The sequence below is a fragment of the Strongylocentrotus purpuratus genome, unplaced genomic scaffold (assembly GCF_000002235.5).
Source record: "Strongylocentrotus purpuratus isolate Spur 01 unplaced genomic scaffold, Spur_5.0 spur5_scaffold_11, whole genome shotgun sequence".
Taxonomy (NCBI): domain Eukaryota; kingdom Metazoa; phylum Echinodermata; class Echinoidea; order Camarodonta; family Strongylocentrotidae; genus Strongylocentrotus; species Strongylocentrotus purpuratus.
Window position 1 is genome coordinate 15754725 of NW_022145596.1, and position 72089 is coordinate 15826813.

Below are 72089 nucleotides of genomic sequence, written 5' to 3' on the forward strand. Positions count from 1 at the left end.
TGCAAGGTGGGTGTGTGTGCATGTGTGAAACTCAATCGGAAATCCGCTATTTATTTCAAACAGGTCTTCATTAATCTGTGATATGCTTCTTTCACCAGTATTAATCCAAACCAAATACTCTCCACTCTTTTAAGTGTGCAGGCGTTCGGGATAGCTCCGTTCTGGTGTGAATTTGGAGTAGTTTCAACTATGTTTTCGAATGAAGACAGATACTAAAGAAAAATGAAGGAATGGAGAGGAGGGGTAGAAGAAGAATAAAATAAGAAGCTGAAGAGTCAGAACGGAAGAGAAAGGGGGAAAGGAATACACAGGGGGCAATAATGAGAATATGAAAATGAATATAAATGAACAGGATATTTGGCGAGACAAAATAGATCAACAATAACATTGTCAATGAACTGCGGTAAATAATATTGTTATATTCCAATGTCCGAAAATACGATATTTGAACACAAATATTTATTTATGCACCACACGTGGCTTGCATTTACTTGCTAAATTTCTCCCGTGGGTTCAGTCCACAAGAACAAATAATGTTATGGTTATTTATCAGTTCTTAGTAAATGTCATTTCAACAATGAATAATATCAAGCGTTCAGAAATGATAATCTGCAAATGGTGGCGTAGTGGAGTCCAGTTAATGAGGATATGATATACTATTCATGCTCTGTTAAATGCAAGGGAGAAAAGCCACCGAGCGGGATTATTGGAGAGGTTTGTATCATCTTATTTCACATTCCTTCTTTATTTCTTTCTTTTTTCCTTTTTCTCTTTCTCTTTCCCGTCCCCTTTCTCACCCTATGAGACCAAACGAGTAATTGGCTATGAAAAGTAGATAAAATAGTGAATTAATGGGAAATAGACTAATTTGGTTTTAACGAGTGCTACAAGTGGAATTTGGTAAAACAGTAAATCATGAAATAGCGAGTGTCTCCTGTATGAATAAATAAGTGTTTTATAATTAGTGTGATCGGTTGGCCAAAACCTTCTTCAACACTATTCTTGGAAACCTTGAGACCAAACCGCCAGTCCGCCACAACATGCAAATTCATCGCTTGGTTCAGGAAAAGACATGAATTCTAAAGAAAATAGTCTTATTAAAACGTATGAGCAGGTTTTAGATATAATATTTCAAATATGAGGGCATTTGAAGAGCAATCCTTTTGTTCAGAGAACATTTTCTACGGTGATGTTCAAATATTATGCATTTCAGAAATAATCCGGAACCATCAAACAAAATAGCTGTTATTGATTTCATAAACTATCTAGTTTAACTTACTTTGCTTTACAACACATGATCATGAAAATGATAGGGTCAGTGTATATTATTATGAGGCAATACTAGTGGCTGAGAAATGAGGGGGATGTAATCACAACTTTTTTCGCGAACTTTTCTAACTTTTTTTAAAAACAAGATATTATAATTGGCGCGCGGTGCGGAATGTCATCATCGTTGTTGAAATGACGTTCAGGACGTCCTACTCAAAACTAGGAAATGGACGAGGAAATGTTGCAAAAACACAAATCGATACAACTACCAAATTGTTAGTCAAGGCACCCATTCATTGCCAGTAATGCAATCATCGTACGAGACTTTGTAACAAGCTGAAAGCGACACCGCGGAATATTCAACCCGAAGTACAAGCGTGGGCGCGAACTAAAATTGGATAATTTTAAATCAACCTCTAAAAATCCCATCGTTGTCTTAGTGTTGTCTGCGCCGCCCGGGCCGATCGAGGGCAGAGAGTTGAGTTCGGGTTCTCGGGAATACTTCAGCTTCAGTCGTTCGTCAGCTCAGAGAAACAACATCGCTGCAACTCCCACTTCTTTCGGGGTTTCTTTATACAGTGATCGAACAGTTGTCAAAGAAACAGAAGTCATGAATTGGAATTGTTTCAGTCTGTTGTGTTGGATCTTCCTGCAGCTATTGACTGAGTATTCGTTTGTTAAAAGCGAGGTAAGCTCAAGACTTTGATGTCCAAGATATTAATCATACATTTTATTATTTTCTCCAGGAATTTTTTTTATGTTATGGTATCTTTTTCAACAATCGAAACTTTAAAATTACGTTAATGCTTGACTTTGTTTAACATATTGTGTGTTTACTTACTTACTTACAAATATGTTTTCTTTTATAATCATAACGAACCGTAAAGTTTTATTTCACAGGAACGAGTCAAATTGATAAGTATTGAAGTATAGATATACCAAACATGTTTACCAATGATAAGCGAGAGAGAGAGAGGAGGGGGGAGGAAGAAAGAGGAGGGGGAGGGAAGGTGCTTATGAACAGTCAATATAATGATAATAATTTTGCATATTCAATTGACAATCATCTATCCTCTGAAGAAGAAATAGTTCAAAGTTCCTAGTTAATGTTAATAATATTGCGCCCAGTTTGCTGTAAAAGGGCTTAACAAGAAACAATTATTATTACCATCATGATTATTATAGACGTATACAGCTCTGCCATGTCAAAGTTCTTTTAGGTTTATTAAGATTGTAAATCGCAGCAACTGAATTTTATTCAAAATCCCTTGTCAAAACTAATTCTATCGAACTGTTATTGAAGAAACGCAATTTTGAATGCCTCGATTTTCGGCTCATAATATTTCAATCAAAATCGATTACCCCTAAGTGATTGGCTTTGCTGTTTACATGTTTATATGACGTCAGTAAAACCCGGTATAGTAATGCAACATATTGAAGAGTTGATGAAGTTTATCACGATGTCCCCTTTGATAAGACATCGCTTGTTATCATCTTGCGTGTATTTAGTTTCAATGACATTGGTCATACATGATCCGTTTTAAGTGAAGCAAATTTCTGTCGAAACTGAAATTTGTCTGATCCATCAGTTTGTGTACACCCATTAGTCTTCAAATAAAAGTGATTTAAGTGCGCATAATATTTTACCAGAGTCTGGGTCGTAATGTTTTTTCTGCCAGAGAATCTTGAAAATACATACATCATCATCATAGTTAAGAAATGGGTTAATACGGTCATTTCGTTTGAATTAATGTGCTGGAAGTGTAAGTAAGTTTGAAAAGTATTGTACAAATATCATAGCATGTGGACCATCATTACCAATCCGGAATAGTATTCGCAGAAGATGTCAATGATACTAATTAATAAGAAATTATGAATGATAATTATACTGTCTTCAAAATTAGGATCCGCCAGTCGCGGCAGATAACTATCAGAGATTGACTGTCCTACAATCATACTATTTTTTTTCTTCAAATGTACTGAGAACTTTGTTTATCACAACAATATTATATTCCCATTATAAATGGAATTAAATGGGAGAGGCTCAAGTTTTAGTTTTCAATAGCATTTATTCATAAAATAAAGACTTTCATTTCATATTCATATCGAACAAAATCAGATAATGCATTAGAAAGTCCAAACAAAGGTTCACTTTTCATAAAATTAACTGTGGTGTCAAGAAAGAAAGAAAAAAATCTCATTTTGATACGCTGATGTATGTTTGTGTATCAATAATATTGATCATTGTATATTTCATAATGCCGCAATTGCCTGCGTAACATAGCGTATATTATTGACAGACCCAATTGCATGGTGAAAACTCAAAAGTGCAATAACTATAATTATCATTGTATTGTTTAGACTCCCTCCTTTTGCAAAGTTCACTTGTTTGATCCAACATGCAGATATCCTACATCAAGATAAAAAAAAAATACACTCAAATTAATAACAGAACAAAAACTTTTCCAATTGTGTTGCCTTGGAAAACATGATTCCGCGGAAAGCCGAGACCGTTCATATTTACGAACTAATCAATTTTTACTCGCTGTTATCCGCCTTATCTCTGCGGATCGTGGTTGCTATGGTGATCCGAATCGACATCTAACCTTCGAGAAACATTGTAAATTTAGTCAGCCAAAACAAAACAAAATAAAAAGAGGAAATATTGGTTTGAATTATTGCTGCAAAATCCTTGAATATTATGTTGCAAATTCGATTAAGGATTTGAACATAATCTTAAGTCTTCAAAAATCGTTTACCCTGGATGTTTTTAAAGGAATAAGGGCTAATAATTTTCTGTGAAGATGGATAATTCATTAAAGAAGTTAAAGTACTAGAATATAATTTCTTTTTAATTATAAAAAATGACTTATGTATTTCAATCTTTTTATACAACGCTTCTTGATGTTAAAGGCAAGTCGATCAGGTAAAACTTTGCTTTCTTCGGGTTTTTTGCGAGAAAAAATATTGTCATTACAACGGTCTCGCATCATACAAAGTTAAAGCAGCAATTTCAAAATCATTCCTCAGTTAAAAAGTGTTAACCAGTGCAAAAGCGTGTGAATTTTGATCGTTGTAAATGTTTGAACCACTATACAGACGCACTTCGCGATGGCATATGCACTTATGACTATATTACTGCACGAATTCCGAATTTAAACCTTCAAAAGTTCTTTTTATCCCTTCGAATCTCTGCGTAATCTTATCTCAGAATGTCATTCATCGGATTGAAACAGATGGTTCAACTCCGTACGTGTCTCACGATCATTTGGCAAGCATTTAGGCAACATCAAAGTCAATTTGTTTTAGAAAGAGAAAAATAGACTGCCTTGTTTAGTTGTTTTACCGTTGTTTATTTCACATGCCGTGCATTGCACGGGAAAGTTATGATCTGTTTATTGATTTATTGATTTTAAGTTTTGTTAATGTCGAGTCAAGGTATAGACCAGTTTTGGAAACGCCCCCTCTCAAAAATGAAATGGAAGCTATTATTACAATTCATTTAAAAGACTGTTTTTTCTAATACGTGATGATACAAATTTTGCCAGGAAACCGCCTACTAGTTGATATATTTGGTAAATTATCATATCGATCCGGCCTGGATAGATATCGCGAATGCACTTCAACATTGAACATTTGGGCATATATTTCTGTGTTTTTTTTCTTTCGAATTTAGGTTGAAGTATTGCCATCTAAACCTCTGAAGGCAACATTTAAAAAATATTGAATGGATATTTAGCCCCGAAAACCCTTGAACCGCAATTTTACCACTACCGGTCTATATCTTTAAGCATTTAGAGCACATTATGAAAAGATATTAGGTTTGTTCAGTACAACTCTATCTTTTTCTTCATAATTGTTCAGAAAATTTATTGGGCAGGGATCAAACTTAATTTCCGATGAGCATACACTTTCGACACGAGCACATGTAGATCTACAAAACATTTACTCTATTACAATTGACCATTAAATTTTCTTATTTTCCTCAAATTTAATGCATATATCTTTATTAAGTATCATGTTACAAAGTACTATTTCATTCACCTGTTACAAATATTTGTTTTTAAATCTAAATTAATTACGAAAATGGCCTATTTCCAATGGGATCACTCATCTAATGCCCTTTCATGAAAAGTACTTCCTTTGATCCTACCGTATTCCATATAATTACTACATAATCTGATTCCTTTACTTTATCTTTGTTAGGGAATTGTATGTACTCGAGATATTGGAATGTGTGTGATTCTGTTTTTAATTCTTCTTCTTCTTCTTCAAAGATAAGAGCTTGTTAATTCGAATGTGGAAAATAGCTTTTCATTTTAAAACCGAACTTGATGATGACGATGATGATGATGATGATGATGATGATGATGAAGATTTAAACTGGAACAAGTAACCAATGCTTTGACATGGGAGGTCTAGCAGAATCTCACTTTCATTGTCTTTATAAATGGCTCACAGACACAACTCTGTTTCTATAATATTCATAATTGCGATTTGGTAGGAATATCCGGGTTTGAAAGTTATAGGAATAAGTTTACTAATGCCTAGAAAATATCGGAAATGCGATGAAACTAGGTCAATATAGATGAAGATAACTCCTTTGGGTGTACTCAAATCTCCTGTTTAAAGATAGACAAAAATATGATTTACAAGTTAGACGCAATTCCACCAAATTTTTATTTTTCGTTACTTCCGGGAAAAAAAGGGGAGACTGCCCTTTAGCCAGAAATATTCATGGATTAACGTAAGGCTTTAAAAATTGCAATGCAATTCATTCTCACGTATAAAGACAATCGCATGTACTTTCGAAAAATTAACCTAAGGCATATTCAATAGCCTTGTATGCTGTTTTGAAATGCGTGAACAATATTATGGGATATACATATAGGGTGTTCCGTTTTGATCGGACCTTATTTGGTTTTTCGAAAGTAATGTCCGTATTGAATATCCTCGATCTAAATCGAGTAACTGCATGTACTTAGATTATTATTATATTTATTAGACAAACACAAAAGGATTCATTTAATTTGTCTGCTGTTACTTGCTTTCAATCGTGTCATTGCTACTATTACTACTACTACTGCTACTACTACTACTTACTTACTATTGCTATACTGCTGCTACTGCTGCTGCTACTACTGCTACTATACGAATGCTGCTACTGCTACTACTACTATACTACTACTACTACTAATACTACTACTATTATTACTACTGAACGAAATAGTGAATACATTTATGGAGCGCTTAATACATGAGTTCCCAAACGCCTTTCACAACATGTGTCAAAAATAAAGTTAAATAAAAATGTAGTAATAGCATTACATATTACACAAGGAATTGGTCATCATGAATTTAAAAAACTCGTCAACTACATTTACAAAGTATGTTACAAGTAATATAAGACAAAATACCCGTCACACAACTTATAAATCATGGTTCGCACAGTATTGACCTTGTGCCTTCTAAAATCGTCTATCAATCCTCGCTTCCAAATTCAATTTTTGAAGAGGATGAATTATGATGAAACAAAAGAAGGAACGTTCTAATTGAATCAGCGTTATTCGACGACCTCCCAGGGAGAAGTACAATGAATTTTCGTCGAAGTCCGTCTGGACTATGGAAATAGTCTCCTTTTAAAGTATTATACAAATATACTTACATGAACTATCTACGCTTGAAGTAGAACTGCTGATTCTTCCCCTGCTGCTTTTCTAATCACATTGACCAGGGAACTGTTTGGTTACTATCAGCGTTAAACTTCTTGTTTTATTGAATGTAATACAATTTCTTCCAGACAAAAAAATAGTCTACGGCGTGGTGATATAGAAAGGGCTATACATTTTAGATATTCACAGTGGTTTTCTTATTTTATACAAAATGGACACTTATTCAATTTGAACGCAAAGTCTAATTGAAACATCAACTCAAAGACAATGCCTTAGATTGGTTTTTCGAAAGTTTTTACGATCGTTTGTTATTAGTTCGTCTTTTTAACAAATCACCTCAAAAGTAACATCTTGTTTATTTTTTTATTTTTTTTAACGCAGGAACTCGGTTTGTTCCGATCACTCATGGCCCTGAAATTCACCATTCTGTATTTGTTAATCCAATTTCTTAATTTTGGTTCCTGAAATTACTCATATCGTTAGAAAAGTGCCAACAGTTCACTCCAGAAACATCCTAATAATAGCATTTTTATGTCATTAAATTCCAATTGATATCAATTTCACATCCTGTTTGCTTTCCAGCTACGAGGATTACGAATTTGTCTTGGTTTTTATTTTGTGTTTTCCGCAAACAATATAAGAGCTTGTTGTTGCGTCTTTGAGAAAGGCAGAAACTGAGAACGGAAATAGCGCGCTTTCTGATTTAATCTCGATTTCGTTGAAAAACTGCAGTCGCAAGACACACATAATTATTTCACTTAGGTTTCTATTGATAGAAATATGTAAAGACAGTTTATCAGATTTATTGGAAATATTATTGGTTACATACATAATATATTATTTATGTATAAACTATTATGTTATCCCGTCATGTTACACAAAATAAAGTTTATTTTACATTTAATATAGTTCCGAAGTGACGCGAATATAATCTTTGTAATTTAATTTCAGTGCATTATAATTATAAGTAACATTGGCATGTCCATGGAAGTCTGTGTACTATGTTTAGACATTTTGACAGAGTGAAAGAAACATGCAGGCCTAAATGCCGTTTCAAAGTTTGATATCTTTAGAAAAAATAAACGTGTGAATGTTTAGAATTTCTTAACTAGTCCTAAAATCATATAATCATAATTATAGGACTAATACACACAATTTAAAAGGTGATCGTCTTCATATTATTGACATAATTATTACTTTCATTGGTGACTTTTTCATACGTACTCACCAAAGTTTATAATAGCTTATAATGGACACTAAATTCTCGTGAAAGTCACTTTCACTTTTATCATTATTTTGTAGGAATACGGTTAACATACCCTTGGCTCAGCATGGCAATAACAACTAAAATTTAATTACACGAAACAGGAAAACCTACTAACAATTCATTTATCATACTAATCGTGAGGCCAAGTAGCGTAGCTATAGGTGGACATAATGGGAGGGGGGGGGGCTTGTATCGCTACGCGAGGAAAGAGATAAAGGGAAAGGGAGAAGGGGGAAAGGATGAAAAAGGAGAGGCATGGGGTATCTCTAGCACCCTCCAACTAATCAAAAAGTGCATTTCATATTCCAGGTAAGACCGGTGGTGCCCCCCTATCAAATGATTCGTGTTCCTCATATCAATTCAGAGTAATTGAAAGTCTTTTTTGTTACTATTACCACTGGTTGAATCAATAGTTGTTTTGTCCATACTTTTTGAGCTAGTATAATGTTAATCACATCTTTGCTTTCGCCCCTTACAGATCCCAGCCTCATTGCTGTATGGACTGAAAGATGTACACACGATCGAGGATCTCATGAAAGTGGTATACATACGACCAAATCAAGGTATTTACCACCCCCTTTCACCCCCCTCTCTCTCTCTCTCTCTCTCTTTCTCTCTCTCTCTATTTCTCTCTCTCTTTCTCTCGCTCTATTTGCTGTCTCTCTGTCTCTCTATCTCTCCTTCATTATGATATCTCTTTGTCTTTCTTCTGTCCGTCTTTTCAATTTATATTATATTGCGTATCATTATGATATTTAATTTCACCTCTCTCCCCCTCTCTCACTCTCTCTCTCTCTTTCTCTCTCTCTCTGTCTGTCTGTCTGTTTATCTCTTTCTCTCTATTCCCCCCCCCCCCTCTCTCTCTCATGATTCTCCATGCCTTCTTTCCATTGTCTTGTTCTATGTGTCTTTTTCATTGCACTATTGTGATTTATGTGATTATTGGTGTATTATTATGATGTTTAATTCTCCATCTCTTTCACTATATTTCTCTAATCAATTTTACCTGATTCTCTTCCTTTTTCTCTCTTTCTCTTCCGTATTTTTTTCTCTCTCTCACTTTCAGCTCTTTGTGCATCTTTATGCTTTTTCAAAACAATTTTTCATTGAGTCATTATGTTATGGTAGTTTTCATTGGGATTTCAACCCAATTTTGTCACGTCTGTAGGCATAGAAAAAAAAATCTCCACTCGAATAACCCGTTTTGATACAAATTATTTCTGCAATATTCTTGTCTAAGAATAATAAAAGGAGATCAAATGACATATTTACAACCAATTATGTGAAAATCGTACGTATTTTGTTTATCATTCCCCCCCCTCCATCTTTCCTTACGCAAATACGTTATTTCATCTACATCAGCCAAGGGATTCACAGGAAGCTCATCGGTTGATAGACGAATACCTCCGAAAATGGTTCCGATCATCTCTCGGCAATCTTCGGAAGAGTCCGAAGAGGAAACTGATGGTGCAGCTACTACTGGAGCAAACAAACCGTCCGGTAAATTAATAACCCTAAGACAGTTAGGAGTGTATTAACATGTAGTCGCGTATCCAGAAATTTATGAGCGGGGGAAGGGGGAAGGGGGACCACAGATCGGGGAGGGGGCTGAACAAAGGGGCTGAATGTATACTGTACCATAAACCTAAAATATTGTATTGATTGCATTTTGAATGGAGAGAGGGGGGGGGGGGTGGGGGTGGTGGGGGGGGGGGTTCCTGGATTTGTCACCGATATGAGAACATGTAATAATTTACGCAATAATAACGGAGTATAATGATAGAAGCAGAAGGGTAATGCTTGTATATAGTCGCCTTTCGATATTGGATTGTATGATGAAGATCGTCTACGTTCAAGTGTTTCTTCATAACCAGCAGCAGGGAAGATGTACATAAACTAATAATTTCAAGAAAGCAATATTTCTTTTTTGTTGGTTATATAATAATAAAATGATTTATTTTCATATAAAATAGCGCTGCTGAGATTCCATGGAATGGATGGCCCAGCTAGTCTGCAAATGGCATCAAGTAAGTTACATTATACACTATATTATGTAACACGATAGCAAAATCTTTATTAAAAAAAAATCAATTTCGTGCAATTTTTAAACTTTTATTGTATTGCCTATAAAACAATGGAGACAAATTGTCAAAAATTACGTCATTATTACGTCATTTTCATGTTCGTAAATTTCAATAAGTGACGCACGGGGCTAATGAAATTTGCCTAGGGTTGATTTCTCGAAAGTCTTTACAATCATGTTATGTCATCGTTATTTTGTTTTGTCGTCAAACAAATATGAATAACAGACGACTTGAAAAATAATTTCGGAAGAATTTGATAGGGAGAGAGAGAGAAAGAGAGAAAGAGAGATAGAGAGAGAGAGAGAGAGAGAGAGAAAAAAAAGAGAGAGAGAGAGAGAAAGAGGGGAAGGGGTGCAGGAGTGAGCGAGTGGGGGTCGCGTTGGTACATTTTATACAAAATTTAATTTACTTAAACATATTTCGATTAATATATCATGGAAAAGAAAAGATTAATGAAGTTGAGATTGTTCAGAAAATCAAGAGTAAAACCATCACTCATAAACACAATAAAAAGAAGCAAATGCAATTTTTGGTCACATAATATACAAAAAGGATAATTAATCTAGGGAGAACTATATTAACAGAGAAGATTGAAGAAACGGGCCAGGGAAGGCTACGCCTTACGTATATTTGCAAAGACTGAAACAAAATGGGCAATCAAAAATGAAATCAGCAAGTCCAGCTTTTTAAGAACAGCAGATAACAGACAAAAATGGAGGGCCATGACCGCCGATGTCTGCAACAGACCTGGCACTTGATGATGATGATGATGATGATGATATCTGAAACCGAATTTTATTTGGCTACATCTTGGGGAAGAAAGAACAAACAGTTCATGACGTCACAATATAAAATAGGGTCACAGTCATGCAAACAGAATAAAGGAGATGATGCATGGTCTTGTCATAGTGACGTCATAGAGATGTTATAAGATAGGGAGCAGTGGAGGCAGATTTATAAATTTAAAAAAGAGATGCACACCAACAACAACAACCAAAAACCCCAAAAGGAGAAAAAAGATGGAGAGTGGGCAGAGACAGATAGAGAGCAAAATGAGTGGATGATTAATGACGCGACGATGCATTACAGAAAGAATATAGGCCTAAATAAAAACCGGAGACCTTTATATATCATTAATGATTCAAAGGGTGATAACATATATCTCGTTCATAATATTGATTATTTGACGCAGTTTTATTCTTTTGACCCCTCCCTTGAATCCCCAACCACAGTCTGTCTCATAATCTATTCATGCCAGTCTCGCACCATGCATGTCTAGTCATTGAATATCAAGATGTCGCAAGAAAGAGAAGAAAAAACAGCTAAGAGGGACACGGACAGATATAAATCATCTAAATATACCGTTCCATTGAGAGTTTGTTTTTGTTTTTGTTTTTATGTGTTGGGGGCACATTATTTGGGGATCGAATGCCGCGAGGTATACATTCACTAAGCCCATAACAGGAGTTCTTCATCCACTCTACTATAGTGGAATTCGACGGTGTTTAAGCCGAAGTTTATTTCCCATTTGAAGTTGGATTCGGGATTAGTGATAACATTTCCAACCACGTTTAGAAGATCCGCGAGAAGATAGTTGCCCGGATGCAGATTTTCTTCGAGTGTCAGGGGTGAGATTTGTCTCGGAGGTAATATTTCGGCAAGCAATATTGTCCAAAGATACCTGTCCAATGATATTTGTCCGGGAATATATAGATGTATGTCTGGGTGCAGTTGTCCTAAAGTTAGGGTTAATCGTCCGGATGGCAATTCTCTAGGGCGTAGTAGTGGTAGTACCCAGGGACAGTTGTCTGAGTCGGGGTGGATGTCCGGATAAATCTGTTCTAGAGACCTTTGTGTAGAGAATATTTTTAAGGCAAGCAATTGTCCGGGAGAGTACTTGTCTAAGGGGAAAGTTTGAACTAAGAGTTATATGAGCCGCTCAGTGGGGGTGCATTAATCGAATGACAAATAATTTGGCGCATGGGAGGGGAGGGGGTGGGGGAGATAAAGAGAACGTAAAAAAGGGGGGGGGGCGGTGAAGACCCCTTTCACATCGATCCAATCATTACACGACGCCCTTCTGCTCTCGAACTTTTATTAATACAGTATTAGTACGAGCATGGACTTCTTAATCAAGTGCCCCTCACATAACACCATTGCCCCGCCCCCTTCCGTGACTAGAGCCACGCTACGCAACAGGGTGTTGTTATCCTGGAGTAATAATCGTTCGGGTTGAAGTTGTCCAGAGGGTACATGTCCAGTTTCAGTCGAAATGCATGCGTGCCCCCCCCCCCTCCCTCCCTTAAAAAATTATATTAAAAAAAAAAATCGCGAAAACATAGTTATTTCTTCCCCCCCCCCCCCCTCCCTTCCACAGGGTTCTTTATTTTCAAAACAAATTCCATCATATACAGTATGCGAAAACATAGTTGATGTAAAAAGCAAGAGCAAAACCTCGAAGCCCTCAAGCACCTCGAAGCCCATTCCCAACAAAATGCTATTACACTACAACAAACAAACGATATTGCAAGCGCAATCTTTAATGGAAATATCAAATCAATGCATTAATTTCATTCAATTTGACCTATTATAATACTTTAGTAGCTGAAATGCCGAGGTGTGAGCCGCGATCGACACTCCTAGCCACATCCGAGGTCATTGACGAAGGACTAACTGAGAACGAGGTTGAGTACGCTATCTACTGGCCTCCATGTATCACAGTTAACCGGTGCGGAGGTTGCTGCTCCACTGAAATCTTGCAATGTGCTCCAAATAACACAAGAACAAGAGAAATGCAGGTATGACCAGGGGCGTTGTCTTGGGAGGGGGGGGGGGCGGGCGCCGGGGAGAGGAAGGGGGGGGGGATGTTAAACCAACTTTATCCAAAATGTTTAAACAAAAATAAGAGTTGTCACTCCTTGACTACGATTATTAACAGCAATCGCTTGAATGGCGGGGGAAGGGTCCAGTTTATGTTCATTATTTGAATTAAAATCAATACGATGGTTTACCATTTTGACATTTTTTTTTTAAGGGAATTCTTTCGGGTTTTTTTTAATTGTATTTTATATTGTTATTACCTTTTCATATTATTTATCTTTTTAAAGATTTTTTTGCGGAAAGATTGATATTTACTTGGACGTCCTTTACTAGAAAAATGTCCTTATCCCCTCTATCTAACTCTCTCTCACTCTCTCCAAAGCCACTTTCAATCTGTTAAGCCCCACTGCACTACTTATTAGCCACTTGCGCCCTGAATGCCTAATCGGTGCATGTTGGTCCCCCGTGATTAGCCTACCCATGATCCCCTTTTTCTTATGTTGATTGAGAGCTCATTTGATGAGATAACCACCTGTCAATGACCTTGCAGGGAGGTCTAATCCCCGGCCAAATTAGAACAAACGTGCTATAACATATTTTTAAAACAAAATAAAACAAATTGTAATAAAATTAATGTCTAGTGATTTTAATCATTTCTTCAATAGGTCTTACGCCTAACTGCTGATCAACAATCTACCCAAATTCAGCTGAGCGGACTTATTTCCATCTCTGTACGGGAAGACGAATCGTGTTCATGCGAATGTAGGATCAAGCCACAGGACTGCCATCCCACCAGAGAGGTACTACGCATGTTACCTTGTGTAAAACATCTTGCATTGTGAATCGTCTACAATATGAATACATATAGTAAATGTACTCAGTGACGATCGGGAAGAATAGGTCACACGGAAAAGAGATACAGTGAACGATGTTGGATTTTTAAACCAATTTAAGAATTAGTTGCAACCTTGTTCCTGATTGGTCAATCCGTTTTCCTGAAATGAATATTTGTGAATCCGATGGCTTAGAGACGGTATTCCGTCTATATAAATTCAGATCATTACTATTCATCTCACTAATTTCAACAAAATAATGAGACCATGAGAAAACATATCAAAAAACTTTACACTTTTAATTTTTTCATACGTTTTCCTCAGGCAATTTTTAATCATCTAACTCAAAATCATCAAGAAGTTTTTAAACCAGCATAATAGGAGAAAAAATAGTATATGATTACGCAATAGTTTAACAAATATAATTATAATGCTAAATATATTACTCATTGCGGATATAGTATCGAAAATAATATCTCTAATAATATCCCTTGTGACCATACCAGGGGCGTACGCAGGATTTTTTCAAGGGGGGGGGGGTTTTAAAATATTTTGCTCCCGAAAATTTGAAAATCGCGCCGGCCGAAAAGTCGCTCAGTGGGGGGGGGGGGGGGGGGGGGGGGGGTAAGCGGACACTTTTTTTTTTTTTGGAGGTCAAAAAAAATCGCAACGACTCAGCCAGCCGAAAAGTCGCTCAGTGGGGGGGGGGGGGGGGGGGGGGGGGGGGGGGGGGGGGGGGGGGGGGGGTAAGCGGACACTTTTTTTTTTTTTTTTTGGTCTCAAAATTTCAAAATTTGACATTTTTCTTCTTGGTGGGGGGGGGTAAGGTCACCTTATTTAGGTTAGCCGTGGGTATAATTTTTTTTTTTTTTTTTTTTTTTTTTTTAATAAATAAAAAAAAATAAAAAAAATAAAAAAACCAAAAGGGGGGGGGGGTTGAACCCCCAACCCCCCCCCCTGCGTACGCCCCTGGACCATACATTGCGAGACAAACGAATGTCACTAGCGATATTAATTTTCGATAAGATAATTATAGTTCAAACAGGTGTTCTTATTCTAATTTTTCTAATGGATTTGAAGGAAACGTTTTAAACAAAAATGATTGACTTTGCTTTTTGTTTGTGTGCGTTAACAGATTCATAGAAACTGTCAGTGTGAATGCGCTGCAGAGTATGAGTGCCCTGACGGAATGGTATGGGATGCTATACGATGTAACTGCGTCTGTAACATGCCAATACATGAAAGGTAAGTTTTTCTTTGTAATGATTAGGATTATGTTATGTCTATGTTTTTGAAAAGAGGTAACGGCCCAAGCGACATGTTAATATAAAACAATTCAAGTTCAAATCATTCAAATCAAATCATTTATTTCCAAATTCCAACATCAATTAAAAACAATGTGTAAAAACAGTCAATAGGCAATAAAAACATTATAAAACTATGACATTTGAATCAAACGATTAAGAAGAAAACAAAACAAAAGAACTATAGCGATCAAAGAGAAACAAGGTACAGGCTACATTAAAGACATAAGTGGATAATTGGAAAATGGTGAACACAAGTTGGAGAAACAAATATTAAATATCAATCAAATACGATTAGACTTTTGCATTTACAATGCGTATACCGTACCCCTCCCTCTCCCAAGCTTCCCACCCATTCTCTCTCCCTCCGGCTCTACCTCTCCCTCTCTCTCTCTTCCTCTCTCTCTCCCCCTCTCTCTCTTCCTCTCTCTCTCTCCCTCTCTCTCACTCCCTACCCATTCTGTCTCCCCCTCTCTCATTCCCCATCCCTTCTTTCTCTCCCTCTCTCTTCCCCGAAATCAAAATGAATATCGCAAATTGTGCTAATTATTTTAATTTCATTTCATGTTCTACAGGACGTGTAGAAGAAGAAAGCATTATTTCAATGAGGATATCTGTGGATGCCAATGTTTAGAAAGACTCGAAGCAGGCTGCCGATCTCCATATGTATTTAATCCACAAACTTGCAAGTAAGTGTATTAGATTTTATTTTATTTTATTTTATTTTATTTATTTAAAGGGGCCAGATAATAGCACATGTGCTAGTCGAGCATAACCCCTTAAACAGCAAAGTATTTCGGTACCAATCAGTTAAAAAAACGTAACAAAACAAAAATAATATATGTATTACATGTACTACAATCGATACTTTACTAAATAAAAATACTTAACAATGTCTAACAATATACAAACTGATAATGTAAAATATAATTTTTGTACATATTATTATGCTATTTAACTTGATATTCATTCACGATTTGTTTAACATATAATATAGTCATCATGAGTCGATCTCTATCTTTTTGTTAAATAAAAGATCCCAAGTGATTAAGCATAATATGATTATTATTGATGTCAGGTATTGAAACACCAGTGCTCGCTCATCCGGGTAAATTTCATAAACCATGGTCATGTTGTTTGAAGAAAAAAAATATACGGTCATGGTTACTTTGGCGCAAAGCAGTCGATTTTTTTCTGGGCAGCGCAACACCCTACATAATTATAGAGAATGATATATCTTTGAAGATTTAAATACTGTATCTAAAATACTGAAATATGAACGGAATAAAAAAAGTTCATTGTCCAAAAGAAATGACTAGTTTTATATTTGATTTGAACTGGTTTAACGAATATTGATATAAGGTTTCTTTAGAGCCTATGTTGCATTTGACTATATACGCTACGCACTTAATAACGCGTTTCTTCATTATACTGTTCAAGATATTAATAACTCTTTTATGGGAAGCGTCTTAAGCTAATTTACTTTATTTCTCTATCTTTTAATCAACAACGATGCATTTATTTTCCTGACATAATTTAGCGGATATTATCAGTATTCTATATATCTCTACTAGTGTACTCAAATTATTAATGACTATTATTTTATGTATCTTTTTCTTCTCCAGATGCCAGTCCAGATCGAGATCAAGAAGACAGCCATTTTCACCATCATCATCATCATCATCGTATCCATGATCTATAAGCATCACAAAAGACATTTCAGCAATGATTTGAAATCGAAAGGAGTCGCCGGTCCTGGAGTTTAAAAAAAAGAGGGGCCCCTGCACGTCAACCGGATCGATAACAAGGATGAATCGGACATTATTTTGTGTCCCAAACTCGTATGCGTTTTCAGATCGCCACTAGTTTCATCATTTTCATGGCAAAAACACTTCGTAAACTTGAAGAACATATTCCGTAGGCATATATGAATACCAACTAACTCAATTTCATTCGTCAAGTATTTTGTACTATGGTCTAAAAGTAGGATTGTACACCAAGCATTAGTTGTTGCTGATATACAGCTTCAGTGATATGATACGCTGTTCACCAATAGGATATGCCAAAAATAGGATGAATTTGTTCAGCGTGCAGAAAATGTCAAAACTGAAATGTGAATTATTTATAACTAAATATTCAGTCGTCATGATCATAGTGAATGTGGTACTAGTAGGAAATAATATATTGTACTATATTGTGTAAATTTTATCATGATTATTTCGTTTTTGTAGAAATATATACCTCTGTATCATGTGTATTATATTTAACATCGACGTTACTTTCTTTAATGAATGAAATATGATAATAGTCTAGAGTGTCATTTTATTTCAAATACCCTACAAGATTTTGTATCTATAATGTCTTATTATGTCTATATAACTACACTTTATTTGACTAAGAATCCAGCTTCTATCACGGTCACTGTATATATTTGTACGATGTTGATTATTATGCTGTTGGTCAGAATAACATAATAATTATTGCTTTTAACATGTTTAACAAGTATAGGAGACGTGATGGTTCAGTGGTAGAGCAATGGTGATAATGGAGATAAGAAGACTTAACGCCGTCGGTCCCCTGGTTGCTAACCTACAAGCATACACATGCCTAATGATAAATCCCATAGTTACTTTTGATGTAATTGCCCTTTGATAAGTACCCTTTTGTGCCTATATTTCCCACTGTCGCTTACAAATGATGCCCCTTTGATATCATCTAAAAAGCAACTTTATGTAATAACAGGAACCCTTTTTCTACCACTATGATGGAAGACGGTATAGAGCCGGGAGGGGCAGGGGACAAAATGCCCAACATTTCATAAGAACGGACTTTTTTAAAGAAATACAACAGTGCTCGTTTTTAAAGCTATTAAACGTCTTTCTCTAGGTTAAGGTAATCAACTGCTCTTCGTTCAAGAATAAATTATAAAGATTCAGACTAATGTATGAGTTTTCAAACTCAAGGCAGCTGCGTTTACATGATCATAATTTATGTCACTCACGACAAAAAGAAAAACTTGAAGAACATCCCTCATAATGTATCAATTACAATTTAGGGTATTATGTAACAATGTCTCAAAATTGTACATTTTCGCTTTGAGGTTACTCTTTGTAGATGGCCCTTTTTTCAGAAAGCTCCCTTTTTGTTGGTGCCATTAATTTGAAGGTGCTCCACCTACCACGCCCTGATAAAATTGAATAAGAGAAAAAGCTGAAAAGATTATCATATGTCATATGTGTAATAACAGTGCTACAAAATGTGATGTTAAAAACTTCTTCGATTCAAGGATATCATTTTCATTTAACTTCCACTTGCTAATTTATTTGTATTATATTTATTGTAAACACATATGTATTCTGTAAATTACAATCAAATTTACCTGTAAATTCTGCTAACAATATTATGGATGTGTGTTTTGAAGACAACAAAAATAACAATAAAAAAGTCATATAAAATACTTATTGATTTTAGTATATTTTGTACATAGGCCTAATGATGTGTATGGCTATTTTACTGTTATAATGTAGGATATAATTTCATAGGAGTTGTCTCCACAATTCACAGTTTGAATAATTGAGGGGGCAGTGCTTTTACGGGAGGGGGGAGGGTCGGCACCAGTCTTTTGCTGTTGATGAAGTACGGGAATAAGGCCCCCCAAAAAGGCCATCATGTAAAGGAAGGGTGTCTGTCGTCTCATTTTTCTTTTCACGTTTCCACCGGTCCCTCTCTTTCATTCATCTCTCTCTCTCTCTCTCCCTGCTCTCTCTCTCTCTCTCTCTTAATATGATAATAGTGATGATGACAATAATGATAATAATAATATTTATTTATAATAATGATAATGATAAAGATAATGATGATAATGACGAAAATAATAAAAGTCATAATAATAATGATGATAGTAATGATGATAATAATGACAATAATGATGATGATAATAATAATAATCAAAATAATAATCTGGATTTATATAGCGCTCAATATGAAATACCGTCTTTAAGATATTATTACATATTCTCTCCTTTTCCCAAACAACTTGGGGAGGGGGTAGCCTACAAACTCACTTGCCCCGACCCCATCCCCCATCATCCCCGGTCAGAATGAATTCAGAATTCAGAAAGATTTTCTTCAGCAAGGCGTCAGACATACGTAGAAATGTCGTAGTGGAGTGGTTTAATCACTTGACTTGAAATGCAAAGGTCATGGGTTCGATCCCGATACGGCACTAATGTCCTTTGGTAATACATTAATCTACATTTGCGACTCCATACTCAGGAGAGAAATGGGTACCTGGTAGGATGACAAAAACCTTTGTGCCGCCTTTGTGTTAGTGATTGTCATATGCCATCTCGGTAACTATAATGGTAGGGGAGTGGAGTGGAGATGTTGCACATTGTACGTGAATGAATCCGATAACCACAATATCTGCAAAGCGCCTTAAACAGTAGGCCTATTTCGTATTTAACTCTGCATAAATCCAGATTATTATTTTTATTATTATACTGCGCTTTCATCGAAAATATTGCAGCGCCAGCTGAAAACCCAAGTACAGTTAAGTCATTTATATATTTGATCACTCTCTCCAAGATTGTTTTTGTCAGGTAAATTCATTCATTTTTTTCCTTCAAATTAACGGTGTATTTCATGACTTCAGGTCTTAGGAGCCAGCATTCGCTTCAAATATCAAGAATCCAAGTTAATGCTCAATCAAAATTACCGTTACAATGAAATTCAGTTATTTTTTTAAAATATACTGATTGTTATGTCACGTTCATCATGGAGTGAAAGCAGCTCAGACAATTCCAATACAATTTCGTATTGCCTATGAGAATCTTGTCCGGATTATGCCCAAACATTTCACCTGGTGAAACACAAGAATATTTAAAATTTATGATTTTTTACTTTTTTAAAGGTCTTCGCGATTGTGTATGTGAATTAATTCAGAGATATAGTATTGAATAAATTTATTTGTGATTTCAAAAGTCCCGAATATTTTTTAACTTATGTGTATTGATATAGCCTACAACCTCCGTCAAACAACTTGTAGATAAATAAGTTGTAAAGTTGAGATCTCCATCAAATCGAAGCGACTCCATTCGTCCAGGGCGTTGTTGTTCTATGAAGGACCGGTAGAACACGGACCTATAGTCATAAAGAGTTAAACAGTTATGGGGGGGGGGGGGGCCGAATTATGAAAATCGCTCCGACCAATATTTCGCTCGGTGGGGGGGGGGGGGGGGTAGTGAGCACTACATTTTGTTTTTTATTTTGCCCCCCCCCCCCCCCCCCCCCCCAAATTTGAACAAAGTGCTGACCAACATTTCGGGGGGGGGGGTAGAAAGCACAAAGCACAAAATTCATTTTGCCCCTGTCATTATTTTTTTTTGCCAGCCCAAGGGGGGAGTTAAACCCTCTAAACACCTCCCCCCCCCCCCCCAGATCCGCCCCTGACACAACCCAGTGCCATTGATTAGGAGAGTTGGCCAAACTGGCTCTGAGACAACCCAATACGGCACTGAGACAAAGAGATTCGATCATACACAGTAGTATGCACTGAGAATCTTCTTGCGCCATCTACGACAAGACCGGTAAGAAGGGGATTTCCCGTTGATGTTGTTGTGTTGTTGTGTTGTTGTCATCGGCCATATTCATCGGGCGATCAACTTGTGAATTTCCATTCGCAGCTTATTATAATATAGTGTACGTCGTGTCAGCTTGTCAGGATCAGGTAAAGTTCAATATCTTGATGCTCTTTCTTCTTGACTTGAAATACACATGCATGCCATGATTACTTTTCGATCTTTTCACGTAGATCTAGATCTATTTCAGATTTACATAAATTAACTCGTGGACCGTATACAAACAGCAATCTACCTTTCTTCGGTTATTTCATTTTATAAAGCAGCGCAACGTGGTCATGCCCCTTCAGTTTTCAGGTCATATCCACAGCCCTGTATCTGTTGATAGCTAAGCCAAACTAAGATGAGCTGCTTCAAAGTTTACATCACTTAACATGTTGTTAAATTTACTTCTGCATTTTGAAATGTATTTTGATGTGAAATGCATGGTGATACACAGGTTATCCATTCACCACTAGTACCGTAGTAGTACTTATTATATTAGTACTAGTAGTATCCTGGGAAAGTGGGTAGATAATATAATACTCGGACAATTTTTGGGTGGACGTGGGCCAGGCTCCATATGTACAAATATCGACATACAGTCTCAGCCACACACACACGTACACACATACACAGGGCTGTCAACTTTGGGGAACTGCTTTGTGGTAGATTGCATGCATTTTTTTAATTTTTTTTTTGGGGGGGGGGGGGGGGGGTTTAAATTTTTTTTTATTTAAAATGCTCACTACAGTACCCCCCCCCCCCCCAGGGCAAAAACAAGATTGCATTGTTGGTTCATTTTACACATTTGGCGGGATTTTTTTTTATAAACCGAGAGATTGCAGGAGGTTGCGGGAGAGCGGGAGGAAGGGCGTGGTGGCGGGATTCTCCCGCTACGAGTTGGTGGGACGGCGGGAGAATGAGCGTGGTGGCGTGAGACTCCCTCCAAATGGCCCTGCATACACCCGTACACACACCTGCACACTGATAAATCAGTTTGTGGTTGTTCTCCTAAACTGTTGATGCATACACATCCAAAGATTGAAAGAAAACTTTGTCACATTCAAGAGGCCACTTTAATAGTTTTCTACTAGCCATTGCTGGCTACGTCACATGACTTGATCACTTGTTGATCTATGTCAGTGATCATCATGCTTTCATTTTTTTTTATTGTATGTGCAGGTGAGAATAACCTGGTAAATGACAAAATGGATCTCGATCCGTACTCTGTGGCTTTTGGTGAATGCCTTAGTGAGTTGGGGTCAAATTTCATGCAAAGTGAGTATCTTTATTTTATTGAAAAATCTTGAACCTTTCATTCACACACTCATAATTCTAAATTAGGATGGAAAATTACTGGGAACATGAATGTACAGTAAAAGCAGTGCGAATGAATGAGTTGCTACAAACCCTTTCCTAAGAGAGTCTATGCTAGATACTAGGGACTTTTAGATTAAGTGGACGAGAACACGACGAACGCGTACTGATCATGCGAGTCAACGTACTCAACTGCCCATGTTGACTACAATAGACCATTTACGTAATGTAACCAAATTTAATGCACTAGTCTTTGTGAAGTGCCTCAATACAAATTATTTCATTCACCTGATAAGAATAATTGTAATTAAATAGTTAGAATGCAAACTGCATATATCAAGTGTTGCTTGGTAGGTCAAGCCATAATGTTTGTCCAACCTGGCAACAACTAATGTATGCAGTTTGGAATATGTCTTTTAAAATACTATTATTCTTACCAGGTGAATGAAATAATTTGTATTGAGGCACTTCACAAAGACTTATGCTTTAAATTTAGTTACATGACGAAAATGGCCTATTAGAAATCTTTTATATAGCACAAAATATACAGTTCCTCATTCTACCCTCAACAATTGCTGTGGTAGACAAAAGAACATCCCTTCACTGCTATAATGTAAAAATGTGTAGAACAGGTGAATATCCATGTGACACCTGTTCTACACATTTTTTACATAATAGCGGGAAAGAGATGTTCCTTTGTCTATCTGAGGAACTGTATATTTTATGCGCACGCGGCATATACTAGTACCGTACTAGATTTAGGAAAATCAAGGTTGACGCATTCTCGATCGCCGACTGAGACGACGTGACGCATGCGCAGTGCCTTAAAATGACGTCACACGTTGCAGTCAAAGTTATCGACGTGCAAATCTAAAAGTCCCTACTGGTAGACCCTGCAATGACTCCTGTGTAATTTTCCCCTACCCTCGACTCCCATATACATCAATTAGGAGTCAGCCCAAGATCAGGTTGAATTGGTCAAAGAAATCAGGATAAATTGAAAATAAAATAGCTCAAAGTTTAACAGAGAGCTGGTAGTTTTAAGGTATTAACTCATGCACAATTCCAAACATAGCTATAGTTAGTTTAGTTATGAAAGAAGGCGTAATCAATTTACAGCATGTCCTTTACAAGAAATAATTTCTCAATGAATGATTTTTGTTTTTGTTAAACTACATTTTTTTTTACTTGTTTATTTTTTCAACCCTGAAAACTACTTGATTTATTAATTGCTTTATTTTTAATACCCATGTGCAAAAAAGCAAGTTTGTGCTTGTGAGTAAGCTCCAGGGGACGAACCGGTTTAAGTTCTATCCGAGGGACTGGGATATCTGAGTATCTTTATCATGAGCACTAGTGTCTTCCTGGACATGAGTACCCAATTTCTAGGGCCATCAGTTACCCATTGAGTCATGCTGTCAGGAATGCTGTTTTGGACATCCAAATTTTCCTAAAACCTGGCTTATGGTATTGTTCCTGCTCAATCACTTTCCATTTCCGAGGTATATTTAAAAAGCTTAATTTTCATAGTTTCAAATAGTTTATTGGGTCCTATTTAAGTGCATTAGCTTTTTATACCAGATTTTCCTGAGTTTGATAAAAGTTATCCAACCCTACCTTATTTGGAAAGGACCAGCTTGAGGGAATAATGATATAGTCATCTGTCTAAAATATAGTTTATTGTTTAATCCTGTGGCTTTATTAGTTAAAACCTGGCATTTTGTTCCGACATTATCACTTTCTTTTTCTGAGGTTTATACTTTATCACTTTCCTTTTCTGAGGTTTATACAGATGCATGTATACATACATGCCAACTGTTCAGATTAAAGAGGAACATTCCTCTTTTGGGAGAAGATAATTATCATTTTAATGCAGGGGTTCCTCTTCCTGTACAAATTTGTCTGTAGTATTGAATAGGAGAGTTAGGATTGTTCCTCTTTTTTTTGAAAATAGCATAATTTGTACAGATTTCTGATTTTCAAATGTTGGCATGTATGTGTATAGTATAAATCTCCCCTTTGATCTCCCTCTCCCTCTCTCTTTATGTTTCTATGTCTCTTTGTCTTTTGTTTGCCCTTTGCTTTTACTGCATAGTAAGCAACCTATATTGCTTGCTTGTTTTTTTGTTTTTTTACCATATGATACATGTATAATGTAACCATGAGAAAAATTGATTTTAAATTATACAAAAAATGCACCTACTGCATGAGATATCCATAACATGATGATTAATTAATGATGCCAATTAAAATACTGTCATTTTATGCCTATTTGATTCATAATATGTTTACAAAGAGTTTGAATGAATAGTTGTTTAATACTGTGTGAAAGTTCAAACAAGTACATAATAATATCCTCCTGTACCTCCTTTTGTCTTTTTAACCCTTCGAATGTAGAGTACTGGGCTCATATAAATACATGGTAAGTGATTATGGAGTTCATTGCGTTCTTATGAAATAACTCTTTTTTCCCCATTTTTTTATAAAAGCTCAAAATGTTATATTTGTAGATACAATGTATATCTGTATGATATGTATTTCTTGAAGATATATTTTAGCATTTGATTTCTACGAAATATACCAGTAATGTCATCAACAACTCCAAATCGTTTTAGGTAAGTGATTATGGAGTTCAATGCGTTCTTATGAAATAACTCTTTTTTTCCCCATTCTTTTTATAAAAGCTCAAAAAGTTATATTTGCAGATACAATGTATATCTGTATGATATGTATTTCTTGAAGATATATTTTAGCATTTGATTTCTACGAAATATACCAGTAATGTCATCAACAACTCCAAATCGTTTTAGATTTTGTAACGATCTAACACCCTTGTATGTGCTTTGATAACAATATAAATGGGTAAAGGGTGGGGGAGGACTGTGGACTTTCCTGAGCTCAAGTATGCAACAATGGTTTCTGTTTTTGTATAAACACATTGATCTTCTAATAAATGCATAATCCCACAAATTTCTTTTCATTTGTAGATATATCATGACTAATTTGAAAATCGATGTAGCTCAAAGATGAAGTTGAGTTCTGGTCATGCGATTGCATTGTGAAAGAAACGGTGTGGAATCAACCAGAAAAGGTTGATCATCTAGCATATAAGAATTTGTGTGTATTGCAAGGTTCTGGAATCATCAAAATGATAAGAAATTTGGCCAAATATTGGTAAAGTTACAAACACTGTACACAGAAAGATGTATATGGGACTACACGAACACGTGGTGTAAAAAATCCTACCCCCGAGTTTTACAATGTTACATGACATATTTAGAATATGAAGGCATTTGAAGAGCCATACTTTTCAGGGAACATGTCTTATCTGATATTCTTCCACACTTGCATAATAAGAATGATAACGCTCACAAGTTATTTTTCACCTCTTCCCAGAACTCAACCTTCTCTTAAAATATTTTGATTAATGCCATGAAGCTAAGCATGGGCTTATATTTGCATATAATTTTTTATTCCAGCATGGGAAGCACAGATGGGCCTCATTCAAATTCAGACATGAGTGGCTTCCAGAGCCTTCATTCAAACGACAAAGCTCAAAGAAGGTAACCTACTTTGGCTTTAATTAAGGGTCTATTAAACTGATGTTGTGAAAAGAAAAGACTTCCATGGCCTGATAATATTGTATGTATTTTTAAACACCTATTCAAAGAACTATTGTTTATATTCCAATTGTTATTGCTTATGATTTATGAAATTAATGTGAATGTGAAATATGAAATTAAACTAAACTGGAACAATAATAATACTTTTAACTCTGACCCGCTATCATCAACTTAGAGAACAAGCAGTGGACCACCACAGTAAACCTGTAGCATATGTTATGTAGACTGTGTATGTACCAGGAACTCAAAACAATAAAGCAGTCTTGGGTTTCATTCTGTTGCTAATAAAAGTTAATAACGAAACTAATGTCAGCAAGATATTTCCTCTTTCAGGAATCAGAATGAAGCAACAGGAGGAGAAGGATCTTCCAGCAGTGGAAGCACAGATGAATCTCATTCAAACATAAGTGGGTTTCACAGCCTGCATTCTAATGAGAAGCCGCAGAAAAGGTAGGATTTTAAAAAAAATTATTGATTTTCGTGTGATTGAAGTAATGAAAGAAAATTTAATGTTTTGACAATCGTACTATTTATTTGTATGAACATCACTGCGTCCTTTTAAGGGTGTTTGTAGGTACACTTGCATGTAATCCAAACTGAACTGAATTGTGATATACAGCCATAGTGAATGTAGGATTGGGGAATTGTATTTCTTTAGCAGTGAATTTACAGGAGAATGTAGAAAGTATTACCAGAGAAATTACTAATTTAGCAGGGTTAGTCAGGATTCTAAATGAGAGAGCTAAACATCGGGGAAGGGCTGGTTGAATCTGGTATTTTATTTCAGATTTGAATTCATCTTAGTTCACCAAATTCATCCTTTTATGTCAAAAGGACTTTAGGAGACATCAAATCCTCCCAGTCTAGCATCATCATGTCTCAGCCTGGAACACTAGCCAGCACTGAAGATGCTTCATATGCTAAGGACTCAAACGTGTAAGTAGAATTTTGTTCATTAACAAATCTGGATTTAAATAGCACATTTGACAGTTTTTTTTTAAAGTGAATGATAAATACATGTTATATTTTAGGGAATTCGTCACCTAAAATAAAAGAAATAGAAAGTGGTTTCTTTTCTACCTTTTCTCGTAGCAAGACCTGTTGAAACTGACACGAGAATTAGCGCTCGAGCCACTAATTGTTGTGACAAATTATCTCACAAGGTGAATGATAGGTAGTCTTTCAAATAATGCGCAGTACCCGTATAAAGAATATGTAAGACTATATGTCGCTTCTTTGCGGATGAAGTAAGGGAGAAGAAACTCATAATCTCAATAAAGTAATTAGGCCTAGAACTGAATAGAGAATTGAACGAAGAAGTAGGACATGAATTATGATGAAGCTGAATTAGCTTTGGTCAAATGGTGTACGTAGACTTTAGACTCTCTCTAAAAGATGTGTGCTCTATAAGAACAGCTCAGGAGAAATGATGAATATGGGTGTGGCAAAAGCAAGTGTAATAATGCTATACCAGTACATTGGGTGGTTGCACATCCCAGCACAATGGGTGTGGAATGTGATTGCCAGAATAACTGCAAATCTCAATACAATAGTTTTAGAATGTCCTTGCCAGAAAAAGAAATTATGTGTGGCACTCTAATAATGTAACAGGTGTCACTAAAGAAATGAGTAAAAATTGAATAAAAGGCCAGACTTCAAGCCACAGACTACAGTTAAGACAATAATATTTACATATGTAAAGTTCTTATAAGGTCAAGACCACAATCCAGGGGCAGATCCAGCTGGCGGCAGGGGAGGGGGCCCAATTTGTGAGAAAATATTTAGGGCGAAACAGCCGGCCGATAATTCGCTCAGTGGGGGGGGGGGGGGGGGGGGAGTGAGCACTAATTTTTTTTTTTTTTTTGTCCTAAATTTTTTTTGAAAAATCGCACCCCCCCCCCCCCCCTTGGATCCGCCACTGCCATAACCTAAACTTATAAATTCAAATATATTATAAAAGTACTTCTAATGGGCACATATCACTAAGTATTATGCCTTTTCCATTCCATTAAATGTCGCTAAGCTACTTAATTCAGGATGACTGTAACTTTATTTTATTTAAGAATTAAGATTTGGATTGATCTTGGTTGACCAAATTCACCCTTTTATTTCAAAAGGACTCCCGGTGACAACAAATCCTCCCAGTGTAGCATCATGTCTCGACCTGGAACACTAGCTAGCACCGAGGATGCTTCATATGTGAAGGACCCAAGAGTGTAAGTAGAACTTTGTTGATCAATTAATCTTGATTTATATACCTCACTTTAGAATTCCAGCCTTCTGATTGGTCGAAATTGGAGTCATGATTTTAGCCATTCCCGTAAAATGCTAGAAAACCGGTCAATAGTCTTTTGAAAAAAGCCCTAGGGCTCTTTTCCAAAGACTATTGACTGGTTTTGTCATTTTACGTATATGCACACAATCTCAATGGGAAGGATTTTAGCACACAAACTCGAGTGGTGCGCGATCGGATATCCTATTAAGACTAGGCCTCGATAGCGTAAACAAACTTGAATACCATGATTGGTAAGTCGCACATGTATTCTATGACCCTTTTCGGTATATAAAAGTTATAATGACTGCTTTAATATTCGAGGCATAATTGTTTTTATAGGCTCTTGGGGAGGTTACATGATCCTGCTATTATTTATTATTATTATTATTATTATTTATATACCGCGCTTTTCCCAGAGTGGCCCAAAGCGCTTACAACAAGAAGAATCATACACAAAATAAAAATGAAAACTTACATAATCCTAAAAATCTGGATTACAAAAAAGAAATGTTTTAAGTTCCTTTTTGAATGAAGAGACAGATGGTGATTGTCTGAGTGTTCAAGGTAGCCTATTCCAATATTTAGATGCAGTTATAGTAAAAGTCCTATCTCCAGCTAGTTTATGTGTGATGTTATATGTAAGACGGAGTGGGTCACTGGAGGCTCGTAGATACCTGCTAGGGGTGTATAGGGTCAAACAATCACGTAGGTATTGAGGTAGGTATTGAGGTGCTATCATGTGTTATTGTACAAATATGTAATGCTACAGAGTTCAATTCAACTAAATATATAAACCGAGGTAAATATAACAACAATTCATGGTATATTTGTTATATAAAGTGCCTATTCGATATGCTTGCTCTACACACGTTACTAAAAGACAAGTGCAATGGTACGGTATGCAATATTTTGTACTAATGTCAGTCTTTTAAAATAATTTCTCATCAGGACTGTTACTCTGGACCCGCCAGTTTGTGAAGCCGACACTTCCAATGGAGGGTCTCAAGTGTAAGTTTATGGCAATGTATGTCTTGAGCTTGATTTTACACGCTGCCAACAGTGTAGCTACTGGGGGGGGGGGGCACACGTCACAAGCCTCCTCTTCCACCCCAATCGAGTAGTGAAAACATTTTAAAAGGGGAGAAAGACCAAAATGAGAAAAGAGAGTGACGGAAATGGAGAGGTGGAAAGGGACAAGAAAAGAAGAGACTTTCATGGCCTGATATTATTGCATGTATTATTTACACCTATTGAATGTATAATTCTTTTCATACTTATTGATTTGTATATATAATGTGAAATCCGAAATTAAACTAAACTGGAAAAAAAAAAAACTTTTAACTCTGTCCCCACTATCGTCAACTAATAGAAGAAGCAGTGGACCACCACAGTCAACTTTTGGCACATGTCATGTAGACTGCATGTACCAAGAATTCAAAATAATGAAGCAGTCTTGGGTTTCATTCTGGTGTGAATAATGAAACAAATGCCAGCAAGATTTTTCCTTTTTCAGAAATCATAATGGAGCGACAGAAGGAGAAGGATCTTCCAGCAGTGGAAGCACAGATGGATCTCATTCAAACATAAGTGGGTTTCACAGCCTTCATTCAAATGACAGAGCTCAAAGAAGGTAACCTTTCGGCTTCATACACACTTTCCAATCTCAATTACTTTGATCCAATTTTCATAAGAATGTAAACAAATATTAGTCGTCCCAATTAACAGTCTAACTGATGGTGTGAATGCTGAACATTGTGTTTTAGCATTGTCAGCCTTCAAGTCACTTTTAGTTTGGAGTACCTATGTCAAGATTGACGTCAAATTATTGACCAATCACAAGACAAGTCTTGTGTCACTATGTCCTTCCAATCTCCTTCAAGAAGAATAGCCTTAATATTTTTCCAAAATCGGATTTGACTATTCATAATTGTGGCATCTAAATGATATTGATAATCTGGATTTGTATAGCGCTTAATACAAAATACCGTCTCTAAGTGCTTTACAAATATTATTACCCTGGTCATTGTATTCATTCTTGCACAAGTTGCTCCATCTCCACTCCCTGGGGAGTATTCCTAATGGTCATCTAGAGGCCATATTGAAATTACTAACACAAAGGCTTTTGTCATCTTACCAGGTTTACATTTCTCTCCTTGGGTATGAAGTGGCAAATGTAGATTAATGCTTGTATAAAATACAAGTATCAAATATAGTCTCTGGGACTGTAATCTACTTCTTTCTGTTACCAGGCATAAGGTAATTTTAGTCCAATGGCAGAGTCTGAAATATCAGACCAAAGACTACACCTCACAGGTCTTGTACCCTAGCTGCTCTTGCCTTAGTTGTCACAACAGTTAAAGATAAAGACCAGTTCTGGTCATGCAATTGCATTGTGTAAGAAACTTTGTGGAATCGAATAAGAAAAGGTGGATCATCTAGCATATAAGTATTGGTGTGTACTGCAAGGTTCTGGAGTCATCAAAATGATAAGAAATTTGGCCCAGTCTTTGTAAAGTTACAAGCACTGTACACAGAAAGATGTATATGGGACTACGCAAACGTACGCGACACGTGCGTTTATCTCTCACATACCAATAGATAAACTAATTTACCAAATATATCAATTAGTAGGCAGTTTCCCTGCAAAACTTGTATCATCATGTAGTAGTCAAAACATATTCTTTCACATGATTGGTAATAAGAGCTTCCATTTCATTTTTTGAAATTGGGGCGTTTCCAATACTGGTCTTTACCTTTAAGCTCAGCTCAAGACTTCATGGCATTTTTTTGTCAAAAAAATGTCTGTATCAGCAGACTATGTATTGACTGTGTTTCAAAATTTTGTTTCCTTTCCTTCAGGTCATCTCCTGATGGTTCACCAAGAAGAGACTTGTTGAAACCTGACTCACTATCCATTAAGGAGTAAGTATGCAAACTCGTGGAAGATGTACTCTTGGCAGTTTCTGTCTATTTCATCATTGTTTATTAAGCAAATATTATTTTGAATATTTAGAAATTCATTGTAAGTTTCCTACTATGAAACTTATAAATTCATTTACAGAACTAAAAATTACCTTGTTATGCCGCTCAATGGCTCTGCATCATTAATCATGGCTAGAAAGACAAAGGGCCCTAAGCGACTTCCCTGTGGCACTCCAGTCTTCAACATCGACCAATCAGATAGAACCAATCTGTAACAGGTACATGTTGCCGGATTGCAAGAAACTCATGATTCATGGCACAATGCAGGGGTGATCTCCTAAGCTGATAAGTTTTGTTATGGCAAAGGCCTTTGAAAAGTCTGTCGCAACTATTGTTGATGAGGATTTTGGTTGGACTGAATAAACAAACACATTGTGTAGAATGTTAATAATACAGTATGACGTACGTTGACATGTTTTGGGGGTTTCCAAACTGCATCTGATCTTAATTGGGTTCTATGTCGTTAATTACCCATTTTGCGACGAAACCGTCTGTTATTTTGGCAAAATAATCTCCAAGTGATACAGGATGGAGTTTAACAGATGGGGGGTTCGAATTGGAGATGGACACTATACTGTTTTGAATTCTCTTTACAGCAAGTAATATGCAAGTTTCTCTTTCTTCAGTGTTATGGCTTTTGCTTTGACTGGACGGACTTTAAGCACCGAAAGTTCTAATTCAGACATGAGTGGGTGTCACAGCTTACATTCCAATGATGAAGTTGAGGGAAGGTAAGTGTATATTATGTTTTTGATAATAATAACTGTTTTCTGTGGTGCGATAGGATCGCCGTCGACTCTCATGACTTTCATGCTCATGGGTTCAAGTTGCACACTGATGCAAAATCTTGTTATAATGTACAATTTCAACATCCATCTTTTCAAATATGGATTGCAGTCTACGCTTTTTTAGTGAAGTTGTACTTTCTTGGCCAAGAATTTACTTTAATTTTGACTTTCCACATTACGTTTGACAGTTTAATTTATGTTGAATACAGAAAAAAATAGAATTATTATGAGGTAGCTCAGAGAAATGAATTTTTGTGCCACTACACTTTTGCTAAGCTACCTAATTCAGGATGACTGTTGCTTTATTTTCTATTAAGATTTGATTTGATCTTCTTGGTTGACCAAATTCGTCCTTGTCTTTAAAAAGGACTTCAGGAGACACCAAATCCTCCCAGTCTAACATCATGTCTCAGCCTGGAACACTAGCTAGCACCGAGAATGCTTCAAATGCTAAAGACTCAAAAGTGTAAGTATATAGAATTTTGTTGATAAACAATTCTAGATTTATATAGCACTAAAGCTTATCTGCCGTAGTTTACAGGAGGGATTAGACCGCTCTGCAAGGTCACTGGACAGGTGGTTATCTCATCAACTCAGCTCTCAGTTAACATAAGAAAAAGAGGATCATGGGGGACCAATGGTCACCGATTAGGCATTGTTTGTTATATAGAGGGCGCAAGTAGCTACCAGTAGTGCTGTGGGCCTTTAAAACAAAATACCATTTTAAGCATTTTACATATATTACTATTACCCCAGTGATTGGATTCGTTCACACACAGTGTGCACCATGTCCACTCCTTGGGTAGTATTTCTATCATATGATGACCTTGAGGGCAGCACAAAGGCTTTTGTCATCATACAAGTTCTCATTTCTCTCCAGGGTATGGAGTGGCAAATGTAGATTAATTCTTTACTAGGATATTAATGCCATACTGTGATCAAGCCCATAACCTATTCATTTCCTGACAATTTACTTGATTGTAAGTCTTCCTAATTAATAAGCTTTTCTGCGAACAATATTCTCTGAGATGTATTAGCAGATATTTTGTTTGTAAGATTCATACGTTAGTTTGTATTTACCTATTTAATACAAAGGACTCCACCCATGGCTGCATTGAGATCTGAGAAGGGTACATCCTCTGATTCTGACGATTTCTCCAAGCCTGCTACCCTTGCCAGCACCGAGAGTGCTCCTTGTGATGATGCTCCACAATCGTAAGTGGAACCTTTATACCATCATGATATGCATATGTTTGTTTTTGACAAAGAATTTCTGTTAGTTAATTGTCAATCCCAGATTCATCATTCTTTTTAACTGTTTACCTTTAGTAAAGCGGAGTCATAATATCGTGTTATGCAAGCGGTTTTTATTCTCTCTTCCCCTCGGGCTCTCTGCTATCTCCTCTTCCATAGCGTAGGTCTTTACTTTTGTCAGAATGTATTCAACTGTTTGTTAATCTAATTGATGTTTTTGTTTCGTGCACATTTATGTATTCTTATGTTATTCATTGTTATCTCATGCCAGTGGAGGCCAACTTTCTGTGTGTTTTAACCTGGACAATAAAATTTGAACCTTTAATCTTTAATTATTCTCTGTGAAAGAGACCAGTATTGTGAAATTGTCATACATGAAGGAAACAGAACAAATGTGATGCTTTTATGAATGGCCTTGTTTATACCAGAGAATCAGAAATTACAGAATGGGCTTTGCAACACACACACACCCACACACACGAACATTTTTAAATTCTCTGATCGCTTGTCAACAAGAAATACTTCTACGTGAGGGTTATATCAGTCCTTGATTCAATTTCATTTTAATTTTATCTATCTTTTTTGTGAGAATGAATACAATAAGCCTGAGCTAGTTGACCCATTCTTTCTTTCAGGCCTCAATTCCTACGATCTCTATCTGAGGTTGGATGCAGTTCTGAAATCAGTAAATGGCATAGCCTTCGTTCTACAGACAGAACTCCGAGACGGTATGTATCTAATTTAGCCATTCCTTCCAAGATGTCCAACATACATGGTCATAGTCATTCAGCATTTTTTGTTGTAGTATTTGTAGTCAAGTACATGTGGTTAATTTGAGAGGCAGTGAACCATTGGTCGACCCACCACATTCATAAGTCATTTAGATTAAGAGGACAAAAAATGAAGGCAAACAAAGATGATACATTATTATAGGAGGGTGATGGAGGGTTGGTGATGGAATGGAGAAACCTCCTCTCCTCGATCTCCCGTCAATTGAATAATTTACTTGATTGCAAGTCTTTGTTATTACTTTTTCTGCACACAATATTCTCAGATAAGTATCAGCAGATATTTTGTTTATTAGATTCAAACATTAGAGTTATTTTGGCTTGATCTCAAGCTGGTGATTTATTAAAGGTGAAATTCAAAGAAAATCACAATTATGTCAACTAATGTATCACTAGAAACTGGTAAGCTAACAGATGGACATCGTACAAGGTTTAGGTCAACAACATATCGGGTGATTTATATAAATACAAATACAACCACCTCCATAGCAGCTGGGATACAAGAGATTCGCCGGAAAAATAACAATGTTTTAATGACGTCATTATATGGACCAATACTGCCCAAGCAGACGACATCCCATAAAGAATGAACATAATTGCAAAGCTAATATTTGTCAAATTATAATGAGTTTAGTGTATATAAATGTAATGGCATGTCAAAGGGGATATGACCCGATTCTGATAACTAAAATCTTTTGCTTGTTAATACACAGGATAGGGGTTAATTAACAATCAAAGAAACCAGACTTTCAAATTGAAAAACCCCCGGAATGATATTAAGGACGGCATTTATTCCCTCTTGAAACGCCGAACATACCGGGGTGTGTGCAGCTGAATATACAATGGCGTCTTATTTTGTCAACAAGCGACAAATTACTTTATTTTTGTATCACTGCATTTGTCATCAAAATAAAACCATACGCGGGGTTTAGAGTGAAGCAATAGATTATACATTTAGCCTGCCGGTAGTGAAGTAAGAGAAAGAACTCAAAAGAAGATGAAAACACAGGCACTGAAAATGTGTGAGATGTCATGGGACATCGTCTGCTTGTGCAAATCATGTCCATACTGTGATCCCACACATCTCAGCAGCGTTCGGAGAGCTCTTCAGGTGCTATGCCGGGGCTGTATTTAAGCATTTTGTAATTTATGATAATCATTACTTTGAATGTTTTCAAGCATTGAAGTTTGATAACCTTGTCAAATCAAAGTTTCAACTTTGCAATCATGAAAATAAAGTTAGTTTTTAAAATCAATGAATATCTACTTTAAGCCTTACCCCGTTTTTTGTTCTTCTGATTAAAGTCGAAGGACTCCACCCATGGCTGCATTGAGATCTGAGAAGGTTACATACTCCTCTAGTTCTGATGATTTCTCCCACCCTGCTACCCTTGCCAGCACTGAGAGTGCTCCTCATAATGGTGCTTCACGAAAGTAAGTGGAACCTCCATACCATCATGATACGCGTTTGTTTCTTTTTTGACAAAGAAATTCTGTTAGTTCATTGTCAATCCCATATTCATTATTCTCTGTGAAAGAGACCGTGGTGAAATTGTTATATATGAAGGAAACAAAACACATGTGCTATGCTTTTATGAATGGTCTTGTTTATACCAGAGAATCAGAAATTACATAATGGGCTTTGCAACACACACACACCGACACACACACAAATATTTAAAATGCTCTGATCGCTTGTCACCAAGAAATACTTCTAAATGAGGATTATATATCAGTCCTTGATTCAATTTCAATAAGCCTGAGCTAGTTGACCCATTATCTTTCTTTCAGGCCTCAACTCCTACGATCTCTATCTGAGGTTGGAGGCAGTTCTAAGATCAGTAACTGGCATAGCCTTCGTTCTACAGACAGAACTCCGAGACGGTATGTATCTAATTTAGCCATCACTTCCAAGATGTTTAACGTACGTGGGCAGGGAGGGAGGTTCATAGATACAGCATTTTGTGTTGTAGTATTTGTAGTCAAGTACATGTGGTTAATTTGAGAGGCAGTGAACCATTGATTGACCCACCACATTCGTCAGTCATTTAGATTAAGAGGACAAAAAATTAAGGCAAACAATTAAAGATGATACATTATTTTGGGACAGTGATGGAGGGTTGGTGATGGAATGGAGAAACCTCCCCTCTCCTCGATCTCCCGTCAATTCAATAATTTACTTGATTGCAAGTCTTTGTTATTAGCTTTTCTGCACACAATATTCTCAGATAAGTATCAGCAGATATTTTGTTTATTAGATTCAAACATTAGAGTTATTTTGGCTTGATCTCAAGCTGGTGATTTATTAAGCCTTACACCGTTTTTTTTCTTCTAATTTACAAAGTCGAAGGACTCCACCCATGGCTGCATTGAGATCTGAGTAGGTTATGACCAGTATTGTGAAATTTTTATACAGTGCGTCCCAGAAAAAATGAAACCGATAATTATCAATGTTTTATCATAACTTGATCACATTTATAATTGATAAATGACACATATTTGGAAAGCTTAGATCCTCCTCTTTCATTTGATGCATATTTCATGCATGAGTGATTAAAATCAATTTGAAGAGAGGGAACCGAAAAGTCGTTTGGCAGGCGATATATGAATTTCAAAGAGAAAATCACATTTCTAGAAAGTTGGCTTTCCAAATATGTGTCATTTATCAATTATAATTGTGATCAAGTTATGATAAAACATCGATAATTCTCGGTTTCGTTTTATCTGGGACGCACTGTATATGAAGGAAACAGAACACATGTAATATGCTTTTACAAATGGCCTTGTTTATACCAAAGAATTAGGAATTACATAATGGGCTTTGTAACACACACACACCCACACACACAAAAATATTTTTAAATGCTCTGATCGCTTGTCAACAAGAAATACTTCTAAATGAGGATTGTATATCAGTCCTTGATTCAATTTCAATAAGCCTGAGCTAGTTGACCCATTATCTTTCTTTCAGGCCTCAACTCCTACGATCTCTGTCTGAGGTTGGAGGCAGTTCTAAGATCAGTAACTGGCATAGCCTTCGTTCTACAGACAGAACTCCGAGACGGTATGTATCTAATTTAGCCATCACTTCCAAGATGTTTAACGTACATGGGCAGGGAGGGAGGTCCATAGATACAGCATTTTGTGTTGTAGTACTTGTAGTCAAGTACATGTGGTTAATTTAAGAGGCAGTGAACCATTGATCGACCCACCACATTCATTCATAAGTCATTTAGATTAAGAGGACAACAAATTAAGGGAAACAAAGGTGATACATTATTTTTTGTTTAAACAGACATATTAACAAACAAAAAGATATATGTTCACCTATAGTCAATTTTAACAGCTGTCCATTGTGAAGTACGCGTTAGAAAAATGAAGTCATTTTTACGCATTCATTTAAACAAAGACAATCCCTTCAGTTATGACAATTTGTGTAGTATACAAATACACTATACATGGGGTATAAATGCCTCAGAAAGTTTCTTTCTTTATATCTTGCATACATGTGGTATAGGCGACGTCTACACTCAACATAGGAGAAGGCTTCGGGAAAACATCACTGACAGATATAGCGGAAGAAAGAGGATCTACTCTGCATAATGCAAATAGAATGAGATACTGTACAGCCAGAATCTTATGCAACATGAAAGGACACATATTTTTATAGGAAAAAAATTAATTGAATTGTAATGATTCAGTGTTAATAATGATAATTTGGGTAATAATAATTTGTGTACCCATGGAATTAGCTTCACCAACTTTAATGCCGTTCATCTTCTCGAGACCCTGCAATTATTAATACCCCATCAGTTGCCAGGTACCCATTCCCACCTGGGTGGAGAGTGCCAGATATGGGTTAATGTCTTGCCAAAGGATGCTAGTACCATGCTTGGATTTGAACCCTCATCCCTTGGATTGAGAGTCAAGTTAATCCACCTCTATACTACGACACCTCCACATTTGTATGGCGATAGTGATTCAACCAATTTGTGGAACAGAACTTATGCGATTCTGAAATTTACAAACCTTTCCTTATTGTTTTTTTTGGTGTGTTTTAGGTAACTCAAGAATGAAAGGTGGATTTGTTTAAAAGAATGAGGCTCTTTGTTGAATTCTTTTAGATGTAAGCTTTAATATATCACATTCTCGAGAAATATAAATCAATTTTTTACCTATGTACTAACAAAAAGTTGTAAGGGTATGAATAATTTAGTTGTTAACCATACACAATAGTTTCTGGTTTAAAGGTACTATGTCCCTTTTGCAGCCAATCTCAAATGCTGTAGAACTTTGCAGGAATTATGAATATGTCATGTATGTCCTATCTGTGAAATTTAAACGTTAGCAGTGTCCTCATATTCAATTAATGCAAGGAAAACCGTTTACTTGCTAGACTTCACTGTCAGACACTATTGAGTGACTGACTGGCTTTTTTCTTCTTTGGTAATAACATACATGAAAAGAGTTGTAAAGGGTACATGAGCATTTGTCTACATCAATAACCCACTTCTTGTGATGGCCAAGATTAAACTGATTGAATCTTTGCGCAGCATAAAACGTATGACCATTCTGTACAATTGTCTGAAAATCAAGACTATTACTTTTGGGCTCTATAGCCCTAAAGTCGATTTGACAACTAATAGTTGTTATTTTCCCACTTGAAGACATTTTCAAGCCCCATCTTTTTTAGGGAAGTTCTAAATTAGTATTATATTTCAAATGCAGTTGGAATTTAACTTTTTCATTTTTTTGGCCTGCAAATGGGACATAGTCCCTTTAAGAGCAGTTAGTCGCTGTTTAGTGCAGGGTCAAGAGTGCCAAATTTAAATGAATGCCTTGCCATGGGAGAAAGTTATTAGTCTCTGTCGGAGATAGATAGAGCAGTGGAGTATGTTGTATTTCAGTGACATTTTAGGGACCAATCCAATTGGTTCCAATTTTAGAACTATCTGTATATAATTTGTTTTTTCATTGATTGATAGTCTTCATTCTGGTTTCAAATCATGTATATAAAAGTTTACCATTACTTTAAAAAAAATAGAAGATATATAGGATATTCATTTTAAATGGGTTTCTGTTTCTGTTTTCTGCTGCTAAAGCTGTAAATACTTGAATTTAATGTATGTCAAAAACATGTATATATATATATATATATATATGTATATTTGATTGGGTTTGGACAAAACGTAATTTAAATGCCATACTATATGGACATAAAATACCAAAGGGATTCCGGTTAGATAATACATGTACTTCAACACTGCCTCAAATGCCTTTCAAAGTAGAGAATATTATGTAAAGTGGGTTTCTGTTTTCTGTTGCTGGAACTGTAAATACATGTACTTGCATTTAAATTATGTCCACATATATGAACATGTAAGATTAGACGACAAACAGATTTTTATGTTTTAACACCACACCATATGGACATATAACAAGTAAAGGGTTTGGTTTAGATAATACTTCAAACTATCTGAAATGCCTTACAAGCTAATCTGTTTTGAGCCAGTAGTGTGTTTACTTGTATAATTTTACAGACAGTTAATGCCTTTTTGTTTTTTAAAGTATGGTTTTAGGAATATATATTTTATGCCTAACAATGCTAGTTATTTTTTGTTACTGAGTGTAACATGTATTTTATGGTTAGGAAGATAGATAGTGATATGTAACTAGATAAGGTAAGTTTTATTTGTACATTGGCCTACAATTTTCATTATATTATATTGTGTATGATGATATAAAGAAGATGAAAGTAAAGTAACTAACTACTGGATGTGTTATTCAAGTTATTTCTGTTTAATATGAAACAGCATGCCATTCCCACCATCACTCTTTATGTCAACACTTATGGAAAGATACATTGTTTGAATTTGGATTATTGTTGGACTATTTTTTGTTTTACTATAGTGCTATAGTACTGTGTATGAATAAAATCAAAGCTTTATTATTTTATATGTGTAATCACCAGTAAATTGAAAATACTATAATTATTCAAACATTATATTAAGTCAGAGGTTAATGGTCAGTGATGGATTTATGGAAATGTATTGGAAGATGTAAATAGCCAGTATTTATTATATGTTGAACCAAAGTCCTTTCTTAATATCTTGTTTTGCAAAGTACTTGTAGTGGTGGAGTATTAGTTGTTACATAATACATGTACATGTAGGGGGGGGGGGGGGTAGTGAGCACATTTTTTTTTTTTTGCCCTTAAAAATTTAAAAATTTGCACCCCCCCCCCCTTTAGCGCCAGGGGGGGGGGGGCCCATCCCCCCAAAAGGTAAAAACTCATGTGTTTTTACACATTTTTTTTCCCAGGAGGGGGGGGGGGGCCGGGCTCCCCCCCCCCCCCCCCTGGATCCGCCACTGCTTGAGTCACAGATTGTGTGTAGTGATTATTCATGAATGGTTGAATTGGGCTCTATTATTACGAGTTCCTTTTTAAATGGTACTATGTTTTATAATCTATTTTTATTTTTTATTATTATCTACATAATTTGGTAAAAACGTAATCAATGTCTTTATACATAAATGCTAAGCTATTATGTTATTTTCTTTGTTATGCATATCATATATATCCAAGTAGTGATTGAGTTTTAGACGTGGTTAATTATTGCTTATGATGGAGCCTAAAACTGCTTGCTGTTTTAAATTATGTACAATGTAGTCCAAATTGTTGTTGGTAAACAAGTCATAATATACCATTTTGTGATGGTCATGCAATGCTCTATTTATATTAGATGTTTTTATTTTGACTTGGTGTTTAAAAGGGTTACTTGGCTGAAAGATAATAAATCAGTTTCATTATTTTAATGCACAAACTTCCATCACATGAGTAAACCACCGATCAAGAGCAATGCTGAACAGAAAGGATTTATAACCAGTAATATTAGAATCAACACAATTTTGTTGTTGTTTCAAATGCAATAATTTCAATAGTAATGTGATTCTTCCTCTCGCTTCAGAATGAAATTGAAGGTTTTTATACTTGTAAGATCTCCCACCAATCATGCTAATCCTTCATTGATCTAACAAAAGAAACAAGGAAAATTCCTTAAAGTTAATTACTACTATCATGTATTAATCCACGCAAAGCGGTTTGTGATTTGGAGGTTGACATATTTCCAAAATGTGATAGAATGAAGAGGTGAGGGTATCAGAGTTAAGAACACCGTTTCCTTTCATTTCCATTTTGCCGCTAATCTGCTTTGGACTGAATATTTTTTGATACATATAGTAAAGGTGATTTATTTTGGCAAGTTATTAATTAATTAATTAATTTATTTATTTATGTCCTATTAAGAAAGCAAGGTAGTTCATTCAGTTTAAAAAAAAATCTGGTTTATAATAAATTAATGACGCCCTGCTGCAACATACACAATATGGTTAACAATCAAAAAGAAATTGTCTACACTATCACGAAAAACCAAGAAGGCTACCTCAGTATTCCAATTATGTCTAATGAGAATGTATGAAATTTGCTCAAAATAAAAGTTAAACATCAAATGATGACACTCACGCATTCCTGTGTTATTTCTTTTAATTCCGACATGTAAGATTCGAATAAAATATACCAATCTCTTACGAGTTATATATATATTTTATTAGAAATAGCAGTGGCCTAAAGAGTAAACCCTTAAAAACTAAAAAGTAGTTATACTTGCATTCATCATCTAAATGCACAAATATAGTTACAAGTATTTACAGTGGTGAATCGAAATGTACAAAATTCTTTAGCAGACGAATAAATGAAGGTGGCTTATCAACGCTCTGCCTCACAGCCTCACTAAAGTTTAAACAGAAGAAAGCGTTTCAGTTTTGTATATACAAACAGACTGAGAAAACTTTAATTTGTTGCAATCAGAATAATAATATTTTTTCCACCTTTCCCTCTTTCTTTCTTTCACTCTTTCACTCTCTCTCTCTCTCTCTCTCTCTCTCAATATTTAACTATGGTCAGATGAGCATCCAGGGGCCGCCTTCGGGCCCTTGGTGGGGTCCAGGGGGCAGAGCCCCCGGAAGCTCAGGAGTTTTAGATATTTAATTACGGTCAGATCAGCATCCAGGGGCCCGCCCTAGAGCCCTTGGTGGGGTCCAGGGGGCAGAGCACCCGGAAGCTCAGAGGTTTTAGGTATCTAGTTACGGTCAGATGAGCTGAGCATCCAGGGGCCCACCTTAGAGCCCTTGGTGGGGTCCAGGGGGCAGAGCCCCTGGAAGCTCTGGGGTTTTAGGCATTTAATTACGGTCAGATGAGCATTTTTGTCTCGCCTGCGTAGCAAAAAGCGAGACATAGGCGCCGCTTTTCCGGTGACGGCGGCGGCGACGGCGACGGCGTCAACATCAAAAACTTAACCTAAGGTTAAGTTTTTGAATTTTTGGTATAATTTTTAAAGTATAAGTTCTTAGTCAATGAAACTTTGACTATAGGGTAATCAAGTATCCCCAATCATGTGAGTAGAATTTCAGATCACAAAGTCAAGGTGAAAGGTCATTTCAGGTCAACAGACTTGGACTATGTTGTAGCATCATCATCGAAAACTTAACCTAAGGTTAAGTTTTTGAATTTTTGATATAATTTTGAAAGTATAAGTTCTTAGTCAATGAAACTTGGACTATAGGGTTATCAAGTCTCCCCAATCATGTGAGTAGAATTTCAGGTCACTAAATTAAGGTCAAAGGCCATTTAAGGTCAACAAACTTAGACTTTGTTGTGGCATCAACATTAAGATTTTCAAAATGCTTCTTCTTCGTTATTTTTCAACCGATTTTGATTCTGATTGTTTCATATGATAGGGCTAGGAGGGGATTTAAAATTTCTACACAGAATCGTGAAATTCATTATCTATGCTAATTTATGCAAATTTATTCGAAATCACAAAAAAGGCTTCTTCTCCTTCATTTCTCGACCAATTTTGATTTGGTTTGCTTTATATCGTAGAGCTAACTTTGGTACACTAAACTTCTACACAGAATTTTGAAATTGTTCTCCATTAATTATTTATGGTAATTTATGCAAATTTATTCCAAAAATAACAAAAATTGCTTCTTTTCCCTCATTTCTTGACCGATTTTGCCTTATCTGGTAGAGCTAAATTTGGAACAATAAACTTCTACACAGAATTGTGAGATTTTGCTCCATTGATTATTTATGGTACTTTATGCAAATGAAATGAAATTATGTCCCTTCCAGGGCATCAAATTTCTATTTTTTGACCAGTTCAAAAGTGTACCACATAAAATTTACGATATTTGTTGTTGTGAGATGCGGATGAGCGCTACGTCATTGACGTTCTGGTTTATCATATTGAATTGCGTTATGCAGGCGAGACCGCCGAGAGCGTTTCCCTTGTTTATACCTTATTTGTGACATTGGCAGGTCACTTATTTTTTCTCTCCGTCTTTCTTTCTTTTCCTCTTTAACATAATTTTTCAAAAAGTGAGGGAAGGGGGGGCTCGAGCCCAGCCACTTTGCTGACCATGACATAAAAGCCCGACTGTAATTTGGGAATTTCTTATTTTCCAACAAACGCATAAAAAGGTAGAACTTATCCAAAAATGGAGAAAACATACCGAAAAATCATGTCATAACAAGAACATTTGTAAATCACTGGTATCGAATAAGAAATACGCCCCCCCCCCCATCAATACGCAAGCGTTCAGGGGCTCATGTCTTCTCACCCCTATAACAAACAAAAAAAAACAGACACGCTTTCCCTCTCTCGCACAATATGTCCACAATATGCGCGTATAAAGACCTCCACTGATAAATACCGTATAAGTGGCATGCGCAATATTTTATGAAATTTAATTCCTGTGAACTTTCCTTTTCTTTGAATGGAATTGTATATTTGATTTAATTCAGGTTTGTATTATTGTTATGTTCTTTTAGATTAAAAATACAAACCATGTTTATTCCTTTACTGCTTTTTTTTCTTTGGAGGGGGAGGGGGGGGGCAAAAATGCGTTTTGCCCCCCCCCCCCACACACTTTTTTGACTGGGGGGGGGGGCAACTGCCCCCCTGCCCCCCCCCCCCACTTCCGGCGCCTATGTACATAATGATATGTATGACTATTTTACTGTTATAATTACTGTTAAAACTTAGGATATCATTTCATATTGTCTCCACAATTTCTAGTGTGAATCACTGAGGGGGGCATTGCTTTCACGGGAGGGGGGGGGGGGGTGGCGGCACCGGTCTTCTGCTGTTGGAGAAATACGAGGGAATAAGGTCAAAAACGCCATCATGTGAAAAGAGGGTGTTTGTTGTCTCATCTTCTTTTTCACGTTTCCACTTCTCTCTCTCTCTCTCTCTCTCCTCTCCTCTCTCTCTCTCCCTCTTTCCCCTCTCTCTCTCTCTCTCCCCCTCTCTCTCCCCTTCTCTCTCTCTCTCCCTCTCTCCTCTCTCTCTCTCTCCCTCTCTCTCTCTCCTCTCTCTCTCTCTCTTTCTCTCTCTCTACATATGATAATAATAATGATCATAGTACTTATAATAATGATAATGTTAATGAAAATTACGAAAATGATGATAATAATTATAGTAATGATGATGATAATAACAATAATCATAATCATAATGATGATAATAAGGCCTAAAAAAAGATGATGTATTGCCTTTTGCGACCGACCCCAATATCCTGACTGAATCTACGGTCGGATTTTTTTTACCGTTTCTTAGAAAAAAAATATGTATTAAAGCCTTTCAAAACTCAAAAATATCAGCCCAACGAGAGAGGGGAAAAATAAATTTAAAACAATTTAAAAAAAAGAAAGATTTCCGACCGATCGACCCATGTTTTGGCACCTAAAGGGCAATATTTTTGGCTTAATAATTATAATAATGATAATAGTAACCTGGATTTATACAGCGCGTCCCAGACTCACGAAACCGAGAATTATTGATATTTTATTATAACTTAATCACAATTATAATTAATAAATGACACATATTTGTAAAGCTTAGAACCTCCTCATAGTCACACATGAGCGATTAAAAGCAATTTGAAGAGAGGAAACCAAAAAAGTCATTTGGCGGACGGTATCTGAATTTCAGAGAAGAAAAAAATCACATTTCTAGAAAGTTCATTTTTTGCCCTTTCATATGACACCTCAATCAGGAAAAATGAGCCAGAAATAACAAAGTTCCGTTTGTTTAAAGTAAATGCTTGCATTTCCATAATTTCATTAAACAAATTCGTTTTACACTGTCTGCCTGCCAAAGCAACAAACAGAATTGACAACAACTCCGTTTCGTTGACGATCAGCCATAGACGAAAGACTCTTTTGTCAATTTTGCTACTTCTCAAACAGAAAACCTAGTGTCCCTTTCATTATAAAGAGACACTAGGAAAACCTTTTCTGGGAAAACCCATAGCCATCTATACATAGAGTTTGATCAACTGGGTTTCACTAAGTCACAAAATGGCGTATATTCTTTTGTTTTGTGCTTGCCCAACAAATCAGCAGTCGCCACATTGTGACCAACTCGAACCGGGTTCGCCAAAATCTCCTAATCAATGGCACTGGGAAAACCCGGAAAACCCAGAGCCCTTAAAGTTGATACTCTAAGCAAATAAATGTCCCTTAATTTGTTACCTACGGCAAGTATATGTTATTTTTAAGTTTTTCAATTACTTAGTATATCACAAAAAAATTCTGTCTACTCGAAATCCTCAATTGAAATGTCTAAAATATCCGCCTCTCTTTGCATAGAAAATCAGTCACGACGCTGGTCTACTATTTATGACCTCACGTCCGGGAGAGAGTATATTCACGTACCCGGATGTTCCATAGCAAACATGTGCAGAGTGATACGATTTTCTGCATATTTTTGTTTCAAAGGCTGAAAAGTCTAATAAATCATAATTCTATGTACAATTCTTTACCTTCCCCTAGTACTTCATAGTATTAATATCAATTCCCCTTTTAAAAATTATGACATATACATGCCAACGATGTGCTATTAGTCGATATTTTCACCATGTAATTTTTGTTTTGGTGTTGAAATCGGCCCAGGCACGGAGTGAACAGTAGCTGTCTACCCATGCACAGTTCATTACCATACACTGCAGCGATCTCCCGATGGTTTCTTCTTCCTTTTTCCCATGTCTTTCGCCTTCCTTGGCCCTGAACATCCTTCATCTACCAATTCTGACACCGGTAGTCAGGAGCAAGTCTTTGTTAGTTGTTTTTCTTAGCTGGCAACGTCACTTTCATTCTCTTGCAATTGCCGATAAACATATAACTAGCGCACGTACGTTCCATCACAAGCAAGCAGCGCCTATAGCAGCGGCTTGGTCTTACCTCCCGATTGCGTTATTTTTTTATGCGGCACAGATTGGGGCTTTTTTTTTAAAGGGGTCTTGATTTACAGACTAATACTGGTCGTGTGCGTACTAGACAGTATAAGTAGTAGAGGTCTGTTTTTAATAGTGTTACATGTAATCCACTACCGCATGGAAAATCATTACATCAACAATTAAAATCAAATTGGAAATCTGAAGAGGAGGCAGCACGTCAATAAGGAGAACATCACAATAATTAGTCAATAAAACTTAACTAACTTAAACGAAGAGGAATGTTATCTAAACACATAGTTCGCGATGGATATACAAACTTCTTCGCAGCGCTAATGCGCTAGCGAACATGACTAGTCTCACGTACGTGCAGACACTATTCAGAAGGGAAAGAACGTACTTCCCATAGGTTTAACACGCGCCATGCCCCAATCTGTGCCGCATAAAAAAATAACGCCTCCCGATTCTGCTCGCTCCACGAACGTTCATGCAAGAGCCGCATCACTCGCCAAAATATTATAGAGGAAGCGCGCTTGCATGATCTCGTTCAAGTTTGATATTTTACAACATAAAATGTTTAACTGGTACTGTATCCTTTTTTGAGGCAGTCACACACATCTATGATAAGTACTATCATAGTTCTAGACCTATTCGTTTTACAAAACTGCTCATGTACATCTGATGACAATAATTTATAATGCATCCGCCTATTCATAAGTGCACGATTTAACTTTAATTCCTAAGCAGTAAACTCGTCTTAAATCTCTACCAAATAGGTGAATATGAGGATATAAAAAGAAATCAGCGACTGGAAAATGTTGCTTCGTTATTCTTCATTCAAATGAAAACAGAAAATCCATCAAATATACTCCTTAACAACAACAAATCTAAGCTCTGACAGGATAGCATTTACGTAGGGATATCACTGCCATTCACTCTCACTGAGCCCATGACTCCCGTTCGTGACGTCACGGATAGAGGCCCGACTCTACGTGCACTTCCGGGTTTCAGACTTAGATATTTTGGTAGAGTTTACTCGAATAAATTCATTATTCTAAACTTGTTTTGTCGGGTGGACACCATTTGGTGTTATTATGGGGGTTAAAAGCTTTCTATTTATGTAATTATCTCAATATTGGGGATTGTCTTAGAGTATCAGCTTTAATATACACTCTGGAAAAACCCTAGTGTTCCTTCATAAAGGGACACTAGGAAAACCCAGTGCCATTGATTACACTATGAACATGACTGACAATGAAAGCGGACAAAATATACAGTTCCTCAGGTAGACAAAGGAACATCCCTTCACTGCTATTATGTAAAAATGTGTAGAACAGGTGAATATGCATGTGACACCTGTTCTACGCACTTTTATATAATAGCAGTGAAGGATGTTCCTTTGTTTACCTGAGGAACTGTATATTTTGTCCGCTTTCATTGTCAGTCATGTTCATAGTGTTAGGACGTGTATAGAAAACCCTTCGTCCTGCGCCATCTACGACCGGAAAGAAGGGGGATTCCCCTGTGCGCTTATTATTACGTAAGTTGTTGTTGTTGTTCGAGGCGTTGAGCCGATCTTGGAAATTTCCATTCGATGATCGTGTCAGCATGGAGTAGGTCCATGGTGTCAGCTTGCCAGGTAAAGATTTAAATATCTTGATTCTCTTTCTTCTTTACTTGAAATACACATGCATGAGTATTTTCCATTTCACGTAGGGTCTATGTACATTATCTTAAAGATAAAGACCAGTTATGGTCATGCGATTGCATTGTGAAAGATTGTGGAATCGATCAGAAAAGGTTGATCATCTTAGCTTAGCATATCAAGTATTGGTGTGCACTGCAAGGTTCTGGAATCATCAAAATGATAAGAAATTTGGCCCAGTCTTCGTAAAGTTACAAGCACTGTACACAGAAAGATGTATATGGGACTACGCACACGTGCGCAACACGTGCGTTTATCTCTCACAGTCCAATAGATAAAATAATTTACCAAATATATCAATTAGTAGGCGGTTTCCCAGCAAAATTTTTAAAGGCATAATAACAATGTTAAATCTGAGATGCACAACCCTATGTGTTATCAGTGTCTGTGATATGGCGTAATATTGAAGCCCTAAAAAAATTGCGCTTCACAATGATCATGAAGTGCCTCAATAAAGTAAAGATCCTCAATAAAGTAAAGATCTTTGAGTACCGGTTTTACCATACTCATTTTCCCCAATAGACTGTCCATGGTGTACCGTTAGGAAAACGAAAAACAAAATTTTGATTGCCAATCATAAATATCTTGATAATCAGACAGGCGATCAGCTGGTAAAAGTCATGGGGTTCCTGACTGACCTAAAGGTTTATCATTATGATTGCAGCATGAGCTAAATCCAGGATTTTGTTTCAGAATCTGAGACAATGTTATAGAGTCACTTTAAGAGGCCACTTGGTTCTCTACTGGTGAAACTGACATTGCATGGCTACGTCACATAACTCACTCTTCAATATTCTCCTAATTCAGATAAACCTGACCTCCATTCTAAGATCACATGATCACAAAGATAACTTGACCTTGGACTAACTTTCTTTGTTAAACCCTATTTCGCAGAAAAGCTTACTCCCTGAATTGACATAATCTACTTCTATTCTACAGGGCGTAAGAATCTAGTTTCGAGGGTTTGTGATTCTTTATTTTAAAAAATTAAAATATATATAGTATTCTAATTGATAAAAATAAATATATCTGTATTCCGTGGTTTGCTTCGGCTTGTCGCTATTCCTATTATTCTATGTGATATATTATGATATCGTTTTATTTACAGCACGTCCCCATACATGTATAATCCGAACATCTCCCTTATACGCATGCATGTATCCCACTCTATGCCCTTCCTGAGAAGGTTTGAAATTAATTTAAAATCCTACTTTGTACATTGTTGATCTATATCAATGATGATCATTTGTGCTGGTTTTTAAAATTGTATGTGCAGGTGAGAAGAATCCAATATATGACAAAATGGCTCTCGATCTATACTCTTCGATTGTGGTTGGATGCCTTGTGTTTATCTGGATTGTCTTGGGGGTGATGTTCAAACAAGGTGAGTACCTTAGATGTAGAGTATCTTTATTTTATTGAAAAATCATAAACCTTTCCCTAAGAGAGTCTATGTTAGATACTGGTAGGCCCTCCAATTACACCGTGTAGTTTGCCCCTACCCCCAGTGTCCCCCACCCCTACCTTCACCCCTTTCCCGCTATTCAGCAATGTTTACAGCAGATTATAATTCTCCAGTAAATTACAATGTTTACAAGTCAGATTTAATATTTCTGGAAAATTTACTTTGTTGTTTTAAAATGTATGATTTTTAAATCAAGTTCTTGGTACTGAAGAAAATATTTCCATTTTGTATGTATAATATGCTCTTTTCCTACTAACGCTACTAACTTTTGTTCAGCAACGACATTAGAAACTGTGAACAGTTGTTTGATTCACTGTGTGTACTAACATCTACAGTTTTTTACTTTATGCTGTGTTTGTTTTGTATGTGATGTGTATACTTGTTTTTGCCTTATTCATCACTGTGTAAATGTATAACGTGAATGTTAAAGTGCTATATGTTCATTCTCTCTATATACTCGTTTTATGTTGTATGTATCATGTTACATGTACATTTTATTTATTCTTCTCTGTGAACAATGCATGTAAACGAAACAAATTTCCTTTTGGACCAATAAATTTGAATTGAATTGAATTGAATTGAAATTGAATTAAATATACTTTGGTTCAATTTGATGTCGCTGATTTTTGTTGTTGAAATAATAACAATAATAATAGTTCAGTTCTTGTATAGCGCATAATATGTTATGAAATAACATCTCTATGCGCTTCCAAAGAGCTTTGGAAATTATTACCCTAGCTATAGCTCCGGCCTTCAAAGATCATTAAGTTCAATAGTAGGCCCTACATTGGCTTTTGGTAAGAAATATTGACGGTGCCCATTGAATTTCAGAGAGCTGCATGAACACATATAAAATAAATCATGACATATTTTAAAAAATGGCTCAAACTTTAGCAGAGAGCTGCTAGTGTTAAGGTATTGACTCATGCATGATTCTATTCCAGCAAATATAACTTTAGTTGTGAAGTTTAGTTATGAAAGAAGGTGTAATCAATTTATAGCATGTTCTTTACACGAAAGAATTTCTCAATGAATGAGTTTTGTTTGTTTGTTTATTTTTCTTTACCCTGAAAACAGGTTTATTGATTAATTTATTGCTTTCATCTTACCCAAGTGCAAAAAAGCAAGTTTATGCTTGTGAGTAAGCTCCAGGGGACAACCAGGTTTAAATCCCATCCGAGGTGGGCGGTAGTGTCGTCCCGAACATGGGAACATTCATTTCTAGGGCCATCAGTTACCCATTGAGTCATGCTGTCAAGAGTGCTGTTTTGGACATCCAAATTTTCCTTAAACCTGGTTTATTGTTCCTGCTTCATCACTTTCCTTTTCTGAGGTATATTTAAAATGCTTTTCATAATTTTTAATAGATTATTGGGTTCCCATAACATGATATGAGTGCATAAGCTTTTTATACCAGGTTTTCCTAAACTTGATAAAAGTATATTTCAGTGTCCAACCCTACCTTACTTGAAAAGGACCAGTACCGGTAATAATAATATAGTAATTAAAAGGAATCTGTCTAAAATTATTTATTGCTTAAATCATGTGGCTTTATTAGTTAAATATCACTTTCCTTGTCTGGGAGTATATACATGTATTAGTTCTATTACTTCTTATGTCTTTCTCTCTCTCTCTCTCTCTCTCTGTTTTTTTTGTCCCCTGCTTTTACATGTATATTCTGCATTGTTAGCAAACTATATTGCTTGCTTGCTTGTGTTTATGTCTTACTGTACTGTATTATGTAACCATGAGAAAAATTGATGTAAAGTTGTAACAAAAATCTCCTACTGCAAGAGATATTCATTACATAATGATTAATTTGCCAATTGAAATACCATCTTTCTATGATTATTTGACTCATAATATGTTTACAAAGAGTTAGAATGAATAAGTGTTACTGTGTGAAAGTTGAAATAAGTACATACTAATATCCCCCTGTGTTTTGTCTCTTTTATAACCCTTCGATTGTAGAGTACTGGTCTCGTAACATTACACGGTAAGTGATTATGGAGTTCTTTGCGCTCTTTGTAAACTACAAACTAACTCTTTAATATTGTATTGTTTTTTATATAAAAGCTCAAAATTTTATATTTCTAGATACAGTGTTTATCTGTTGCTATTTATGCGATGTATTTCTTGAAGATGTATTTTAGCATTTGATTTCTATGGAATGTATTTTCATCAACTCTAAATCATTTTAGATTTTGTAACAAACTAACATCCCCATATTTGCTTGGCTGACATGTATGAGTGTCTTTTACTTTCTCTTAATCCTATACCAATTTCATTGAAATTCAAAGTTACAAAATGTTTTAAAGAGGCTACTAAATAACCCCCCCCCCAAAAAAAAAAAAAATAAATAAATACATACATATATATATATATATATATATACAGTGTGTCCTAGAAAAAAAGAAACCGAGAATTATCAATGTTTTATTATAACTTAATCACAATTATGATTAACAAATGACACATATTTGTAAAGCTTAGATCCTCCTCTTTCATTTGATGTAACTCATATGATGCATATTTCATGCATGAATGATTAAAAACAATTTGAAGAGAGGAAACCCCAAAGTCCATTTTAGGGCGGTATCTGAATTTCAAGGAAGAAAATTACATTTCTAGAAAGTTCAATATCTGCTCTTTCATATAACACCTCAATCAGGAAGAATGAGCCAGTAACAACAAAATTCCTGTTTGTTTAAAGTAATGCTTCAGTGCATTTCCATAATTCAAACAAACAGAACTTTGTTATTCCTGGCTCATTTTTCCAGATTGAGGTGTCATATGAAAGAGCAGAAATTGAACTTTCTAGAAATGTGGTTTATTGCTGATTCACTCTCTCACACTAGCAAATACAAATCCAAGATGGCCGCCTGCCAAAACTATAGAGTACCGAAGCTGTGACGTCATAAAAATCTATTTTCAGAATTTCTCAATTTTTTCTTCATTTTCCGAAAGAGCATCAAAAATAATGTCCAAATGTCGAAAACCAATTGAATATGTTAAGTATTGGCCGAGATATGACATCTGAATAAATAAATGTCCTATGGGAACTCATTGTTAGCTGTGGCTCCTATGGTTAGGAGCCAGAGCATATAACATTGAGTTCCCAAATATATTTTTTTTAAAGAGTTCATAACAGAGAAACGGCTCTGAACAGGCCATGTCCCATCTGGCGGTCGTCAGTGTGATTAGGGTTGGCAGACATGACAGTGTTGACATAAATGATGAGGGGCTCCTCTTCAATCTTGGCTTTTTTTGGTTTGCTTTATTCTATTGTCAAGGATTCCAGAGATGATAATTCCAAAAGGAGAGGTTTTATCAGAGGTTTTATCAGAGGTTGTGGGTAGTACCCAGGTTTCTCCTTCATCCCCCTTCATCATTCCTGCCAATGGCTCACATGTGTAAGTATGATATTGGCTTGTTGCTAATTAAAGGTAAAGATCAGTATTGGAAATGCCCCAATTTCAAAAAATGAAATGGAAGCTCTCATTACCAATCATGTGAAAGAATATGTTTTGACCAATACATGATGATAAAAAATTTGCCGGGAAACCGCCTACTAAATTATATATTTGGTAAATTTGTTTCTCTCATGGTCTGTGAGAGATATAGGTTAGTCCGAGATACATCTTTCTGTGTATAGTGCTTGTAACTTTACGAAGAATGGGCCAAATTTCTTATCATTTTGATGATTCCAGAACCTTGCAGATGCTAGATGCTAGATGATCAACCTTTTCTGATCGATTCCACAACGTTTCTTTCACAATGCAATTGCATGACCATAACTGGTCTTTACCTTTAATAGCTATAATTCCCAACAGTCCAACTGGAAACTCTTGTAAACTCATAACATCAGCTGTAGTTGGCACTACATGTACAATGTTTGAGATACTTAATTACCTTTTTCATGTGATGTTTTACATGTTATGGCGATTCCTGTAACAGCTGTTCTCTGTAGGATTCCATGGTGAGTGAGTTTTCACTATTAGAAACTTTCTGTAACTCCACACAGAAGCCTTACTGAAAAGGCTGCTTTGGAGGAATTAAGAAAGTTCTACAGATTTTGATGTTGGCTGCAAATGGGACATAGTACCTTTAACTGACAAGTGATATATGCAATATTTTGTACTAATGTCAGTCTTTTAAAATAATTTTCTCATCAGGACCATAACTCTCAGCCCGCCATTACATGAAGCCGACACTTCCAATGCAGGGTCTCAAGGGTAAGTTTATGGAAATTAATTTCACGTACTCAAACAGCTTTTGCATCCAATACAACTATAGTCACCAGACCACTATTGTGGAATGAACTCCTGTCAGATGTAATAAATACCGGCTCGCTGTATACCTTTAAACACTTCCGTAATTCGTCCCATGGCTCCCTGATATATAATACTCTTTTTTTGTTTTGTTAGTCCTTCCTCTTATATTTTCCTCTCTATTTTTCCAGTTTTTTTTCTTGTAATTTTCATTGAACATAATCGACATGCCCAATAGACCCCATTTATACAAGGGGGTCTAAAATTTACGAGATTAGCTTTTTACTACATTAATTCCCCCATATTTCACTTCATATATATGTCTAATTATGTTTAAATACCATGCAATTGTATTTACATGTATATCTCTGAACAGTGGCGTACGCAGGATTTTTTCAAGGGGGGTGTTTTAAAATAAAATGTTTTGCTTAACCCTCAACCCCCCCCCCCCCCCACCCCTGTGTACGCGCCTGTCTCTGTATTTATTTTGTTGGTGATATTACTTTTTGATCATGACCTGATATTATTCATTCTTATTATTGCTTATGATTTATAAAATAAATCTTGTAACTAAACTTAAAAATAATATACTTTTAACTCTCTCCCCGCTATCGTCAACTAATGGAAAAAAGCAGTGGACCACCACTGTCAACTTTTGGCACATGTAATTTAGACTGTGTAAACTCAAAACAATAAAGCAGTCTTCGGTTTCTTTCTGGTGCGAATAAAAGAGTTAATAACGAAACAAATGTCAGCAATTTTTGTTCTTTTTCAGGAATGATAATGGAGCGACAGAAGGAGAAGGATCTTCCAGCAGTGGAAGCACGGATGGATCTCATTCAGACATGAGTAGCTTCAATAGCCTTCATTCAAATGACAAAGCTCAAAGAAGGTAACCTTTCGACTTCATATACGCCCATCACACACTTTCCAATCTCAATTACTTTGATCCAATTTTCATGAATGTAGACAAATATATTCGTCCTAACTGGGTCTATCATATTGTGAATGCTTAAACAATGTTTTTGGCTCACTTATAGTATGGTGTACTTAGGTATGAAGTAAAGTTTGATCTGAATATTCAATTCAGATATAAATTGACAATTTGTTAGCAAGTTTGCTTGTTTGCTTACATGTTTTGTCAACATTCTGTTGATTTCTTTGGAGAGAAATTAACTGTCAATATAAGCAATTGTTTTCTCCCCATAGGACTTTGAATGACCAATCTGAGGGTCAGAGAAGCAATGAAGGATCTAATGCTGCTATGAGTAGGTGTCACAGCCTGCATTCCAATGACCAGCCTCAAAAAAGGTGAGCATACTTTATAACTTAGAACCAAGGCTCTTGCCTTTTTGTAAATATTATGTTATATAATTCTTCATCTTTTATTTAGTGTAAAATACCAAAGCTTTGTATATAAGCACAGAACATATTTACCCTAGATGTAGAATAGTTTGTAGCTTAATTATGTATTCAATAGTTATTCATATTTATTCATTACATTCTCATTTATTGCTGCGATACTTTATGTGTGTTAGTGGTACTAGACACGATTAGCATTAAATGCTATTTCCTGGTCCCATTTATCCTTTCAATGTTAATTAATCATTCACATTTGATTGTTATATTAATGTACTTTTTGTTTTGGATAATAAACTTCAAACTCAAACTCAAACTCAAACTCAAACGTTGTGATGCAAAATCTCACTAAGACAATCATACGATGTTTGATCTAAATATTTAATGCAGATATAAATGAACAAGTTGTTTCTAAAGTTTACTCTTTTACATGTTTTGTTGACATTTAGTTGATTTCTTTGGAGAGAAATTACCTGTCAATATAAGCAATTGTTTTCTCCCCATAGGACGACTGCGAATGACCAATCGGAGGGTCAGAGAAGCAATGAAGGACCGAATGCTGCTATGAGTGGGTATCGCAGCCTGCATTCCAATGACCAGCCTCACAAAAGGTGAGCATATACTTTTAGTATATGTTACGTGGTGAATCTCATTAAGACAATCATACGATTTCACCATCCATCTTTTAAAATATGGATTTCATTAACAATCAAGTCTCTAAGTGCTACCAAACTTGGGGATTATTACTCTGGCTTTAGCTGTGCTGCCATTACAGCCCTCTAGCATTTCAAGGCATTAACTCCTGCCAGGTACCCATTTACATCACATGGGTGAGCGGACAAATGTAGATTAATGTCTTGCCAAAGGACATTAGTGCCGCAGCAGGACTCAAACCACGGACCTTGTGATTGACAGCCCGGCGACGTAATCATTTGACCATGACACCTCTACAATGCAGGTATAAATGGTCAAGTTGATCCCAAGTTTGCTTGTTTACTTGTTTTGTTGACATTTGTTGACTCCTTTGGAGAGATGTTTACTGTCAATTTAAGCAATTGTTTTCTCCCCGTAGGACGACTGCGAATGACCAATCTGAGGGTCAGAGAAGCAATGAAGGATCAAATGCTACTATGAGTGGGTGTCACAGCCTTCATTCCAATGACCAGCCTCACAAAAGGTGAGCATAATCTTTGTAACGTTGTGATGCGCTATCTCATGAAGACAGTCATACAATTTCACCATCCATCTTTTTAAAAAAAGGATTGCAATCTTTACCTTTTTTAGTGAAGTTGTACTTCCTCAACAATGAAATAAATTTACTTTGGTTAAGAGTTAAGACTCTTCACGGTACGTTTGATATATATTTTTTATGTCGAATGATGAAAAACAGGAATACAACCAAATGATATTTAATTATTCATTTGCTGTGATGATTATTATAATTAAAGAACATGGTCTTGGTGATTGAACTGTATATACCATGTACATTTTGAAAGAGATTGGCCAGGGAAATGTTTAAAAAATATACTGGTACTTTTCTCTTTCTACGCAGAGTGACAAAAGGTTGAATGAGTATTGAGTAGCCTTGTAGTACTGCAGGAAAACATACTTTCAACTATAACCTTCTTTAATGATTCCTCACTTATGATGTAGATAGGAATGAACTGATGTTTGATCCAAATATTTAATGCAGATATATGAATGGTCAAGTTGTTCGGAAGTTTGCTTGTTTACTTGTTTACTCATTTTTTGTGTGGACATTTCGTTGATTTCTTAATTTGAAGAGAAGATTACTGTCAATTAAAGCAATAGTTTTCTCCCCATAGGACTGCGAATGACCAATCTCTGGGTCAGAGAAGGCATGAAGGATCAGATGCTGCTATGAGTGGGTGTCACAGCCTGCATTCCAATGACCAGCCTCACAAAAGGTGATTATACTTTTAAATCTTTGTAAAGTTTGTGATGTGAAATCTCATTAAGGCAATCATACGATTACACCATCCATCTTTTTAAATATGGTTTGCAATTATAATTAAGTCTCTAAGCGCTTCCAAACTTGGAGATTATCACTCTGGCTTTACTAACTGTGCTGCCATATAGCATTTCAAGGAATAAATTCCTGCCAGGTACCCATTGACATAACCTGGGGTGTGTGTGACAAATGTAGATCAATGTCTTGCGCCAAAGGACATTAGTGCCACGGCGGGACTCGAACCACGGACCTTGTGATCGACAGTCTGCAATTTAGCCACTATACCATGACAATGCAGATATAAATGGTCAAGTTGTTCGCAAGTTTGCTTGCATGTTTCCTTCTTTACTTGTTTTGTTGACATTCTGTTGATTCCTGTGGGGAGACAATTACTGTCAATTTAAGCAATTGTTTTCTCCCCATAGGACTGCAAATGACCAACCTGTGGGTCAGAGAAGCAATGAAGGATCTAATGCTGCTATGAGTGTGTGTCACAGCCTGCACTCCAATGACCAGCCTCAAAAAAGGTGAGCATACTTTGAGTCTTTGTAACGTTTGTGATGCGATATCTCATTAAGGCAATTATACGATTTCACCATCCATTTTTTAAAATATGTATTTCAATTACAATTAAGTCTCTAAGTGCTTCCAAACTTGGCTATTATTACTCTGGCTTTTGCTGTGCTGCCCTCTAGCGTTTCAAGGAATTAATTCCTGCCAGGGACCCATTTACATCACCTAGGTTGAGTGTGTCAAATGTGGATCAACTGTATTGCCAAAGGACATTAGTGCCACGGCGGGACTCGAACCACGGACATGTGATCAACAGTCTGCAATTTAACCACTAATGCAGATATAAATGGTCAAGTTGTTCGCAAGTTTGCTTGCATGTTTCCTTCTTTACTTGTTTTGTTGACATTCTGTTGATTCCTGTGGGGAGACATTTACTGTCAATTTAAGCAATTGTTTTCTCCCCATAGGACTGCGAATGACCAATCTGTGGGTCCTCCCCATAGGACTGCGAATGACCAACCTGTGGGTCAGAGAAGCAATGAAGGATCTAATGCTGCTATGAGTGGGTATCGCAGCCTGCATTCCAATGACCAGCCTCAAAAAAGGTGAGCATACTTTGAGTCTTTGTAACGTTTGTGATGCGATATCTCATTAAGGCAATTATACGATTTCACCATCCATTTTTTAAAATATGTATTTCAATTACAATTAAGTCTCTAAGTGCTTCCAAACTTGGCTATTATTACTCTGGCTTTTGCTGTGCTGCCCTCTAGCATTTCAAGGAATTAATTCCTGCCAGGTACCCATTTACATCACCTAGCTGGGTTGAGTGTGTCAAATGTAGATCAAATGTATTGCCAAAGGACATTAGTGCCACGGCGGGACTCGAACCACGGACCTTGTGATCGACAGTCTGCAATTTAGCCACTAATGCAGATATAAATGGTCAAGTTGTTCGCAAGTTTGCTTGCATGTTTCCTTCTTTACTTGTTTTGTTGACATTCTGTTGATTCCTGTGGGGAGACATTTACTGTCAATTTAAGCAATTGTTTTCTCCCCATAGGACTGCGAATGACCAACCTGTGGGTCAGAGAAGCAATGAAGGATCTAATGCTGCTATGAGTGGGTGTCACAGCCTGCATTCCAATGACCAGCTTCACAAAAGGTTAGCATACATTTAAATTTTTGTAAAGTTTGTGATGCAAAATGTCATTAAGGCAATCAGACGATTTCACCATCCATTTTTTAAAATATGTATTTCAATTACAATTAAGTCTCTAAGTGCTTCCAAACTTGGGTATATTTACTCTGGCTTTGGCTGTGCTGCCCTCTAGCGTTTCAAGGAATTAATTCCTGCCAGGTACCCATTTACATCACCTGGGTTGAGTGTGTCAAATGTGGATCAACTGTATTGCCAAAGGACATTAGTGCCATGGCGGGACTCGAACCACGGACCTTGTGATCGACATTCTGCAATTTAACCACTATACCATGACAATGCAGATATAAATGGTCAAGTTGTTCGCAAGTTTGCTTGCATATGTTTCCTTCTTTACTTGTTTTGTTGACATTCTGTTGATTCCTGTGGGGAGACATTTACTGTCAATTTAAGCAATTGTTTTCTCCCCATAGGACTGCGAATGACCAATCTGTGGGTCCTCCCCATAGGACTGCGAATGACCAACCTGTGGGTCAGAGAAGCAATGAAGGATCAAATGCTGCTATGAGTGGGTATCGCAGCCTTCATTCCAATGACCAGCCTCACAACAGGTGCAGCATACTTACAATCTTTGTAACGTTTGTGATGCGATATCTCATTAAGGCAATCATACGATGTCACCATCCATCTTTTTAAATATGTATTGCAATCTTTGCATTCTTTAGTGAACTTGTACTTCCTCAGCCATGAAATAAATTTATTTCTGGTTTAGACTTTTCACAGTACGTTTCACAGTTTTATTTGATGGTTGAATGATGTAAAAATAGAATTTCAACCAAATAATATGTAAATATTCTTGTGTTTTACAGATATTACTATTACCCTGGTCATTGGATTTGTTCACACACAGAGTGTACAATATCCATCCCCTGGGGATAATTCTACCATATGTTCACTGTGAGGGCATGGCAATTACTATAACAAAATTAAGGCTTTCGTCATCCTACCAAGTTCTCATTTCACTCCTGGGAATATAGTGGCAAATGTAGATTAATATTTTGCCACAGGACATTAATGCTATTTGAGTTCAAACCCATTACCTTTCCATTTCCCATCAAGTGCTCAAACCACTCGACTGTTTACACCTTACGTTGGTCCACTTCATCATGATTCAAGAACAACTTCCACAAATATTGTTACGTGTACATTTACTACATAATTGGGTTCTATTTTTCATTTGCATGCAAGTATCGGCACCTTTTCTAAAACTTCAAACCATAATAGATTGAAAATTTGACTTGTATTCATTATCATAGTAGAATGAAATAGTCATTGTTTTGTAATTACAGTTATGTAATATTGATTGTTATTATACAAATACAAAAATGCTACATAGTTCAATTTAAGAAAAAATAGACTAACGCACGCACACACGAAAAATCTTTAAAGAATGCTCTGACCACTTGTCAACAAGAAATACTTCTACATATGGATTATATCAGTCCTTGATTCAATTTCGTTTTAATTTTATATATCTTTTTTGTGAGAATTAATTCAATAAGGCTGATCTAATTGACCCATTATCTTTCTTTCAGGTCTCAAGTCCTACATGTAGGTCAACCTCTATCCAAGGTTGGAGGCAGTTCTGAGATCAGTAGCTGGCATAGCCTTCGTTCTACAGAGAGCCCTCTGAGACGGTTTGTATCTCATTTAATTTAGCCATCACTGTTTAGTTGTCCATCGTACATGGGCAGGGAGGGAGATCCAGAGACATACAGCATTTTGTGTTGTAGTATTTGAAGAGTTGAACTCCAAAAGGAGCATATCCATTTTTTGTAACTTGAGAGAAAAACGCATTTGTTTACCAGATTTTGTACAGGCGTCTATGGAAAAGTGATATTAGAACGTGCATTTTTTTCATAATTGCTCCCAAAATTTAGGTAACTACTTTTGTTGAAAGATGGGTACTAAAGTAAACAATGTTCTGATATCAATAACTCAATTTTCATCAAAAGTGAATTAAGCTCCTTTTGGAATAAACTCTTCATTTGTAGTCAAATACATGTGGTTAATTTGAGAGGCAGTGAATAAATTGATGACCCCACTTGGACGAAAAATGAAGGCAAAAAAGACAATACATTGTTATTTGCTTTAACGTTAGAATAGCAAACAAAAATGTTCTCCTAATCGTCAATTTTTATTGGCTGTCCATGGTCCTTTGGTATGAAAATAAAATTAGATTTAGCCATTTAATTGTGAATTTTTTTCTATGGGACATGCAGTTATGACAATGCATGTAGTACCGTAAATCTCCGTGTAAAAGGCGCACCTGTGTATAAGGCGCACCCCTATTTTGTTGCCAAAAACCCATGCGGGGAAGGACCTTCAATTTACATCGAGGTGCAGTTGAAGTTGTGAACTTGTCACAATAAATAGTAACAATGTAAATTAAAAACAGGTCCAGACTCTAAGGCTTCATGATACCAAGTGTCCCACACCAGCCTCATCACATCACCTAGCAGAAGCACTGTGTTCTATGCCAAACATCAATAGTCATGCATGATATGAATAGAAAAAAAAATTGAGGAATTATTATTACCGGTATAAACTACATATTGAGATCTATTAGAAAGATTACTTTCAAACCAAGATGACAGACATATTTGAGTGTTGCTGTAGTTTCTGAATGGTGAGTCAACACACTGATTACTGAGCTGGGAGACATTGCCAGGCATAGCGCCAGGCCATAAATCGAAACTATAAAAAAAAAAAAAAAAAAATAATTCTGTACCTGTGTACAAGGCGCACCCCCGACTTTCAAATTTTTTCTGCGGCAAAAAAGTCCGCCTTATACACAGAGATTTACGGGTATACAAAATAACAAATACACTATAAGATACATTGTATATAAATGCTTTAGAAAGTTGCCTTCTATATCTCTTCCATTTGGTATAGGCCTCTACAAGATGATTTTGGTGTATCTCCAAGTCTGCCAGCACTACTTCACCCAATATCGGAGACGGATCATTCAGAAGACATCACTAAACGCAAAAGAAAGAAGATGCACACTGTATAATGCAAGTTAGTACTAGCATGAGTACAGCCAGAAACTTTCGCAACATATTTTCCAAACCAATTTTCACAGAAAAAAAAAATTGCAAAGTGTAAAAGTTTAGGTTTTGATGATAATAATTCCGGCGGTAATTATAATTACGTGTAAGCAGGGAAGCTTCATCTTCCTGAGTCCCTGCAATTATTATTACCCCAGCAGTTGCCAGGTGGGTAGAGGGTGGCAAATATGGGTTAATTGCCAAAGGACGTTAGTGCCATGCTGGGATTCAAACCCTCGACCCTTCGATTGAGAGTCAATTAAGTCGATCAATCTCTATACCACGACACCTACACATGCTGGGATTCAAACCCTCAACCCTTCGATTGAGAGTCAATTAAGTCGATCAATCTTTATACCACGACACCTACACATGCTGGGATTCAAACCCTCAACCCTTCGATTGAGAGTCAATTAAGTCGATCAATCTCTATACCACGACACCTACACATGCTGGGATTCAAACCCTCAACCCTTCGATTGAGAGTCAATTAAGTCGATCAATCTCTATACCACGACACCTACACATGCTGGGATTCGAACGCTCAACCCTTCGATTGAGAGTCAATTAAGTCGATCAATCTTTATACCACGACACCTACACATGCTGGGATTCAAACCCTCAACCCTTCGATTGAGAGTCAATTAAGTCGATCAATCTCTATACCACGACACCTACACATGCTGGGATTCGAACGCTCAACCCTTCGATTGAGAGTCAATTAAGTCGATCAATCTTTATACCACGACACCTACACATGCTGGGATTCAAACCCTCAACCCTTCGATTGAGAGTCAATTAAGTCGATCAATCTCTATACCACGACACCTACACATGCTGGGATTCACACCCTCAACCCTTCGATTGAGAGTCAATTAAGTCGATCAATCTCTATACCACGACACCTACACATGCTGGGATTCAAACCCTCAACCCTTCGATTGAGAGTCAATTAAGTCGATCAATCTCTATACCACGACACCTACACATGCTGGGATTCGAACGCTCAACCCTTCGATTGAGAGTCAATTAAGTCGATCAATCTTTATACCACGACACCTACACATGCTGGGATTCAAACCCTCAACCCTTCGATTGAGAGTCAATTAAGTCGATCAATCTCTATACCACGACACCTACACATGCTGGGATTCGAACGCTCAACCCTTCGATTGAGAGTCAATTAAGTCGATCAATCTTTATACCACGACACCTACACATGCTGGGATTCAAACCCTCAACCCTTCGATTGAGAGTCAATTAAGTCGATCAATCTCTATACCACGACACCTACACATGCTGGGATTCGAACGCTCAACCCTTCAGTTTCTAAGCACTTTACAAAACAAATGAAATGAACAATTATGTTTAATCTAAATATGTAATAAGCATCAACAAGATACGTGAAATGAACATTGCGCTTAATTTAGACGAAACAAACACTCTTAACTAACAGTGTATGAACAGTAACATGATAAAGAAAATGAAATACAATAGTAACATAAATGAAACTGCAATAATTATGTACTTTGGATAATGAATAAATTACAAGATAGGACATGTGCATGGTTATAATCTCGTTATGAAGATGGGGAATTACTTTGTGTTGAATAGGTAGGTCTTAATACACAAAAGTTTCTGGTTTAACCAGCGGTTCATTAGTAGGCTGTTTAGTGCATATCATATCACCATGTTTGTCATTTTTATTGATAGCCATCCAAGTGGCCAGTACTTCACCTGGGTCAAGAGTGCCAAATTTAAATGAATGCCTTGCCATGGGAGAAAAGTTATTAGTCTCTGTCGGCAATAAGATAGAGCAATGGAGTATGTTGTATTTCAGTGACATTTATGGGACTAATCCAATCGGTTCCCATTTTAGGACTGTATGTTAAGCTTTAAAAAAATTTGTTTGATTGAAAGTCTTCAATGTGGTTGCAAATTATGTGCTTATGTAAAAGTTTATGTTTTCTTTTAAAAAAGAGAAGACATTCATTTTAAATGGGTTTCTGCTTTTGTTTTCTGCTGCTAAAGTTGTAAATACTTGATTTGAATGTACTGGTATGCCAAAAACATGTGTGTATTTGATTAAGTATGGACAAAAAGTTACTTGAATGCCACACTATATGGACATTTAAAAAAAAGAGGTTTCAGGTCATATAATACTTCAAAACTGCCTCAAATAACTTCCAAAGTAGAGAATGTATATTTAAATTGGTTTTCTGTTTTCTGTTGCTGTAGATATAAATACATGTACTTGCATTTAAATTATGTCATAAACATGAACGTCTTTGATTAGGTTCGGACAAAAAGTTACTTAAATGCTGATATGGACATGTAAAAAAAAAGGGTTTCAGGTCAGATAATATTACAAACTACCTCAAAGAGCAAAATAACACCATATTAGGGTTTTAGGAATATACATTTTACACCAAGAGGCAACTAGATCAAAGTAAGAGGGTATGTTCATATTTGTGATTTTTTATTTTTATAAACAAAGCTATTTTTTTTGTTACAGAGTGTAGAATGTATATTTTGATTAGGAAGATAGATATATGTAACTAGATAAGGTAAGTATTATTTGAACATTGGCATACAGTTTTCAGTATTGTATATTGTGTAAGATTATTGTGCTTTAGAACTGCATAAAGCTTTATTATTTAGAAGTGTAATCATAAGTAAATTGAAAATACTATAATTATTCAAACATTATATTAAGTCAGAGGTTAATGGTCAGTAATGGATTTATGGAAATGTATTGGAAGATGTAAATAGCCAGTATTTATTATATGTTGAACCAAAGTCCTTTTTTTTATTATCTTGTTTTGCAAAGTACTTGTAGTGGTGGAGTATTAGTTACAAAATACATGTAGTTTTGAATGCTTGAGTCACAGATCGTATGTGTTGAGTATTCATATTGAATGTATGGTTGAATTGGACTCTATTATTACGAGTTCCCATTATGTTATTTTCTTTGTATATATGCATATCATACATATATCCAAGTAGTGATCGAGTTTTAGTTATTGAAGTACTGCTCATGATGGACCCTAAAACTGCTTGCTGTTTTAAATTGTGTACAATATAGTCAGAATTTTTGTTGGTCAACAAGTAATAATATACACATTTTTGATGGTCAATGCTCTATTTATCTTAGATGTTTTTATTTTGACTTACTGTTTGAAAAGGTTACTTGGCTGAAAGAGTTTGAAATCAGTTTCATTATATATTTTAATGCACAAACTTTCATTCACATATAACCTGCCTTTACACAAGCACATAATTGATATTTGAACATGCATTTGAAATGAATATAGACCTCCGATCAAGAGCAATACTGAACAGAAGGGCTTTATAACCAGTAATATTAGAATCAACACAATTTTGTTGTTGTTTCAAATGCAATAATTTCAATAGTAATAATCATCTTCTTCCTCTTATTTCAGAATGAAAGTGAAGGTTTTTATATTTGTAAGATCTCATGAGCTCTTGTTCTACTGAAAATTCAAACCCGATGCTGGGTTTAATAGGTATTTGTCAAAATCGAGACTTTTTTTAACAAAAAAAGTTAGTCCGAGGTGCAAATTTTGTGATTTTAGAAAAAGAAATCACTTAAAATAGTATGTATACTGGACATGGAAGATCATTGTGGACTTGTAACAGCGATTCCACAACGATGTACTAATTTTTGAATAGATTAATGGATTAATAGCTAATTATCCAGATATGATCAATTATTAAAGGTAATACAAAGTTTTGGGAAATTTTGAAAATTGGGTGGATAGTGAATCTTTACAATTTTGATATATTTGGATGCCCCTGTGGATGTATTATAAGCACTAAAAAAATTAGCCCCTAAAACACTTCTGATTTCGAGAAAAATTGAATATAAAAATTTACCGGTGCTCCCGGTAAATTTTGATAAATTTCAAATAGCGCCTATAGCCGTACAATGGTAGCTGCGACCATGAACATCTCAGAATATGTAGTTGGGATATATAATTTCCAAACGGGAATAGCTAATTGGTCGATTTTAGTCAAGAAACATTGTTTCATAAATTAATTAATATCTTGACCTTTAGAGGGAGCTATACAACATGAAGAGTTTATTATTTATAACTTCATAACTTTAGACTCGATTTCAACCGCGACAACGATCAATGTATATTGTATGAACGCATATGCTTCCAATATGTTAATTTGAACCAAATCCATGACCCTATACCAAAACTTTGTAATACCTTTAAGAGATTATAATGATCAGATGTATACTGCGTCTTATCCATGAATATGTTGTATCATTACGGTAATCAGTACCCGGCATGGTTTTCATATAGCTATTTATAATAATATTGTTATGAGAACACCTGTATAAATGACATTTATACTAGAAATATTGCTGTCATATAGAATGATAATGTTATCTTGCTATAATAATGCAGTTTTTTACATTGAGAATGATATGCTTATGTTACTTCTTTACATTGTATCTGGCTTGAATTCATAAGTTGTGCTTTAAGAGATTTTGTTAGCCTCACATAGGAAAGAAATGAGCCTGCCGCATACTCCTGCGGCAGACTTGCCGCAGATCTGCAGCAGACCTGCCGCAGACAGTCATCTTTTTCACATGCAAATTAGTTTTACCGCAGACTTGCCGCAGACTTGCCGCATACTCTTTCAGTATGATGAAGAGTCTGCGGCAGGTCTGCCGCAGACTTGCTGCAGACTTGCCGCAGACTTGCCGCAGGAGTATGCGGCAGGCTCATTTCTTTCCTATGGGTAATATATATATATAAAAATATATATATTTTACCAATTAGGTATATTCTATTCTCAAATGTATTAACTTCATCACATTGATCATTTGAAGTGTATTCTAGAGTAACATTAACAGTGACACAGGCTCGTACACATATATATATATACTAAATATGTATATTGTTTCTTGGTTAGTAATCATAGTTTCTTGGTTAGTAATCAATATATCTATTGCTTAAACGTGAATGTAATTGTAACATGATCAGACAAAATAATCTATTGGTTAATAATGGCAAAAGGAAAAAAGAAATCACAAAAATGATGTGCATTGTCTTAATTTGCTTAACAAATTATGATAAATGTATTTTTCTGTCACACGTGTAAAGTAATAATGAATATGCATGAGATGATTGGTTTCAATTGGCCCTATTAGACTTTAATGGGATTTCCTGTGGCAGACCTGCCGCAGACTGTTCCTGTGGCGTACTGGTATGCGGCAAGTCTGGAGCAAAGTTTCGCCCTGCCGCAGATCTGCCGCAGACTGTTCCTGTGGCATACTAGTATGCGGCAAGTCTGGAGCAAAGTTTCATCCTGCCGCAGATCTGCCGCAGACTGTTCCTGTGGCATACTAGTATGCGGCAAGTCTGCAGCAAAATTTCATCCTGCCGCAGATCTGCCGCAGACTGTTCCTGTGGCATACTAGTATGCGGCAAGTCTGGAGCAAAGTTTCATCCTGCCGCAGATCTGCCGCAGACTGTTCCTGTGGCATACTAGTATGCCGCAAGTCTGCAGCAAAATTTCATCCTGCCGCAGATCTGCCGCAGACTGTTCCTGTGGCATACTAGTATGCGGCAAGTCTGCAGCAAAATTTCATCCTGCCGCAGATCTGCCGCAGACTGTTCCTGTGGCATACTGGTATGCGGCAAGTCTGCAGCAAAATTTCTTTCTGCCGCATACTTCGGCATACTCTTTGCCGCAGACTAAAAGTCTGCGGCAGGTCTGCGGCATACTTTTCACTTTCCTATGGGCTAGCATTCATTTGATTTGATTTGATTTGATTTGATTTGATTTATTGGTTTCTGCATCTTTTTTGCTTTTTTTTCATCATACATTTTCATGAACATAATATGGTTTGATACAATATTTTAAGTGTATATAATTTTATACAGATAATAAACGAGATTAAACAAATATATTGAATGCATAATTAACATACATTAGATGCAGGAGGGCTACAGAAATAAGCAGAGTAGCTTGACGTGTCCGCAGCCCTCAACTTAGATACAACAATACAAAATATAAATAAAAAAGAGTGTGACTTGCAGAGAAGAACAGGAAAGGAGAGAGAAGTGATAAATCTCATACATCTGCTGATTGAATGCAGGTTCATTCATAAATGGATAAACGATGCTAGGTCATTATGAATATACATTTAAATATATCAATGTATGATGTGCATATAGATTATAGGCCTAGAATTTGGTTTTTATTTTGTTTGTTAATGTGTTGGTCTCTGTGCGTGGAATCCGTGGATAAACTTTATACGTTGTGATATTATAATACGTTTGGTTCCATGCTCATTTTTGGAGCATTACAATGTGTGATTCATTTAGAGGAAATTAAAATATTGACTGCGTTAGATTGAAATTGACATAACCTTAGAGTTGTTTGTTTTTGTCTCATTGTTTACACAACTTCTATTTAAGTAAAACACTATCAAGGAACATTGGAATAATCAATAAATTAAAAATGTTGTTTCCTAAGTAAATTTTGAAAAGTTTGTACTCCACGCTTATCTTAAAGATAAAGACCTTTTTTCATCATTATCTCCTTCCCTTTTTTGCTGACAAGTTTTGAGGGCGAGGGATGGTGGGTCACACCAACAACCTCCCACCCCCCCCCCCCCATTAGCTCCTGTGTTAAAATTAGATAAGGTATCAGAAAGACTAATTAGAATTGAATATAAATGGAAGGTTTCTACAAACTTCTCTCTCCTTTTTATTGCCAATTTTTTTTTTCCTGCACAGGTTGTGAGAAACAATTTACATGGAAGGTCATGTATGATATGTGGCTCATCAGACAATCTACAATCGGAATGACACTGGCCAGACTACAGCATTTATTTCTATCCAACGAATTTGTGTCTCAAGAAACTGCAGTTAATACCAATTAATTTGTAGAAGAAAATTTGCATTAAAAAAGTAGCATTATTGAAATTAAAAAAATAAAATAACAAGTTGCAAATACAGTGAAAGTATGACCCAAAACTGCAAGGGTATCAATAAAAAAATAAAAAAATGGAGGTTTATGTAACAAATATACAACATGCACAGTTCTGCCAACCATGAACGTGCATGGTGGTGTAATATGAAAGTGCATGGTGGTGTAGTATGAAAGTGCATGGTGGTGTAGTATGAAAGTGCATGGTGGTGTAATATGAAAGTGCATGGTGGTGCATGGTGATGTAATATGAAAGTGCATGGTGGTGTAGTATGAAATTGCATGGTGGTGTAAAATGAAAGTGCATGGTGGTGTAATATGAAAGTGCATGGTGGTGTAATATATGAAAGTGCATGGTGGTGTAGTATGAAAGTGCATGGTGGTGTAGTATGAAAGTGCATGGTGGTGTAATATGAAAGTGCATGGTGGTGCATGGTGGTGTAATATGAAAGTGCATGGTGTAGTATGAAAGTGCATGGTGGTGTAATATGAAAGTGCATGGTGGTGTAATATGAAAGTGCATGGTGGTGCATGGTGGTGTAATATGAAAGTGCATGGTGGTGTAGTATGAAAGTGCATGGTGGTGTAATATGAAAGTGCATGGTGGTGTAATATGAAAGTGCATGGTGGTGTAATATGAAAGTGCATGGTGGTGTAATATGAAAGTGCATGGTACCAGTATACCAATATAAATGCATATAACATCAAACATTACAAGGCAAATTTTACGCGCTTGATGTGCTACAATAATACTTAAAAAAGACAATTCTATATGAATGTTCTAATAACATACAAAGTGAAACTAAAATAGAACATTTGCACTTTAAATATTCATATGATCGTTGGCCATAGAAGATTACAAAACACATACTCTTTTTATTGTCATTAACAAAAAATATGCACACACTTGATTTATTGAATACTACTTCAGTTGCTGATATTGCATGCGGTTGTGTGTGTGGGGGTCCCTTTTAATTCTTTAACAATCAATCTGCATTATGTGTTGTTTGATTACGATATTGATAGCCCTTACATCTTCATAATTTTAACAAACGAATTCGCTTTCATTGGGTGCCTGCCGTAGCAAAAAGCAGATTTTACAAAAGACTTAACTTCGTTTCGTTGACAATCAGCCGTAGACATGAGTCTCCATGCATGCATGGCTGATTGTCAACGAAACGGAATTAAGTCTTTTGTTAATTTCGTTTAATAATATGACAGGCAGCCAGTGAAAACGAATTCGTTTATGAAAATGCAAGCACTACTTTAAACAAACAGAACTTTGTCATTCCTCGCTCATTTTTCCTGATTGAGGTGTCATATGAAAGGGCAGAAACTCAACTTTCTAGAAATGTGAATTTTTCTTCGAAATTCAGATACGGCCCGCCAAATGTCTTTTTGGTTTTCTTCCTTCAAATTTCTTTTGATCACTCATGCGTGAAATATGCATTATCTGAGTAGCATCAACTGAAAGAGGAGACTCTAAGCTTTCCAAATATGTATCATTCATTAATTATAGTTTTAATTAAGTTATGATAGAACATCGATACTTCTCGGTTTCGTTTTTTCTGGGACGCACTGTATAGAGGCCGCAAGTAGCTACAAGAAGTGCAGTCCCGCTTAAATACCGTCGTTCATCCTAACATAGTTTATCACATAATATCACCCATAGCAACCATCACATCCAGATGTCACTCTGACAAAATAACAAAATATACAATATTTTGGGATATAGCCTGCCGAGCTACTAGCACGTAGATACAGCATTTATTTCACATAAATTATCAACACTTTCATTTTTCAAAGTATGAAAACAACTTCCAACAAATTCTGTCTGAGAATCATACATATATAATGTTTTTATACCTCTTAACATTTAATCATGTGAAAACATAACTAATCAAACTGTTATGCCCTAACCCTAATTATGCCCGGGTTTAAAAAAACAGATAAAACTGAATAAGCACTAAACTCTGAAAAGACCCTATGGCCACCACAACCTAAACTTTGATGCAACAACGTCTCCTACTTATCATTTTTTTTTTAGTTCACTCTTTAAAAAGAACTCCATATAAAAAAAAGTGCTATTGTGCGGTCCTTGGAAAGCTAGAATGACTTCTCTCTACACACCACACCCTTATCTCGCATCCTCTCTTTTCATATTCAAATGAAACACCTTCGACGCAACGGAATTGAATAATTCCGTCACGCATGCCGGAGAACAATTAGTGTTCACCACTTATTGGCCGTATAAACAACATTTGCCAGCTATACGATGTAACGCTGGCAAATACATGTTCATCCTAACATCGTTTATCACATAATATCACCCATAGCAACCATCACATCCAGATGTCACTCTGACAAAATAACAAAATATACAATATTTTGGGATATAGCCTGCCGAGCTACTAGAATACTACAAAGAAGGGGAAAATATTTAACTATACCTCAATCCGAGATAAAATACGAAAAATAAAAAATAAATCTCTATCTTCCCGATCTTATTCACGCCATTGTAAATATGCTGACTTGTAAGGAATCAGATTTTTTTTCTTTCTTTTTTTTCTTTTTTTTCTCAAGGAAATATGCACTCTTTCTGACCTATGCAAAAATTGCTGGCAATAGTGTGTTCCTCAAATAAACTTGAAACGTTTAATTTATTTAACAAAATATCACGTAACCTTATACGTAGTTTGTTCAAACATAAATATCTTTACCTCAGTCACTAGTTTTATACTGTATATTTCCCTAGTAACAAAAAAATATTACAAATTTAAAGCTTGAGATACAGTGAGCCTGTCCCCCAAACTATCTTCCACGTACCCATCCTTCGCTTTTTCCCCTTTCCATCTACCATGCCTCTTCCATACTCTGTCATTTACTCCTGCCCTGGCAGCTGCCGTGGCTCCACTTGCCCTCAAAGAATGGAGACCAATGTTTAAATCCCCGCTTACCTCCTTAAGACGAGCGACAACTGTTTCACGTGTTCTCGTATAGCTCATTTGCTTATTCTTATGTATCAGAAACTTTCTTCCTTTATTTGCATATGCGGGTTTAAATAAAAATTGATCCGATTTCGTATCTATCCCTGCACTCTCCATATACCTCTTAACTATGCTAATAGGACAAGCATTTGTCCTCCCTTCACAAATGACTACATTATCTCCTTTTCTGTACTGATCTGTCTTACTCTTTGAAACGTGTACGGATCATGATCATCATAAAAACTGATATCACTGCATTTTAGAGATCTGGCCTCATCGAATCTAAAAAATCCACTAAAACAAAGAATAATGAAAGCTAAATCACGCAGAATAAGAACATCATGAGTACCAGAATGTTTGTCGCAAAGATCAACAATCT

General features: G+C 36.1%; 4 protein-coding genes and 1 long non-coding RNA gene across 16 annotated transcripts in view; 4 read left to right on the forward strand and 1 right to left on the reverse strand.

Moving 5' to 3' along the window:
• The first annotated feature begins 1404 nt into the window (after positions 1-1404).
• LOC115922368 (vascular endothelial growth factor A-like) lies at positions 1405-16944 on the forward strand. The gene is made up of 9 exons (XM_030981296.1): positions 1405-1957; positions 8687-8771; positions 9571-9708; positions 10182-10235; positions 12894-13090; positions 13778-13912; positions 15081-15190; positions 15825-15938; positions 16875-16944. The coding sequence occupies exons 1-9, from the start codon at positions 1880-1882 to the stop codon at positions 16942-16944; spliced, it is 981 nt and encodes a 326-aa protein (XP_030837156.1). The 5' UTR covers positions 1405-1879.
• A 3855-nt stretch (positions 16945-20799) lies between these two features.
• Positions 20800-24602, forward strand: LOC115922251. Its single transcript, XR_004063381.1, has 3 exons — positions 20800-20977; positions 22053-22148; positions 24585-24602. It is a non-coding gene; the product is annotated as an uncharacterized LOC115922251 (long non-coding RNA).
• A 1059-nt stretch (positions 24603-25661) lies between these two features.
• LOC105439477 lies at positions 25662-38139 on the forward strand. Of its 7 annotated transcripts, XM_030980773.1 has the most exons (9): positions 25662-25750; positions 30945-31007; positions 31694-31798; positions 32223-32321; positions 32951-33070; positions 33745-33837; positions 35689-35781; positions 36869-36961; positions 37415-38139. In XM_030980773.1, exons 1-9 carry the CDS (start codon positions 25668-25670, stop codon positions 37434-37436), a joined length of 771 nt encoding a protein of 256 aa, XP_030836633.1. In that variant the 5' UTR covers positions 25662-25667; the 3' UTR covers positions 37437-38139. The 7 variants fall into 7 exon arrangements, with proteins under 7 accessions (XP_030836633.1, XP_030836630.1, XP_030836635.1 ...); XM_030980770.1 differs by lacking the exon at positions 37415-38139 and having other exon boundaries at positions 36869-37239; XM_030980775.1 differs by lacking the exons at positions 36869-36961; positions 37415-38139 and adding an exon at positions 36242-36313.
• A 9632-nt stretch (positions 38140-47771) lies between these two features.
• Positions 47772-64615, forward strand: LOC753739 (protein rtoA). Of its 6 annotated transcripts, XM_030980779.1 has the most exons (15): positions 47772-47833; positions 49176-49283; positions 51336-51360; positions 52658-52777; positions 53540-53599; positions 54411-54527; positions 54845-54946; positions 55501-55605; positions 56067-56171; positions 56821-56922; positions 57947-58084; positions 59112-59249; positions 60234-60335; positions 61594-61719; positions 63462-64615. In XM_030980779.1, exons 2-14 carry the CDS (start codon positions 49202-49204, stop codon positions 61712-61714), a joined length of 1317 nt encoding a protein of 438 aa, XP_030836639.1. In that variant the 5' UTR covers positions 47772-47833; positions 49176-49201; the 3' UTR covers positions 61715-61719; positions 63462-64615. The 6 variants fall into 6 exon arrangements, with proteins under 6 accessions (XP_030836639.1, XP_030836638.1, XP_030836641.1 ...); XM_030980778.1 differs by lacking the exon at positions 63462-64615 and having other exon boundaries at positions 61594-62036; XM_030980781.1 differs by lacking the exons at positions 59112-59249; positions 63462-64615 and having other exon boundaries at positions 61594-62036.
• Positions 64616-70758: 6143 nt separating this feature from the next.
• LOC115922252 overlaps positions 70759-72089 on the reverse strand; it is a 4783-nt gene continuing 3452 nt past the window's right edge. Inside the window, exon 2 of the mRNA XM_030980784.1 lies at positions 70759-72089. This exon is cut by the window's right edge and continues 414 nt beyond it. The gene's annotated coding sequence lies outside the window, so the exon portion shown is untranslated.

Coding starts and splice junctions, on each gene's coding strand:
- LOC115922368 (XM_030981296.1), top strand. CDS start 1,880: ATGAATTGGAATTGTTTCAGTCTGTTGTGTTGGATCTTCCTGCAGCTA. Junction 1,958..8,686: donor ATTCGTTTGTTAAAAGCGAG/GTAAGCTCAAGA, acceptor CGCCCCTTACAG/ATCCCAGCCTCATTGCTGTA. Junction 13,913..15,080: donor ACTGCCATCCCACCAGAGAG/GTACTACGCATG, acceptor GTGCGTTAACAG/ATTCATAGAAACTGTCAGTG.
- LOC105439477 (XM_030980770.1), top strand. CDS start 25,668: ATGGGAAGCACAGATGGGCCTCATTCAAATTCAGACATGAGTGGCTTC. Junction 32,322..32,950: donor AATGCTAAAGACTCAAAAGT/GTAAGTATATAG, acceptor TTTAATACAAAG/GACTCCACCCATGGCTGCAT. Junction 35,782..36,868: donor ACAGACAGAACTCCGAGACG/GTATGTATCTAA, acceptor TCTTTCTTTCAG/GCCTCAACTCCTACGATCTC.
- LOC753739 (XM_030980779.1), top strand. CDS start 49,202: ATGGCTCTCGATCTATACTCTTCGATTGTGGTTGGATGCCTTGTGTTT. Junction 55,606..56,066: donor AATGACCAGCCTCACAAAAG/GTGAGCATATAC, acceptor TTCTCCCCGTAG/GACGACTGCGAATGACCAAT. Junction 56,923..57,946: donor AATGACCAGCCTCACAAAAG/GTGATTATACTT, acceptor TTCTCCCCATAG/GACTGCGAATGACCAATCTG.